Here is a 72,089-nt window from a genome sequence, read left to right as displayed (position 1 = left end):
AGTATTGTTTAGGTAGTTTATATAAATATTTTATACATTTTTATTTAATATAATATAAATATTTGAAATATTATATTTGTTTAATGTGAATGCAAATTTTATTGTTATTTTGATTCTTTAAAAAAAATTGGAGGCTCTGCCCCCCCCCCCCCCCAACTCCTACTATTAATAGGGGGCCCATTTTTTCCCTCCGCCTCAGGCCCCATAAAACACAGGTACGGCTCTGCATAAGGGTGCATACCATAAGGGTCAAAACCCATACGCCATCTAATAAGTGTGATCCGCTCGAGTATGCGGGACTCTAATTGAAGCCTTATTCATTGCGGTCCGATCCTACCACTCGAGTCCAATTTCGAATCCATCTCGTGTGCGTCCAACATGAACTCAATTTTTTGGAAGGGTGCAACAATTAAACAAACTACGAGCAAACCAAGCTCTAAATGCATGTTGTCCAACCTTCCCAATTGATTCACATCAAATGACGTTGCAAATTTCTATTTATTAGGAGGAAAAATATACATTATAGTATCTATATAAAATTATGATATTTCTAAAGTACTGTGAATATAGATCAACATCAGCACTTTTTTTTGCATTCTAATAAAACTTATCTAAGATTTGTATGTGTTTTTTAAATATCTAAACCTGTTACATTGCCAATGTTTTTGTATTTAAATATTTATCAGTGTTTTTTCTTTGATGAGAAAATTTCGATGCCAATACTTGTGACACCTGTCTTAAGTTGGTTCCTTGAATTATTTTGGCACTACAATACAATGACAACTTGTTCAACCTTGCTTAATTGAAAATTGGAAGTTCAAAATAACTCTATGAAACTGGGAGGTTAGAGGTACATTAGAGGTTGATGAGCCGTGGACTTGACAACCACGTCTTCCTTGGGACAGAGTTGAGATCAGCGTGTTACAAGACCATCGCCCCTCTTCTTCCCAAAACTAGGGATGGCAGTGGACCAGCGAGAGGGCAGGGGACAAGGTCTCCACCCCTGAACTGTCTCAAAATCCTACTTTTCATCCTTGCCTTCATCTTTGCACGGGTTTTGATTTTAACCTTTATCCCTGCTTCCATCCCTCCTACGTGTCTTCCATTTTCGGGGGCGAAGTGGGACCGAGCCTCATTTCCCCTGGGTCCAATGCCATCCCTAAAGAAGGAGAAAAAGTTTTACTAACGGAAATCGGGGATGGGGCGGGGAAAAGCGTAAGTCCATCCTCGCACGGATATTGATTTTAACATCCATCCCCACCTTTATCCCCTATCCAAACAAAGCGAGCCAGGGTGGGGGTCTGTTCCTCCTTAGTTCACTGCCATCCCTACTCAAAACAGGGAGTGGAGGTTAATGGGAATTACATCATCGCTCCAAAACTCTCAAACAGGCCAACGCACGTCACCTTGTGCTGGAAAGTTGCAAGTTCGAACCCCAAATGGTATTGTTGTATAACTGTTAGGGGTCTACCTAACCCTAACCCTAGCATTGTCCGTTGAAAAAAAAAAGTTGATTTGCCAAGCGTTGCAAAGTCCATTCAACTCCTAGACATACCAATCATAGGAACAGACACTTACAAGTTACAACATTCAGACTTGCGACCCCTCGCATCCAAACGCTTCGAAGAAGAGGAAGAACGTTTGGCGGTGGGCTCGCCTTTTTTTTTCCCTCCAAACGCCAATTCTCGCCATCTCTCTCTCTCACACACACACCGAAGGCTCTGATCGTCTCCGATGTTGTAGGGCGTTGTCTACTCTTGGGTGTATACGGTATGTGTGCTCTTGGCCCTCCTCTCTGTTCCAGGTTTGCTCTACTTTATGTTTTTCTTCCACCATCTTTGTGACCCATATTGGGATTTTGATAGGCACTGGAACCTGCGGTTCTTCTCACCATTCTGATCGATTTGGGGTCTTTGATTGATATTTGATATCTAAGAATTTCAGGACCTTTGATAGGCCTTTGATTGCTATTTGATATCTAAGAATTTCAGGACTTTGATAGGCGTTTGATTGCTTATTAGAACCAACCTGGACGCCAGAAGCATCCACAGAACAGGTTGGGTATGCTAGTTTTTGGTATTTGGCAGTGCCAGATAGTCATTTTCCGGTGTCGATAGAACTGGACGATCAATTTATTGCCGCAATCCCTAAACAGAATCAGGGACTGTAACGACCCGATCTGGGGCCTCTCGAGCCCGGGTTCGTGGACGTTAGTTCCCAGAGGGAAATTACTCAATAATCTAAAAAATAACTAAAAATCGTGCCAGATTTTTTTTTTCTTTTATTCAATACTTGAAGGTCCATACATCCATTTACAATAGCATAACCATCCAAAGACAAAAGCAGAATAAAAAGTAAAGGAAAACCATACTTCTAATGTGGCTGATGTGGCAGAATCGTACTAAGTCCTGAGAGTGGTGGCAGCAGTCCCTGAACCTACAGTTGCAACCAAAAGAAGGGGGGTGAGTCTACAACCCAGTAAGATTCCATTTACAAATAGACACGACCGTTGCAACTGTAGTGAGCTCTAAGCTCCTAGTCTTAGTTTAGTTTGCTACTTATGCACACATGTTAGTTATGAGTTTTACCCCCTTTACCGCATCTCTATTATCATTTTCAGACAACTCTTCTACTCTAATCGGCTATTCCGAACATAGCCACCTCGGGCGTAGCAACCCATGTAGACAACTCAGAGTCTACAATGTTGGCCAGACTTATAAACCACTCACAAACAACGTAGTCCAAACCGGCCCAGACTACGGACACAGGTGCAGCAGCAGCTCGCCGGTTGCAAGCCGGGAGCGAAGGGACTCAAACGGTAGCTAGCCGAAGAGCCAGGGTGGCTATACCTGCCCCCAAGGTTTTGTGGTTCATGCTACGTCCTACATGTGTCTAGTGGGCAATGTTTTAACCCCTAAGGGTTACCTAGAAACGTCTGAGATATTCCCAGGTTGCTTAAGAGGTACACACCTCAACATTGCCCCAGACCATGCCTCCTAGTAGAGTTCCCATCATACATTAGGTGGTCATCCTATAAACAACTTTTACTCGACATTCACACCTTGAATTTAGTGTGTTATACAATCCTCAATGTATATCCACTAATTACTTTTTAACCCATGTTTACATGTCTGAACTGTTAAGGATGGTAACCCACCATAGATTAATTCACGACCCTTACAATGCCCCTCCCAAGGCATAAGCGTGACATATCCCCAAGGTAATACCTACCTTGAGACTTCGGAACTCTACCCTCAATTTTCACTTAATACATCAATCTCATACATGCAATCATGTCATGCCACGTTTATTTCATCACTTAGAAAATATGCATGATCAAGGTTTAAGCATCACACTTGAACTTTATAGATTCCTAAGCATGCAAAACAGTGTCTATCCTCAATAACAGAACTAGCATACTTGAAGCATTGGAATCACATTAAAGAATGCCTAAACTAGCTAGCATGTGTTTTAATTAACTAAGGAGGAATTTGCAAATGTTCACTTACCTGCAACGCTTAAATTTCAATTGCAACCCTTGATCTGAAAACAACGAATACCTCGTATCATCAAAATTGCCAAAACACCCTTAAACTTAATTGTCAACTCTGACTCCATTCTTTCAGAGTTTGTTCACACATCCCCTACTAATAGACTCTACTCAAGCAGTAGAATCCATGGATTCAAGAATCACATGGATCTGACTTCGGGGCACTTAGCTATGCTTTGTATGTTGTATAGACGTATCAAGGGCAAAATGGTCTTTTTACTCTTTCAATGACTCCTATGTCCTCTTTACATCATGTTATATTAAGATCCACATCCATAATAGAATTTGACCATTTAGGTCATCAACTCAACTATGATTTGGATCATGGATTCGGTATTCTTGATCCAAACCTGCTTGAAAAGGGTTTGTCTGGATCTAAACCCGGTCGTCTAATTGAATCCAATCTGAGTTTTGGGTACAACTGAGATCCAAACCCAAATCCAATTTGTAATGGAAAAATCGAGTCTTCGCTACTTGGATTTTTCCACCGCACTCGATAAATCAATCACACACGCATCCGATTTGTCTCGGTCTAGACTTAGTTGGTCTGACCCATATTGGGTTTACCTTTGGTTTGGACTGAATCTATCCCCCATCACAAACCCGATTCCGTCTGCTTACTAGTCAGGACCCGACTTGATCCGAATAGACTGAAACAGTCGGTCACGGTATATAGACCCGACTTGGTTCGTTAAGACCGAGCCAGTCTGTCAGAGTACTCAGACCCTAGCTCGGTTTGCGTCGATCTGGCTCGATCCGGTCATGCTCAAACCGGGCAAAATGGTTGACTTAGTCTGCAGAAAATGCATACCGATTCTGCCCTGCATAAATTCTGCAAAAGTTCTGGCAACACCATTGTTGCCGAACTGTTGCATCTTCTGCAAATGGTCGGTGCACGTGGTGATGAGGGCGGCGATTGGACATACTGCCTCCATGCGACAGTCGATCCTCTCCTCTCCATTTCTGTCACCAACGAGAGGGAATGACAGAGGGGAAATCCCTCTGTCGTTCTCCTTCTTCTATTGCAAGACTGGGACAGGGTTCTCCCTGTCCCTGTTTTTTTTTTCAACTCACCGACAACAGAGAGGTTGCCGGTGACCCCTCCCCCTGCATTCGGACAAAGCACGAGAAAGGGAGACTCACCTGACGGCGATCAGCGATGTCTGCTCCTGCTTCTCCCTACGTGCTTCCTCTCTGCTCCTCTGGTGATCGAATGGGGAGATGAGAGGAGGCCCCCCCATGGCTTTTATAGCCATGGGGGTTGCTCGGTTACCCCCTCCCACCTTCAGAATTAAATGGGGGCAGCCCGCTTCCTCTCCCACGATCTGATTCGTGGGAGAGGAAGGGGCGTCGCCCCCTTCTCCTTCCGTAACCCCCTCACGATGGGGGGAGCATTACAGGGACCAACAAATTTCTGGCCATATCGGGCCGCTGCCGCCGCCTCTTTTAAGGATACAAGGCCACAAACCTTCTTGTCTGCAATCCGCGCTACCGTCTGATGGGATGATGTGAATATGGGCCAAGAGCACACATAGCGGCTGCCCTCTTGTAAACGTCAGGGGTTTATGCCTTGAACCGGGGCATCTGCTAGTGCTTGAAGAATCCCTAAGGGACTTGTATCCCTGTTTCTGTTTGGTCTTTACAGATACTAATTCCTCCCTTCTTCCCCTCGGTGAGTCAGTGAATATTGAATCAAAGTAATTTGAAGACCTACGCGGCCCTATATCAATAGAAATGCTCCACCCCTAAATCTTTGTCATGTATTCGATCGATTCATGACGATATCACCAAAATGTTCTATCAAGAAAAATATTGAACTGAGAGAGATTACCGCAAATGTAGGCATGCCTGGCCGAACTACGTAAAACCCTATGTGTGCATGCATGTGTTTGTGTTCTTGCATTTCAGCTTACGTAAGATCTGATCCAACATCAGATATATTCTCTTACAATGACCATGAGAAACATACAGACAGCTGGAGGGAGGTGAGATCTAAGAAAATTTGGAAGCCTAAAGTCGAGCAGAGGGTGGATGTCAATGTCCATTTACAATTTTTTTCTGCACTCAACAGCGATGACAACCTAGTGAGAATTCTCATGTAGTTACCGCTGAGCTTGTAGAGGAGTCTTTGGTTGCTTCTGATTTAGAGAAGGGAGCTTGGGCTGGTTGAGTCTATACGATCACCGGAATCCATCGTGCCACCGGAGTCCGTCCATGCAGAACCTTCTAAAACTAAGGAGGTGGTTATTCCAATTCAATTTGTGTAAGTTGCCAAAACACCTTTGCTAGGACAAGTGGAAAGTGATGGAAAAAGTGTGTGAAGGCAAGGAGGTTAACGTTTTTTCCAAAGGTGGCTCACCTAGGCATCTTAATGGTGCTTTGACCATGGATCCAGTGTTGAATTCCATTGGGTCGGGCCAGTCCAATAAGAAAGGATCCAAGTCCAACAGTAAGAGGAGGCTTGTCCATTCAAATGTGGAGAAACTTGTTTCAGCTTTAGAGGGCAAAACTCATGATCACAGTTCTTGTGACAATAAGCTAGAGTTGGTGGTCTGGGATCCTAAGGACATTCAAAGGGACCAAGTTTTGGAACCTGTTAGCATGGAGGGACGTCCTTTAGGTCCTGTTTGGAATCTTGGCACTGGGATGGGCGTTTATGCATTTGGTGGTCCCTAGAGTAAAATCTTCGTCAAACTGTTTGGAATCTCGGCACTGGGATGGACTTTTATGCATTTGGGATGAGAAGTGAGTCCCTTTCTCCTTTGTATTTACACTAAATCATGGATTTGGCAGTTTCCGATTCCAAACAGGCCCCTAAAAGTCGATAGTTTAGTCATGTGATGCAAAGTTCACGAGCTGGAGAAAGCTTGACTCGAATAACTGGTCTGAGTAAGGGTGATAGACCAATCCTATCATCACCACGAGGTGATGAAGAAAAAAATGTTAAGCCAGTAGCATAGTCTATCAATCGAGACCCCCCCCCCCCCCCCCCGGGCAGAGAAAGAAAGAGTGACTTACTGAAGGAAAGGAAAGAAAAACTGCCCTAAAAAGAAAGCCTTCAACAAGGAACTTCCTGGCCGGCCAGCTCTTTAGCTGCTCTTCTGCTGGGCGTAGTAGTTGTTGAGAGTGAAGACTAAGCTACACTACTTTTTTTTTCATTTTTAGCTCTAGTATTGGTTGACATAAGAATCTCGTGAACTGGTTTTTAGGGAGTGTGGGAAGAGCAAGACATCGATGGTGATGCATACGAGGGAATAGCGAGACATAAATGGTTGCAAGCTATTATTGGAGGAGCGAAACAGAGGAGTATTTTTAAGGGGAGTTTGCTGAGTAGTGAGGTTCTGAAAGAAGCACAACATTAGTAAAGCTTAGATCGGCCTTCATCGACATCTTCTTTGTAATGAAGCTTATAACTTGGAATGTTAGGGGGCTAGGACGTGTTTGAGCGCGAAAAAAAATTGTACGTCAAATGAATTTGTGCAAATCTGACATTTTCTTTTACTAGAAACAATTACTCAAGTTTGATTGCATTGGTAATTTTGAATTTGAATTCAGTGATTTTGGTCGTGTGTTGTGCTGTGATCTTTTCACCTATCTGCAAGACCTTCAAGCTGATCTGCCTTGGGTTGCTATGAGTGATTGGAATATATCATCAGAGCTCCGCATGAACGGAAGGGTGCTACCGTGCCCTTGTGAATCGTGTTTGGTGTGCAAATTGTTCCCATTCATCTTCCCCACATTGTTTCCAATCATATGGGGCTTCTTCTTATGACAAGCTTGGTAGTTCATAAGTGCAAGTCTTCATTTAATTTATTTATTTTTTTATATGTGGTCTCTATTTGCCCGAAGCAGGTTATATGTTTCCCCCCCGAACACGCCCCGAAGCAGGTTATATGTTTCCCCCCGAACACGCCCCGAAGCAGGTTATATGTTTTCCCCAAGAACACGCAGGTGCGTGTTCTCGGGTCTCAATGAGCGCCATATATGTAATGTAAGCACGTGGGGCTCGCTTCCCTGTGTGTGTCAGCATCACTTAGCATCAGAGTTCGGTTTGTTTGCAAATACTTAAGTACCCTTTTCTGCCATTAGCGTCATGAAACGATGTTTTGAGTAAATGACAAAAATGTCCTCCCGTCAAAAAGGATTAAAATCATCACCGTTTTCATCCTAAAGAGTAAACTCCTCTGCTTTAACAGGAGCTTCTCGCAATATGTTGCCCTAAACATTTTGGATCACCCTTTGACGATGCACCATCTGCGGTAACAGGAGCTCCCTTTGACGACGCAACCTTTTACATCGTCTGCTGCCGCGGGAGCACCCTTTGTCATCGTCTGCTACCGTCGGAGCACCCCTTTACCATCGTCTTCTACCGTCGGAGCACCCCTTTGTGTCGTCTGTTGCCATCGGAGTATAGTCGGAGCACCGTTGCCACCATCGGCTGCATCTACCTTCTAGGTGTTTCTCCTCCACTGTCGAATTAGCAAAACTTGTGTCCTTTCGGTGAGTTTTATGTAAGGATTAGTTCTGTAAACAAATCAATTTATAAATTTGAATGCTAAATCTTATAAATGGTTTTACTATTCATGCTAAATAACACCTATTTTCATACCGAAACAAATCGATGTTTACCTATCTACCTTCTGGGCATCGAAAAACAGTTAGCACGATTTGTTCTTATGTAGACCAAACATTACAACGATATGTACTTATGAAAGCTAAATTTCTTCAACGATTTGTAAGTTTGAATTTAACAACGATTTATACATTTAATGAGTAGCGATTTGTTCGATGCAACAACGATTTATACATTTGAAGCAGTAGCGATCTACGATTTATGATTTATATATTTACGATTTACGATTTACAATGATATATATTTATGAAGGGTGCGATTTGTACAACGATTTATACGTTTGAAGCAACAACAATTTATACGTTTGATGCAGTAGCGATGTGTAATTATGAAGTTATCTCGATTTGCACTTAATTTTGCTAAATCATACTATGTGTTTACTTATGAAGCCAAATATTGCGACGACTTGTAATGTTGGCGATTGTATAACGAATATGATAATTTGTAATAATATATACTTGGAGAGACAGTTGTAACATACAATGATGCAATTAAATTTCTGTGTTGTGCAGGTTAGCAATGACTACAATTCGTAAGACAAGAAAGCCTTCGCCGTGGGAGAGGATGATTCTTGGAGAAATCATCCGCCAATCCGATATATATGAAGGTTATGTAAAGTACCAAAATATAAAGAACATTGAGAATGAAAAACACAGGAACAAATTATTGGATATTTATTATGCGGAGCCTGATCCATCATATATTAAAGATGAAAAGCAAACGAAGAAAGATGAGGAAGAACTAAAAATGAAGAAGAATGATGACAAAGAGAAAGAAAAGCAAAGGAAGAAGGAGGAGGAGAATGAAAACTACGCGCACTTATGAGGCAAAAGGATTTCTTCCTGCCGACCATGCCAAATTAAATCTACATGAACATCATTCTTCATGTTATCTATTATGATCGTCAGTTGCATCACACTATTATACTATGCATCGAGTTGTTATTTACCATGCCAATTAAAGAAACAACTTATCGTATATGTGTGTTGATGATAGTGATTCACGTGACAACGGTTTAATGACAACGACGACGCTTTGAAGCGATTTCAATTTTAATCGCTAAATGAAAAGCGATTTGAATATGCAAATCACTACCACATTCATGCAACAATATAAATGTCGCACACACACATTTTAATATCATAATACAAGTATCTTACAAATTGACCCTATTAAACACATAATATCTTACAAATTGATATACATGTCGCATAATATATTACAAATCGATACGAAAATTCAACATAATAGCTTACAAATCGATATTGACAAACAAAACAATATCTCGCAAATCGATAGTATGTTACTACAATCGTGATTTGTGTCATATTGTTCAAATATTTTCTATACAAAGGCAAATCATTGTGGTCGACATAGACGTCATTGCGTAAATCGCATAAATCGTCAACCGAAATCTAGGTCTCACAAGGCATATCAATTTTTGACAATGAGCGGGATGTGAAACGACGTTTCTTTTATAAATGAATGACACATATTTTCGTAACAAAGTCAAATCATTGAGGCAATTTATGATTCATTATTTATACATTTAAAGCAGCAACAATTTATACATTTAATGCAGTAGCGATTTATGACTTATAAAGTTACCAAGATTTGTACTCAAGTTTGCTAAATCGTATAACGATGTTTAATGTTGAATCCCAAATGTTACAATGTTATGTACTTGTGAAGGGTGTAATTTCTACATCAATTTATATATTTGAAGCAGTGATTTGTACGTTTAAAGTAGGAACAATTTATACGTTTGATGCAATAGCGATTTATACTTGTTGACAATAGTGATTCATATGACAGCTATTTAATTATAGGTGTGACATTTTGAAGCGATTTCCATAGAAATCGCTAAATGATCAATGATTTGAACATGCAAATGGCCACCTCATGTCGCTACAATGTAAATTTCTCATGGTTTAGGGTTTCAATTATATACTACAAATATCTAACAAATCGATACTAGAAAACACTTAATATTTTACAAATTGGTACACATATTGCATAATATATTACTATACCTAACCCTATACCCTAAACCCTTAATATCTTACTAAACCCTAAACCCTACCCCTAAACCCTTAACCTAAACCTAAACCCTAAACCTTAAACCTAAATCCTAAACCTTAAACCTAAACCCTAACCCTGAACTCTAAACCTTAAGCCCTAACCCTAAACCCTTAATATCTTACTAAACCCTAACACTAAACCCTTAATATATTACTAAACCTTAATCCTAAACCCTAAACCTAAATCTAAACCCTAACCCTAAACCCCAAACCCCAAACCCCAAACCCCAAACCCTAAAACCCTTTAACATATTGTTGCAATGTTCGTGATTGCTTTTACGGTCTTCCTGTCGTGATTTGCATAAAATTTGATAAATGGCTGAATTGATTTGATCGTAAGAAGGCTACTTGCTATAGCAATTTGTACAATATATTCTACAACGATTTACACAATCACTGATTCAACGGTACAAACCGACGTCCCATTTAGAATTAGTAAAGTACAAATCGAAATAAGTTCAACGATTTGAACAAACATTGATAAAAGTTTGAAACACTTTTGTCCTATCACGATTTGCTTTTACGAAAATTGTCTATGTCAATGATATGTTATATAGCGATTTACACAATGACTGACAAAAGAAGAAAAAGAGGAAGGAAAAATGAATCGATACAATGTTTATTGGTAGCACACAAATGACACTGAAAAAATCGTTGTAATGATTGGTCTTTATAAAAAAAAAATCGAACAAGCGTTTATATAAGGTTGAAACGATTTGCACAAACATCGATAAACGACTGAAACAATTTGCACAAACAGTGACCATGCACTTTTACCATGATTTGTACTCATGTACAGTACGATTTTCATCCAGTTGTGGCCGACATAGACGTCATTGTGTAAATCGTTATACCCTCACAATTTACACAATGACGTCTGCCTTTTAGAGAATGAACTTTGTCGAAGTTAACAATACATACCATCGTGATTTACACAATGATGTCTGAAGGCTATGTGTTATCATGATTTGCTTTTACGGGTTGTGTCTATGTCAACGATATTTCCTAATCGCTTTTACGGGCGATTGGGGTTTAGGTTTTAGGTTTGAGGTTTAAGGATTTTGGGTTTTACTTTAACGATACAAATCGAGTTAACTTCTTTAATACAAATCAATTTTGTTCACAAAGATATATCGTTCTCGCGTAAGTAACTACAAATCCACATGATTTACAACCACATTCATATACAAAAAATATTAGTATTTAGTTACAATACATCATGACCAATGGTTTGACTTAGATACAATACATGACCATCATCAAGAAAGAAAATAGATATCATCACCAATATGAAACTCACGTCCAAAATAGTGATGTACTTCTAATGCAATCCTAGTGCGGGGATGTGGAAAGCTATTTATGGGAGAACATTTTCGTCAAACACATATCTATCTTTTAGAGACTCATTTTTATAAAAGAGATCACCAAAACATTCATATCATTCATCGTCGAGTTCATTTCATGCTACAAAGCGATTCTATGTGCAGTTGCAGATACATCATCTCCAAGAAAACGACCTCATTAGTAATGGCAGCCCACTGCACAATTTTCTTCGGACTGAAGCTGATAGAGACTCTAGCAATGGTACACCTTGACAATATGCTTCACAAATTTCAGCTCAGGCACTGTCCCCTTGAAGAGTCGATGGGCTACATCATAAATCACTTTTACGTATTTATCATAAAGTATATCAAAGATAAATACGTAAAAGCGATTTATGATGTAGCCCATCGACTCCTTCAAGGGGACGGTGTTTGAGCTGAAGTTTGTGAACTATATTGTCAAGAGTGCACCAATGCTAGAGTCTCTATCAGCCTCAGTTCAAGAAAATGGTGCAGTGGGCTGCCATTACTAATGAGCTCATTTTCTTAGAGAGGATGTATATGTAGCTGCACATAGAATCGCTTTGCAGCAGGAAAATGAACTCGACGATGAACGGTATGGATTTTTGGGTGATCTATTCTGTATAATGAGTCTCTAAAAGATAGATATGCGTTTGACAAAAATGTCGAAGAAGGAGAAAAAGACGAAGGTGGAGGAGAAAAAGAAGAAGACAAAGCTACGTTGCAGCATAAAAGAGGAAGAGAGGTTAAATAGATTAGGGTTTTACACCTGGACAACGGGTCAGGTCGGGTCGGGTAGGGTTTTATATATATTTTTGTTTGTCATTGTGAATGAAATCGATACTAGAAAATACATAATATCTTAAAAAGCGATATACATATCGCATAATATATTACAAATTGATACAAAAATTCAGCATAATAGCTTCCAAATCGACTCTACAAAACACATAAAATCTTACAAATCGCTATACATATGGCAAAATATATTATAAATCGATACAAAAATTCAGCACAATAGCTTACAAATCGATATTAACAAAGAAAACAATATCTCACAAATCGCTAGAATGTTACTACAATCACGATTTACTATATATTGCATATACTAAGTGAATGACGATACCGGTTGTAGCATATTTGTCCTGAAGTATATTGAAGATTAGGCAGATATTTTTTCAACTACGTAGTATGGTTTTTAAGCAACGATTCAACTACAATATATGTATAACGATTTGTATATGTGAAGGCTAGATGAGACAACATTTTTTACTAATTGTAGAAGCACTTAACAACAACGATTTACCTACATTGTCAAAATTGTAGCTCTGTAAGCTAGATGAGACAACGATTTATACATGTGAATGATACATTATTAAACAGATATCACACGACATTCTTGTATTCCATAGCTTTTTGGATGAAGCCATTTTCGCGGCTCACGATTTATAAAAATGGCTTCATAAAAAAACTCTTTCTTAATAAGACCATCCAGTGTATAAGCATATTCACCTCCTGTTTTATTAAACTCTTAACAAATTCGACAATGTGGAAATTGGGTCATGCAAAGAGGCATAACAACTAACTTTATGGTAAGACTTAAACATAATTCACATGTGATTCCTGTATTCCATAGCTCGCTTTCGAATTGATCTGAGCCTATCATGACCTCATCTACGCTCTTAAGTATACACCTTGTAAACTTTTTGTCAAACTCTGTTATAATCACTGATTAAAGTATGAACTACATATTTCTCATTCGGAAGTCATCTTAACACCATTCTCGCTGGACAACCACATCTTGAATGTGACTTGCTCCTTGTTGGATTTCCACTTGACTTCTTCCAACCTTGCTTAGAACAAACATATGCCTTTCTCAACACGACACCCTATGCATTTTTTGCCCAATAATACCTTCTAAGACTGAAGCCAAGTTTTAAGGCATAGTCATTATAAAATTTGTATGCAGCTTCCTCATTATTAAACAACATTCACTCTACATGAACAAAGTCAAGTGTACTATCATGTAGACTTGAGGTGCCTGCACCTTTGTCAAGTGCATTGTTATGGTCATCTATCTCATTCTTCGAATTGCATTTCGTTTGCTGGAATATTCAAGTCAAGAGTGAATCCAATGCTTGCACTCTTCTTATCACGTGCATCATTAGTGCATATATTCACTCTTCATGTGCGTCGATAGTACAGATGTCCATTGCTTCATGACTTTCCAATGATTGAGATACATCATCTTCACTGCAACTAGTTGATATGCTCAACACTGTCATGAAAAAAATATCAAATTGTGTTAGCCAGTGCATACATTTACTATGATTTATTCAAGATGCATATAACAATGGATATCAATTAGTTAAGCAAGTCAAAGAAACGATTGAATGAATCACAATATAAAAGCAACAACGATTTGTTATTTGCTTATACTATGGATCGAGTTGTTATTTACCATGCAATATCTCACAAATATTTCACAAATCGACACTAGAAAACACATAATATCTTACAAATCGATATATAGTAATTGAGCATAATATATTACAAATCGATACGATAATTCAACATAATAGCTTACAAATTGATATTAATAAACAAAACCATATCTTATAAATCGACACTAGAAAACACATAATATCTTACAAATCGATATACGACAATTCATTATAGTATATTACAAATCGGTAAACGAAAAATCAGCATAGTATATTAGAAATCGATATACGACAATTCAACATAATATATTACAAATTGATATTAACAACCAAAATAATATCTCATAAATCGACACTAGAAAACACATAATATCTTACAAATCAATATACGACAATTTGCATAATATATTACAAATCGATATTAACAAACAAAATGATATCTCACAAATCGACACTAGAAAACACATAATATCTTACAAATCTATATATGATAATTCAACATAATATATTATAAATCGCTATTAACAAACAAAAAAATATCTCACAAATTGACCCTAGAAAACACATAATATCTTACAAATCGATATTAACAACCAAAACAATATCTTACAAATTGACACTAGAAAACACATAATATCTTACAAAACGATATTCAACATTTCAGCATAATATATTACAAATCGATATTAACAAACAAAACAATATCTCATAAATTGATATACATGTTACTGCAACCGCGATTTGCGTTACATTGCATATACTGAATGAATGGATGATACCAGATGGGGTAGAGGCCCTTGCTCACATCTGCAACCAAGCATTTTTGTCAACAGATTCCATCGCCTTACAAATATCTTCAAGTTTTCAACCGTCGAAACGATAAGGTCTATCTGCAATAACAAAACAACGCCTTGATGACACTCACGACGACATAAGTTCTTCAACAATAGCATGGGGACATGGAAATGTACTAACCACACTTTAATGACACTTGTTGGAATGTTTGTGCATCATTGCTTTTTTTCATACTGCCTAACAAAAACGAAGAAGAGAAGACTGTAAAAAGAGATGGCCGACAAATTCCCTTATGCCGCCTACCAATGATCGAACCAGTCGTTCAATTTATAGTTATCTCCACGAGGTAGGAATGAACCCGGAAAAGTTTTCTATCTAACACAAAGCAGAAACGAAAAGGCGGCCATGTGTTGTAACACAAGCTATAAACAAAGGTGAAACATGAAAATCTATTTACGGGGAGCGGGAGGACATTTTTGTCCAATGCATATCTATCTTACGGAAGGACATTTCTGTCAAAAGCATATCTTCCTTTTTTTATATATTATTGTATTATAAAGTCATCGTGGGCAACATTGGCATATGAATTATCACGGGTCCCAAGATATTCCTCCGTAGACACCGGAACACGTGAATTTGTGTCCCGGGGAGAACACACAACACCCTCCCCTATTTGCCAGATTGTAATGGTATTGTAGCTAAAGCTTGGAACTCTCCGATTTTGGGGGTTCATATATTCATTGTTTCATTTAAGTTATATGAGGTTAAGAAAAGGTTAAAATTGTGGATTGTGGAGAGGGTGGGCAATATAGAGCTGAACAAGGGGAGAATTGAGGATGATTTATTGCAAGCTCAATGACTTGTGGACAACGGTAATTTACAAGTTATTCCTCAGTGCACCCAATTGGGGGGTGAGCTTTAACGATGTCTCTGTATGGAAGAATTATTTTGACACTAGAAATCACCTGTAAAGTTGTAACATCCTTAAAAATTCAACCTTTTAAAACTTTTTTCAAAACCCAATGCATCAACGAGTTCATCTAAGGCTACGTTTCAACCATTCTAAATACTGAACGATCCACATAATCACAATCACGAGCATATATTAGCCTCTAAGTATTAAATAAAGTACAAAGCCGTATGTAGACACAACTCGATTGAGTTTATTACTCTAAAAAAATTCTTATATTAAATGTGAAAGATGATAGTGATAAAATATTTTCCAAATCATATACTCAAGATCATGAACAATATTGCTACCTTGGACTACGTGTTGTGGTAGAGCCACAAAGGATCCATCAACAAATTTGATAAGATCTTGACTGTATACTATTTACTCGATTTGTGATTGCCAATGCAAATAGTTGTTGCAGTGTAACTTTATTGCCATCAAGCAGGTAAAGGCATTTTTGCTTGAGTTTGATGACAACAAAGAACTGAAGGTTTGATTTGTCATGAAATGAGAAGCTACGAACTTGATTTTGCACTTGCACACGAAGACTTGCAAGAAAATGAACCACAACAACACTTGAGTATTTGACCAGCACAACTGAACGTCCACCATGATGAATTTTTTTCATAAAATATTGGCAATAAAAAATAAAATAAAAAATAATAAAAAATAATTTTATAAGAAAATATTAATAAAAATACATGATTTTTTTCATGATAAATAGCTGTTTAAAACTTAAATATCACATTTAAATCATGATATTTATGTTTTTTCCTAAATCTCGCGATATTTTGAAAATCTCGCAAGAAATTGCCGTTTTAAACTTTCAGGCAACTTCTCACAATATTATCACGAGATTTTTTATAAATCTTGCTATATTTGTCACTATGGTCACAACGACATCTCACTCACACACACAAGCAACAATGATCGATCACCACAACCAAACATAAACACAAAACATTTAACGTGGTTCGACTGTAGTAAAGCCTAGGCGATAATGAGGCTTCTCTCTCACTCACGCTCCTTTGATAGAGAGGAGCTTGTATTTATAGCCAACGGGGACGGTATGTATACATGCGTAGGCCTTCAATCACATTCATATTTCTATCTTGGTTGGAACTCCTTTGATTACAAGAAGTGTTCTTGTCACATGGAGATTTTCTAGAATTCTTGGAAGCTTCTTGCCATTGGACTTCTTGAATCTCATCACACGGTGACTTCGTATGAGGTGTGGACTCAGTGGATCTTGATCTGGACGTGGACTCCATCATAGCAGAGAGTCCTACTCCTTCAACAGTTAAATCCTACTTGGTACCAACAATTGGTAGGATTGACGTGTTAGCAACCCAAATAAATCAAGAGCAAGGAGAGGGTAACTCTGAGATAGAACTTGAAAGTCAAAAGCTGCTATTTCTTTGAATGAGGATAGATGATTGCAGAAGATGCTAAAATGAGTTTCTCATTACTCGAGAGAGAGCAAACTTGTTTCACCATTATCATGTTTGAGAATGGTAAGAGCCCTCGATGATGAGTAACAAGGTCATTTTGCTATGGCTAAGCAGTTTCGGTCGACTCCTCTACCCTGGAGGGTTGTAACTTGTAAGTGAAATGATTATGGAAAAGGCAGGGGTAATTTTCAGAATGGCTCATAAGTTAGGGATGATTTTGGAAAAAGCCCTATAAAAGATTAAATGAGAAAGGGAAGAGAGCCTCCGAAGATTCTCTCTCTGGATCTAGGTGTAGCCGTTGGGTTTTCCCGCCAAGGAAAAAGGAAAAAGGAGAAGAAGAAGCGGCGGCGGCGGGGATGGCGAAGGACGACGAAGGGTTCCGAGGGGAGATCGAGGAGCGGCTGATCAACGAAGAGTACAAGATCTGGAAGAAGAACACGCCCTTCCTCTACGATCTCGTCATCACCCACGCCCTCGAATGGCCATCCCTCACCGTCCAGTGGCTCCCCGACCGGGAGGAGCCACCAGGAAAGGACCACTCCGTCCAGAAGATGATCCTCGGCACCCACACCTCCGACAACGAGCCCAACTACCTCATGCTCGCCCAGGTCCAGCTCCCCCTCGAGGACGCCGAGAGCGACGCCCGCCAGTACGAAGATGAGCGCGGCGAGATCGGCGGCTTCGGCTGCGCCAACGGCAAGGTACTTTCCTTTCCCCGTGTTTTTTTTTACCCCTTTTTGTTGGCGGCCTCTTGGTTTGATTTGCTTTGATGGTTCTTTTCGATCGAATAATTGGTTCCTTTTTGTTAATTTTGTCCCTGTTGGTTAGGGTTAGGGTGGAAAGCATGAAAAGGTGCAGTTTTGGTTTGTGGGATTTATTGGGGTTTTGGATTTTTTTTTTCTATTTAGGGTTTTATGCCTTTGCCGGTTTCTGAGTAATTGATCTTTTTGGTTGGGTCGATTTCGATTTGCCTAGGGTTAGGGTTAGGGGTCGAAAGGGTGAAAGGTGTTGTTTTGGTTTGTGGGTTTTGTTTGGGCTCCTGGGTTTATTACTGTGCTCTTAATCCCAAGTGGCTTCTCACGGTGGTCGTTGTGTTTTGTTATTATTTTGAGCCTAATGTGATTAGGGTTTGCACTAGGTTAGGTTTGTCTCTTTTGATTTCTGCTGGAGTTTTGGATTTTTTTTTAAAGTAGCTTATTGCAGTTTAACTTTGTAATGTGATGAGTATACTTTAGAGTTCAAGTTTAATATTTGGGTGAAATAAAGGGGGAGTTCTTCTCTGTGAATTTATTCCTTTTTTTCTGGAGAGGAGATGCACTGACGCTGGTGAGAACTATCAACTATCTAAACATTTGCTTTTCTGTCACTACTGATAAGGTTGAAACCTTTTTTGTGTCTTTTTGTCTCTAGATTCATCTCTGATAGAGTCTACTAAAGCTTTCAGCTTTTCCATCTCTCTCTCTCTTCCTCGGTTTGTAGGATTTAGCCCAAGTTTGTGTGACCAAATGTTTACACTGTATTGATCACTTTTGGTGTCTCCAGTATGTACTTTTCCTTGTAGGGATTACGTGGTTCGATCAAAATCCTACTTTGCTGGTTTTTCCTTGCCCTTTCTTTCTTGTAGAAAATGCATTATTTGTGATAAGTAGAGCCCTTAAAGTTCCTTATATTACAGAATGGTGGTACTTTTTCCTGATATTTCATATCTTTGTTTTTGCACATAGAGGGGCCCAGCAAACAATTAAATCCTATTTATGAGGATTTTTGTGCTTGAAGTATCACAATGTTGTCTGTACAAAATGAAAACCCTTGTTTGTAATTAGTTTATTTTCTTAGGTGAAGGTGGTGATATGATGTTCTATGCTCTGTCTTGTTGTGCTTTCTTAAAGGGTTCTTCATTCGGAGTGAGAACTGTTGTTAGGTCTTGAGGCTCGTTGGTTCCTTCTAGTTTTAATGCAGTCAGTTAGGGCTTGACTAGAGGCAGGTTTAGGATTCGGCTTTAACTGTGGGAAAATTTTAATATTATTATTTTTGGAAATGTATACTTTTCTTTCAAATTGTCTTGTCTTTGCATGGGAGACAATGCTGGAATAATGTGGATGACAAATTGATATTTTTTTATGTTTCTTTCCATATGCAATACATGGCAAGGTTGAAACCCCTGTTTTTTGAGGGCTTTATGTTCCCCCTTTTTTGCCTAAACTTCTTTTCTTTTTAATCTTTTTTACTTAGCTTCTTAATTGTCATATGCGCTAGGCGGAGCCTAGGTGGTGAGCCCCTAAAAAGGCCCAGGTGGACTAGGCGGTACCCCAAATAAAAAATTTTAAAAACATTCAAACTATGTCATATGGGTGCGGGTGGGGGGGGGGGGGTGCAGCAGGGGCAAAAATGTAATATATATATATATATAAATATATATAGAAGTGGGGTCCGGGGGTTCCCCCCGGCACGGTCAGCGGGCAGGGGTCGCCCCTGGCGGGGGGTTATAGGGGGGCAGCCCCCCCGAAGATTTTTTTTTTAAAATTCAGCAGCCCATTTCATAGGGCAATTTAAAAAAAATCCAAAAAATGGACCAAAATGACCCTGAGTGCGGTCAACGCACCCAGGGTCGGGTTGACCGCACCCGCGTCGACGCGGGTGCGGCACCCTGCTAGCCGAATCCCTGTGACTTACATTCAAAATGTGTAAACAAACTAATAAAATTAATAAGAAACCTGTATACAGCATAAAATCAATCAACAATAAGCAATAGACAAATAATAACGTCATTGAACACTGTAAAGCAATTATATTACATAACCTGCTCAAAAAAATTAAGAATAAATGAACAATTGAATAAACAAACCATACGACTATTTAAGTAAATAAACAATATACAACAAATAAAATCATGCATACAAAAAAATGTGTATGTGAAGTGTGAACTGTGAAACAGATAAGAAAACAAATTATATAGTAATTTTACACACACACACGCACATAAACAGATTATAACTCAGAAACAGTCAAACATATTAAATGAACAATTGAATAAAGAAATGATACAACTAACAATGTGAATAAACAACATACAACAAATAAAATCATGTATACAAAAAAATTAACAACAATAGACATAAAATAAGCAATAGACAAATAAGAAGAAGAAATGAACTCATGCTAATAAACAAACCATGCAATTATATATATTTCCATACAGTAAACAGATATATATGTATGTGCATCAACAAATGTCAAACAGATTATATATGAAGAATTACACACACACACACATATAAATGAAACACACACAGAATATATATTATATACATATTATAATAATTGAAATACAAAATATATAATATATAAATGAAATGCAAAATATTATGATATATGCTTATAAAATAGATCATATATGAATTACACGCACACAGTTTGATATATATATATATATATCACTTAGAAAGAAGAAAAAAGAAAAAACAGGAAGAAGAAGAAAAAAAGGAAAAGGGAAGGAAAAACATGAAGAAGAAAAAGGAAAAAAGAAAAGAGAAGGAAAAAAAGGGGGAAGAGAGGAAGAAAACCCAGAGAGAGAGAAACTGAGAGAGAGAGAGTATCTTCAAGCGCTTCTTCTTCTTGCTGCAAAAAAGCGAGAGAGGGAGAACGAAAGGGCGATAGAGGGAGAGAGAGCGAAAAGGGTAAAGGCCCTCCCCCCCCCTTTCCCTTTTTATACACCACATGGACCGTGGTCAACCAACATAAAAAAGTGGATAAAAATAGGTTTTAAGCATAGGTGGTCCCAGCCTAGGCAGTAAAATACGGCCCCACCACCCAAACCTAATAGCCCAGGTGGTGGGGCTGCACCTAGGTCGCCTAGGCGACGTTGCCTTTGACAACTAAGCTTAGCTTAAAGCTTAATTCCTAATGTTTGTGAGAGCATGATGTTTCGGTTGTTTCTCATCAGTTCCATTTTATAGTTTTCCTAGTAGGCAGTTAAAAGAGTCAAAACCTTAATTTATTTATTCAGCTTTCCCTTTCTTATCCTTGTAGGCAGCTTATTATTTTTGTGAGAACTAAGAGCCCTTAATTTCCGTTATCATATGCTTTTCATTTCGTATAAAGTGGTACATAGTTGAGGCTTTCTTTAACCTGACAGCTAATGTTAGGCTGTACATTGTTTTTCCATGGAGTCAAAAGCTTCAGTTTATTCTATCAGGCAGAAATCATTGATGCTTTTCTACCTCACTATTTGGATATTTGCATGAACAATCCTAGTCTGTCTGTTTTCTATCCCTTGATTTCCCTAAAAGGCTATATATAATTTCTATGCATCAGGTGGAATAGGGGGTTAAGTCTGCTCTTGGAATGAAAGGTAGCAGTGGTTGCAACAGCTCGCAAAATCCAAACACTTCACCTACTTCTTGTCTTGCTCATATTTTCTCAATTAGATAAATCTTTTTAGTTGCAATTTCCAATGAAGGAACTAAAAATCGACATTGTATGGTTTGTGCATTTTGGTGGTGGTTCTAATTTCTTAAAACTTTCTCCTTCACAGGTTCAAATAATTCAGCAGATAAATCATGATGGAGAGGTCAACCGAGCTCGTTACATGCCTCAAAATCCTTTCATTATTGCAACAAAAACAGTTAGTGCAGAGGTCTATGTCTTTGATTATAGCAAGCATCCATCCAAGCCTCCATTAGATGGAGCCTGTAGTCCAGATCTGAGGTTGAGAGGCCACAATACTGAAGGCTACGGTTTGTCGTGGAGTACTTTTAAGCAGGGTCATCTACTTAGTGGCTCAGATGATGCTCAGATATGTTTGTGGGATATCAATGCAACTCCCAAAAACAAGGCTCTTGAAGCTCAACAGGTCTTCAAGGTAAAGTTTATAAGGGATGAGGGGCTGTCTTGTCATGTTGGGTGCAATCCGGTTTTAGTTTGGAATGTCCAAATCAATTTACCGTAAGAGCTATCTGCTCATATTGGAACCATATATTATCAGTGGTTTCTTGGGGAAAGCTCTGCTGTTAGTTTTATGCCATTTATTTCCTTCTATGTAGTTCCTTGCAAGAAATCCATCAGATAAGTTTTCAATTTTTTTCACAAGAAAACCTCACTAGAGTTATTGAGGAAAACAGGTAAAATGCGGTGGTTGGGGAGGGCGAAGGGTAATAAATCTGAAAAAGATATCTTCTTATTTTTAGATTGTGTAAGTACATTATTTATATCATTATAATATGGTGATAAGTTTATTTTTGTCTATCTTGCAAATACTATCATATTATTGGCTTTTTCACCTTTTTGAGTAACTTCTTTTAAACAGCATAATGTTTTCAACGATAGGTATATTTATGCCAGTATTTGCTCCTAATGGTTGGCACTCTCTTAAAGATACTAGATACTTGCTGTGCTTTTTGAGTTCTTATCTTAGAAGTTGTAATCTCATCAATGATTGGCTTTTGTCATGGTTGCAAAATCAAATAATGTTTTTCTTGCTGTTCTGCGCTTTCTGCTGATTTGGTTGTCATGTTAAGGAATAGAAGATGTGAGGGTATTCTGGGCATAGGAATTCTGGTCATAATAGGAATTCTGATCATAATAGGAACCCAACTGAGGATATTTAGTCATATTGCTGGACCAATTTTAGTCCAACTCAAAGTCTTGTGAAACAGTCCTGATGTAATACAATATCTGTATTGTTTTCTATATAAACATACCTAGGGACGTCCTCTTATGCATGCAGAAATAGGGGAACGTCCCATAGGATTCATTCATCCTCTCTTTCACTATATTCTGATTCGAAACTCTCATTCACCCCCCCCCCCCCCCTCACTATATTCAGATTTGAAACGCTGCCAAAAGGCCCAAAACTGACATGGTATCAGAGCAGGGGCGAGAATAAGTTCCCATCAAATCAGAGGCTGCTGTAAGATTTGATCCATCTTCCTTCTTCTACTCCCTTTTCTTTCTTTCTTTCTCTCGAATTCTGTTTTACTTTCCAGCCAAAAACAAACTCTGTTATTTCTTTCAGAATCACGTCCTCCGAAAAGAAAATCACGTACTCTGAAAAGGGATCCAGATCTGATCTGTTTCAGATCTGAGTTACGTTCTCTAAAAGAAAATGATTCAGATCTGAGGCATTCCTTCTGTGCCTTCTTTTATTTCAGATTCCTTTATCGTTTCTCAAAAAAAAAGGGAAAGCTTGCTGTCTATGTCACATGGGTGCGGGGACACGGGGATGCGGCACTTCCAAAAAACCCGGGTGTGGGGGTGCGGCAAAAAAAAGTATATATATATAATATGTAAAACGAGCCTATACAAGTCAAGCTGAACCCAGCTTGTTCCCAGCCCTACGTGAACCCCGTTGAGTGTTATTTGCGGGAGAATGGGTAAACCCTGATCCCACACAAACCCGACCCGTTGACAGCCAGTCCATGGACCACGACCAACCCGAAATTGTCCAAGTTGGATTTCCCTTCAACACGAAAGATACTCATCAGATAACTATGAATCTGCGCGATGCTCCTACTCCTTTTCTGATACACCCTCATGACCACACGATTTGTACCTTCGAATCATGGCCGTCAGATGAAGAGATGGCGGAAAGGGCATCACTCCCCTGGCAGATTCGCTCGAAAATTCAAACCCCGTTTATTTTTTCCCTTACCAGACGCCCTATAAAAGGGGGAAGGGGCCCACTATTTTTCCTCATTTGTATTGCCTCTCTCGTTTACTTCTTCGTCGTCCCTCACTCGTCTTCTTCTTCGGAATCTTTCTTTCTGCTTCAGAGGGAAGGGAAGGAAGGAGGAGCGGTCTAAGGTTTTTAGCCATGTATGGAGCTGCCGTGACTCAGGAGGAAGACAAGAAGCCGATGGATCAATCGGCCCATATCAATCTCAAAGTGAAGGGTCAGGTTCGTCGTCGATCTTCCTTCCCTTGGTCTTTTAGCCTCTTTCTTTATGAATCGATCTATCATCTTGCCAAATATCTGATTAGATGGTGGACATTTTTGGGACGATCTTTTCCTTTCTTTTTTGTGGTTGACGCTAACGTAACCTGATTGCTTGAATGATAGTTGTTTGCTATGATGGTGCTTTAGAAAAGAAGGAATCCTCTTCTCCATGTTGATGCGTTAGGAAAAAGGGAATCCCGTAGGATTTGTTGTTTATTTTGGTGTAGCTTCGGTGTTGCTGTGTTTGTAGTTTGATCTTGGCAATTTTTTTTCAAGTCCGAAAAATTGGACCAAAATGACCCTGGGTGCATTGACCGCAACCCGGTGCCGCACCCGTACCCGTGTCGCGTCAACGCGGGTGCGGCACCCTGCTAGCCGAATCCCTGTGACATAGCTTGCTGTCATTCCAAAAAAAGAAAAAGAAAAAGAAAAAGAAAAAGAAAAGGTGGAATGAATCTTATAGATTCAGATCTGAATCTGCTTGACAGTCTATATACTCTTGAGTTCTTTTGTTTCTTGTTTATTGAAAGAATATATATATATATATATATATATATATATATATATATATATATATATATATATATTTCTGTTCCAGGCAAAATTTTGTTGGTCTTCCGTCACTGTTATCGACCAGCAAAAAAACAAAACAAAACTGGTGTTTTTTCTGCTTTCTTTCTATCTTTTCCAAATATCCCTCTTGTTATGACTACCATGGTTTTAAAACTCGTTGACTTGTCACTCTGCCCGTCCTTGACCCGTGACTCGGCCGGGTCACGTTAACTTGATATTTTATATAAAATACATAAATATATGTATATATTATGTATATTTTATCAAAATTTAATGTATAATTTTATTAATATATCTATAATCATATTTTTATATATAATATACATAATATTTATATTATATTTCATATAGTATATGTAATTATATATATAATATATTATATATGAATATATATGCATGACTCGCTTTTAACTTGTCAATGACTTGCTCATGACTCGTCCATGACTTGGCTGACTCGGCTGGATTTTGTTTAAAAGGAGTTTGTACTCGTTTTTTACCCAGTGACTGGGCGATCCAGGCCGAGTCAACCGAGTCACTGGGTTGACCCGACAAGTTTTTAAACTATGATGACTACCCTAAGTTCTTACTCTTCCTTCCCTTAGTCAACTTGTCTCTGACAAGTTAGACTCTTCCATCTTTGTTACTTGGAAGAAGCATATCATTCCATTTATCAGCAGCCATGGTTTGGTTGAGCATCTCGACAGGATTCTACCTGTTCCTGCAGAGTTCTTATTACTGTTTGAATCAAAGGATGACGTGCATACATTTAAACTTGTGCCAAATCTGGATTTCTCCATATGGTTTAAAAATGACCAAGTTGTCGTAGCCTATATTATAACCACTTTATCTCGAGAAGTCTTACTTCATATTCCCACAGGCATTAACGCTCACAATCTTTGGCAAATTTCACATCATTGGTTTGAGCAAATCTTTATACCTAAAATTTATCATCTAAAAGGAAAATTTGGGAGGATTCTAGTGATTGATTATCTAAGCAAGGTAAAATCTATCACTAACTAGCTTGCAACAATAGGTGCTCCTGTTGCGGATGAAGATATATGCATACAAACCCTTTGAGGTTTGGGGTTGAAGTTCAACATGTTTGTTACTATGTACTCAGGATAGAGACCATGACCTCTCTTCGATCAGTTATGTTCCATGTTCCTAGAACACGAGGCTATGTTTGATCATGGCTACTCCTCTGGAAAGAAGAATATGGATCATGTGTCTAATGAGGTTCTTTTTACTGGCTCATATTATGGATCTGGTCACGGTGTAAGAGGCAGAGGACATGGTAGAGCCAACTCCTTCGGTAGAGGTGCAGGACTTTTACTGACTCCCGATGGTGAACCACATCCAAATAGCAATGTCACGTGTCAGATGTGTGGCAAACGCACGTGGGCACATTAGTTCGGATTGTTACTTAAGGTATCTGTCCACATATCGTCCACTAACAGTTCCTATTCCAGCACATTTTTTGCGCACTCTTATGAGTTTCTTTTGGGTGTTCAATGCCTCCATCAGCTTCTACAACACCGCCTTCGTATTCTGCATCGGTGGCATCATATTAGGATCACGATACTCTTAGCACCACATTCAGCCCGTTAAACTTGCAACAATCCCAATCGATGAATTCGTGGTCTGCAGGTTTACATGCACAACATAATGTTAAAGGACATTGTTCCTTCCTCCCCACAGGCTCCTTCTTAGAACACTTGGTATCTAGATTTCGGGGCAGCACGTCATGTGATAGGAGATTAAGGTAAATTTATGCATGCTATGCCTTGTCATGGATTAGGTCGTATTATTCCAGGAGATGGTAAACATCACTGCATCACTAATATATGCACTGTCTTGGTACCTACCAATCTGGTCCTCTTTATTTATTTAACACTCTTCTTTCTCCTAGTATTAAGCGTAATCTTATTTTTGTTTCTCGGTTGTCCGATCAAATGAATTCTCATGTTTCTTTTCCTTCTGCTTCTGTGGAGAATATTCACATAAAGTGGAGATGCCTGTTGAAGGAAAGCGGTGTGGTGGCCTTTATGTGGTGAATGAAGTTCCTCCTCCATCAGATTTCCATGTCTTCCCCTTCTGGTTTTACCTTACTTTTATATGGAATAACTCGTCCTTAGAGATAGTCAAGGGGTCTTCTATTTCTTGCAATAGTTGTTGCATTTGTAAGTCATGAATTATTGTTTGGACATTCTAATAAAAGAACTTTATTCCCATTTGAAATCTATGATTTCAACAAGTACACTTGGATATTCTTTCTGAAGTTCAAGGATAAGGTTTTTCTTACTTTTAAACAATTTAAAGCCTATGTTGAAACCCAATTTTTTAGAAAAATTCTTGCCTTTTGTAATGATGGGTGAGGTGAATTCACCTCGACTTATTTCATTGAATATCTTCGTGAGAATGGCATTGTGCATGAAATGTCTTGCCCAAGGACTGCAGCTCGGAATGAAACAACTTAAAGGAACATTGTCTTGTGACATAATGAACTCTTGCTATAATGAATGATTCTAAATTGGGAGAAGACTTGTAGACAAAAGCCTTTCGCAACGTTGTGTTTCTTATTAATCGGATGCCTTTGGATGGGTTAAATGGTGAAACCAAGGTTGTATCATATCGTTGCCTGTATTAGTCAGGTCCAAAATAAGATACGTATCGTATCGTATGGTAAAAAATCGTAAATTTTTACTAATTTTTTTCAAAAATTCTAAAAAAATCATGAAAATCAAGCAAATTTCTAAAAAAATCATAACACATGAAACAATGATGAATTGCACAAAATACAACCATAAAATCACGTATGAAACATTTATGTATTTATGAGTTGCATAAGACATCATAACCAAGTTTTTGAAAAATATATCATTAATCATCATCTTTATCTTCTTCTCCTCCTTTCGCATTCATATCATCTCCAATATACGTAGGCTATTCATCATCTACATCTTGAGCCCCTTCCATATTTATGCATTGAATGTCTTCGACATTCAAAATATCTGCTTCTTCTTAAACCCATGCATCCAATATATTAAAATTTTTCAAACTAATGGTATCAAACTGCTCTGTGTGCCTTGTTGATAACTTTTTTATTTTCGTAAAAAGATGACATGAAAAATTTTAAATTAGTTGGGTTTTGTATGATATAAAAAAACTTTAAATAAACACATGAAGATGACAAATAAACTTTATAAATTTATATACCTTTTCCTCAGTCGTAAGTTGTAGAGAACGTAGACAAGGTCATTGAGCCTTTTGTGATCCAATCTATTTCTTTGTTTTGTATGTATTTTCTCAAAGACATTCCAATTTTTCTCGCATCCACTTGCATTAAACGTTTGCTTAAAAATACGAATGAGAAAAGCTCTCAAGTTAGGAACATCACTCCCAGACTTGGTCCATCACATTTTAAAAAAAACCAAGAAAATGAGAAATTAGTAAGACAATAACAAATACAATCATAGAAAACGTCATAACTAAATAACAATATGAAATTAAAATTGAAATATACAAAATAAATTACCTGAACGTAACATGACAGTTTCTCACTGCATATGGTCTTCCCATATCATATAATGCATTATCATAAATCTTCATTTCCTTGTGAATTTGATCTTGAATGACATAATCAAGATTCAACTTTTCAATGCAATCCAAAAGTCCTTCGTTGACTTTTCTGTCCATTTTAAATTTAGGGGAGTATTTAAATGCATGATTTAAATAATATGCTCCAACATAAAGAGGTTGATGAAGTTGTCCGATTGACCTATATCAATGATGTTTCATATAGGGGTGCACAATTTTTTCTTTACTTTCAAATATTTCTATTGACCTCTTTTGCCTTATCCATGGTCTCATAGAGATAACCCATAGCTGGTCTGTCTTCACTGCCAACTAATCGAAATGCCTTCACCAAAGGTATAGTGATTCTCAACAACTTCACCCCTGAATCTCATAATTCACTCATGAATACAATATATACAATTGCTCTCAACTTTTTTTTATACATGGGGATATGCATTCCACTCATATGATGAAAACAAAATTTTAGTGCAGTTTTATTCTTTGCTAGACTTTGCACTGTAAAAAAATTCGTAGCAAATCTGGTAACTGCACTATAAATCAACTCAGCACCACTAGTGTACTTTCTCATCAAGTTCAAAATTCATGCATGATTGTAAATAAATTTAGTAACATCTTGGCTGCATTCAACTTTGTGCTTTATCTATTCCATGTTGTCGATGTCCTCAAGCATGTGGTCCATGCAATGGGCAACACACGGGGTCCAAAAGAATGACCCATAATTTTCTATCAGTTTTTTACCTACTACCTTATAATTTGTTGCATTATCAATAATGAATTGAACAATATTTTGAGGTTGAACATATTCCACAACCTGATCAAATACCTTAAGCAATGAATCTCTGCTTGGGCAAACCAGATAAATCAATTGACTTTAAAAACATAGTTCCTTTGGAGAAATAAACAAGAAAATTTATCAAGGTCCTTGACTTTTTGCCTGTCGACCCATCTTGCATGATGCTTTTTATCAATTTCTCTTCATGACTTCCTCATCTCATCACAATGTCTTTACTTCATTCACATTAATATCTAAATTTTTTTCTCTCAAAGCATGATATAAAGGCATTTTATATTTAGGCTTGATAATGGTTATTACATCTGCCATGACTTGATAATTAAAAGATTTTGCTACATTAAAAGGAATGCAAGCATCATAGAACCATCTCCCAACCACGATATTTGCCTACTCAACTAAATGTTGAGGAGTCATAGCAGTACGAATGTCGTGTTGCGCTCCAGGGGCAGTCCTAGGAGGGAAAAAGCTCCTAATAGATCCTCTAGCTCTACCTCATCTCAAAGAACTCCTCTTTCTCCTTCTATTTCTTTTGCACTTGCGACACTACTACTAGCACAATCTACACCTTTCTCCTTCGCTGCAGGACTTCCTACTTTTGATGCTATGTTAGGGGCTGTAGGATAAGAAGTAGGAAGCTTATCTTCATCCTCCAAGGGTTGCATATACCCTATTTTTGTCACTCATTTATTTTTCTTATATTTTTTCTTTCGGGTCAGTGAGTAATTGCTGGTATTTCTATTTCACGGCATTTGACAAATCCCTTGACATACAACGACAACATTTAGATGTTTCTCGGCTAAATGATGCTTTAACTGAAAGATACCACCCGAAAAAACAGTATGGCAATAGTTGCACTTAATTTTCAATCGGTTTTCACTCATTACTCGAGTTCCCCATTGTTATGCCGGATCATTTGATGCCATCTTTCTCCAATAAAATTCAATTAGAAGCAAAAAATAAGTTTTTTTTAACCTTAACTACTTCTTTGAGTGGAACAATGGTGGAAATGCACTCTTGAACAAATTGCAAAAGCCCTCTCTCTTGTGGCACGGATCAACCCCCAACTCGCTCTCATGAGTCCTAGGGTGCATGAATACCTCTCTAATGACTTCTACACAAATGAGGGAGTCAACCCTCAAGATGTCTTTAAAACCCAAAAAGACTATTCAACCATTTTTAATGTGTGTCGATACTATATCATACGATACATATGATACAAATATGATATGCACTTGTATCACAATACGAGTTTGTATTGTACAATACAGTATGATACTCACAACATTGGGTGAAACACCTTTCTTTAGATTGTTTGGAAAGCATTCTAATTATTCTATACTTCGTGCCTTTGGTTGCAAGTGTTACGTTCATGTAGATAATTTCCTTCGGAATAAGTTTGTTGGATATGATGATGAGGTTAAAGGTTATAGGTGCTATAATATGGAGACTAATCATCTTGTCATTTCCAGACATGTTATATTCCACGAAAACGAGTGTGCAGTTTCAACTGAAAGAGATGATTCAGGGCAGTTTCAACCATTAATAAAGTTCTGGCCTATGGTAATCCCAACAATGTCCAACAGATCCCAATCACACGAGGGAACACCTCCAAATCATATGCGATCGGTCAGCAGCCATCTAGAGCCTCAACCAACAACTCTTAATAGCTATAATACCACTAATCAGGATCATGAATTCAGCATGCAACAAAACTCGGATATTGGACAAGATAGAGGGACCCAATCATTTATTGATGGTTTTAACGATATTTCTCATCCAGTTCAGTTTCAACAAATTCCCTTGGTATATTAGAGTCATTCTAAGGTGCAGCTGAAATCATAGCCCAATCAAAGAGCTAATGACGATGATAGGATCCATGAAGGAACTATTGATGATTTGCATGACATAATAGAAACTAGTGGTACTGATGGACAACATATTCAATTAAGGAGATCCGTTAGGCCGCACCATCTGTCGGACAAGTGGGTAAGCTATGATACCTTTTCTGTTGACTTTAAATTGTTTATGACTCCCATTCATCAAGAAAAGGAACCATACAATTTTGCTGAGGCATATAAAAATAATCGGTGGATTGAAGTTATGAATGAAGAGATCAATGCTTTGTAATGAAATATGCGGAAAAGCAAAGAGTGCACTAAGCACTTACAACATTTACTAATGAACAAACAAAGAGGGGCTAATACCCAACCCACAAGAGACAACACAACATAAAAATATAAATGCCTCTTATTGAAAGAGAGAGAGCTCTCAAGAGTAAGAAATACAAGAGGGGAGCACCCCTATTTATACACAAGAGAAGGAGAGGGAGAGGGCCAAGAGGCCTTAAAAGGAGAGCCACCTAGGGGGCTCCCCATGTAGTCGTTGGGAGCCCCCAACGGTCACTAATGTGACCGTTGGAGGCCCCATCGACTACATGGTGGGGCCCCTTTTGAGTGAGCAAAAAACAAAAAACAAAAAATACATTTTACAAAAAAATAAAGAGAAAAATAAACTAAGAAAAACAAGTACCCCTATCGGGTACTTGTGAAATGACAGAAATACCCCTATCGGGTATTATATATATATAAATATATATATATATATATATATATGAATTACATATATTTTAACACCCTCCCTCAAGCTTTACGGGGATATAACCGAAAGCTTGTTAAGGAGAAACAAAAACCGAGGAGCCGCAAGAGCCTTAGTGAAGAAGTCCGCCAACTGGAACTCTGATGTGACGTAAGGTAGTGCTATAGTTCCTCTTAGGAATTCATCCCGAACGTAATGGCAGTCCATCTCAATATGTTTAGTACGTTCATGGAAGGTGTGATTGCTTGCAATATAGATTGCGCTTTTGTTGTCACAACACATCTTCGAAGGAGTAGAGATGACAATGCCCATATCACTGAGGAGGCTTCTTAGCCACACAAGTTCCATGGTTGTAGTGGCCATAGCACGATATTCTGCTTCCGTCGAGGACAATGATACTTTGTGTTGCTTCTTGCATCTCCACGAAATCATAGAGTCACCTAAGAAAACACAAAAACCGGTAGTTGAGACACGGTCATTGGGATTTCCTCCCCAATCTGCATCAGTATAAGCAATTAAATCAAGTGACGAGGCAGAAGAAAGAAAAACTCCCTTAGTTATGGTATTTTTGATATATCTGACAATCCTTAAGACTGCACTCATGTGCACGGTTGTAGGTGCATGTTGAAACTGACTGACAGAGTGGACGGCATGAGCAATGTCTGGCCGTGTGATGGATAGGTAGGTTAGAGACCCAACAAGTTGCCGGTAGGGAGTAGGATCCTCGAGAGGTGTTCCATCTTCCAACCTTAATTTTGCATTGATGACTTCTGGGGTTTCTGTCTTCTTGTCATCGGAGATACCCGATTTGGAACAGATGTCAGCAGCAAGTTTCATCTGAGAGAGAATGTACCCTCGAGGAGAGTACGCCACTTCAATTCCTAAAAAATATCTTAAGAAACCAAGGTCAGACATATCAAAATTTTCTTTCAAAACCTTTTTAATATCATTAATGCTTGCTCATCACTTCCTGTGATGATCATATCATCAACATAAAGTAGTAAAATAACTACAGAAGACCCTGCACTTTTCACAAACAAAGCAGTGTCAGTATAACATGAACGAAAATTTAAACTTGTCATTACATTACTAAATCTATCATGCCAAGCCTTTGGAGCTTGTTTTAAACCATATAATGCCTTTTTAAGTTTAAGAATTTTATTTTTACCAATACATACTCCTGGTGGGGGATCCATGTAAACTTCTTCATTTAATTCGCCATTTAGAAATGCATTCTTAACATCAAGTTGATAGATAGGCCATTTCTTTACAGACGCAATAGCAATAAGAGTCCTAACACTAGTCATTCTAGCAACAGGTGCGAATGTTTCTTCATAATCTATACCATATTCCTGAGCATATCCTTTAGCTACTAATCGTGCTTTATAACGTTCTAATGAACCATCACTCTTGGTTTTAATTTTGAAGACCCATCTACATCCTATTGATTTCTTTCCAGTGGGTAACGAAGTTATTTCCCAAGTTTTTGCTTTTTCAAGGGCACTAAGCTCTAAGTTCATGGCTTCAACCCATTGGGGAATATTTTTGGCCTCATTATAGTGTGAAGGTTCATGAAATGAATGTAATGCAATTAGACATGCTCTATATCTAGGAGTTAGGGACTCATAGGAAACAAACCTATTTGGAGGATTGGAGATCCGACTGGATCTCCTTAAAGATGTTTCTTCAATGTCGGATCCTTGAGGGTATTTTTCTAAGGCACTTATCTGAGTTTGTTGACCACGCCTAACATATGTTTGGATTGGTCTATTATTCTCATCTACAACATTATCAAGAGGGATTTCCTCTAGGTCATTCAAAGACTCATTAGAGATTTCCTCTTCTTGAGGAGTCTCATCTTCTTGAGATAGAAGATCAAATAAAAAAGTATATTCACTTTCGTCAATATCTTTAGTTTTCACAAAACCATTTTCATTTTCCAAAAATGTTACATCTTTGGATACATAGAGTTTGTTATTTTTCAAGTCAAAACATCTAAAACCCTTTTGATTTTCTCCATAACCCAAGAAAACGCATTCAATAGCTTTAGGAGATAATTTGTCCCGTTTATGAGTAAGGACAAAACATTTACATCCAAAAACTCTTAATCTATTGAAGTCAGGTGTTCTTTCAAATAGTTTTTCGTATGGAGATGTATTTTGTAAGGATGAAGATATCATTCTATTTATTAAATAAGTTGAGGTTAAGGCCGCTTCGGCCCAAAAATTCTTTGGAATTTCTTTGGAAATAAGGAGTGTCCTAGTGGTTTCCATGATATGTCTATGCTTTCTTTCGGCCAAGCCGTTTTGTTGAGGAGTCCTAGGACACGATCTTTGATGACAAATCCCATTTACTTCTAAATAGTTTTGAAATTCATTTGATAAATATTCTCCACCCGAATCGGATCTAAGAGTAAAAATATTACTTAAAAATTGATTTTTAACTATCATATGAATTTTTTTAAAAAGCTCAAAGACTTCGGATTTTAAATTGAGGAAGTAGATCCATACATACCTAGTATAGTCATCGATGAAAGTGACATAATAGGAGTACCCTCCTTTAGACATGACAGGGGAAGGACCCCAAACGTCCGAATGGACTAACTCAAAAGGTCTTTTGGATACAAAAGTCCGGTTTGGAAAAGGAGTAGATTTCATTTTGCCAAAAATACAATTCTTGCACACAAAATGTTTCTCATTACAAAATTTCTTTCCGAATGGAAATGAGTACATTTTTGAGAAACTAGGATGTTCAAGTCTTTGATGCCAAATATCAATATTTTTATCTTGGACATGGTTACAAAAAGAGTTAATGGGGAGTTTCAAGTTGCTCATGTAATAGAGATCTCCCCTTTTATGGCCTTGCCCAATCAGCTTCCCGGACCGGAGATCCTGTATAGAGCAATCCTTAGTTGAGAAGGAGATTTTACATCCATGATCGCATATTTGAGCAACAGAGAGGAGATTTAAATTAAGTTGAGGTACAACTCTCACGTTTGGCACAAAGAAGTCCTTTGAAAAGTTTAAGGTTCCAAGACTTTTAACTTGTAAAGATGTACCATCGGCAGTTGAAACATAGGAGTTTTAAAAGTTATTACATAAATCGGAAAGCTCATTTTCAAGGGGGGTCATATGAAAGGAAGCTCCAGAGTCAAGGATCCAAGACGACATACCTGGAGGAGAGGAGGAAGCTACGGCGGCACCCGAAGTTGATGGAATCTTGAGTAGAGTTTGTAGTGCCTCCGATAGTTGAGCAAGAGAAAAAGAGTCCGTTCCTTTGATTGCTTCCTCTTTCTTTTGAGTAGCTTCTTCAACGGAAGCAACTTTATTTTTTGGTGCTTCATTCAACTTAGGGCAATTAGGTCTTATATGACCCGGTTCTTGACAATGATGGCAAATGGCTTTTCTGTAGTTGCCATTATAGTTATTTTGTCTTTCAAAATGTGGAGGTTTGTAGGTTTTCATATGGTTGCCGGGTTTGGATACGGCAAGACATCATTTCCTCCTTTAATCATGCCAAGACGGGTTTCTTCTTGGCATATTTCGGCTATGGCATCTTCCAAGGGAAGAGGCTTTGATCTATGTAGGAGGGAGGATCTCACTTGTTCATATTCGGGCCTAAGCCCATGTAAAAATTGGAAAAAGTGTTCTTTTTCCATTTGTTCTCTCCTTAATTCCACATCTATACTAGAAACCCATTTTGGTTCTAGTAAGGATAGCTCATTCCATAGAGGGCCAAGAGTGCTAAAGTAATCCCTAACACTCATTTCTCCTTGCTTGATAGTCCGGATTTTTTCTTGAAGAAAGAATTGACGAGCAAGGTCTTTTTGTGTAAACATACCTTTCATGAAGAACCATGCTTCATTTGCCATCCTAAATTTGGCAATGTTGGCGCAAATCTTGAGCTCCACATTATTCATGAACCAAGCAAGAATCTTGGCATGCTTACTCTCCCAATCTTCTATTTTAGATTGGTGATCTTCAATGGCCTTTATGCGGGCATCTCCTTCAAGAGCTTTTTCTTGATCGCCTTCCATCTTAGTTAGTTGGAGTTGTGGTTCCGGAATGGTGCCCATAACGTATCCCCAAAGCTTTTTCCCTTTGAGGTTGTTTTCCATGGCGGCGGCCCACATCATGTAGTTGGAACCATTGAGCTTGAAGGAGAGATCAATCTTTTGTTCTCCTTCCATAACAACCACTTACAAGAGAATATCAAGGAGAGAGAAACAAAGAAAACAAATATAGCTACACCACTAGCTATATTAAAAAGAAGAGCATACACAAGGCTCTGATACCATGTAATGAAATATGCGGAAAAGCAAAGAGTGCACTAAGCACTTACAACATTTACTAATGAACAAACAAAGAGGGGCTAATACCCAACCCACAAGAGACAACACAACATAAAAATATAAATGCCTCTTATTGAAAGAGAGAGAGCTCTCAAGAGTAAGAAATACAAGAGGGGAGCACCCCTATTTATACACAAAAGAAGGAGAGGGAGAGGGCCAAGAGGCCTTAAAAGGAGAGCCACCTAGGGGGCTCCCCATGTAGTCGTTGGGAGCCCCCAACGGTCACTAATGTGACCGTTGGAGGCCCCATCGACTACATGGTGGGGCCCCTTTTGAGTGAGCAAAAAACAAAAAATACATTTTACAAAAAAATAAAGAGAAAAATAAACTAAGAAAAACAAGTACCCCTATCGGGTACTTGTGAAATGACAGAAATACCCCTATCGGGTATTTTATATATATATATATATATATATGAATTACATATATTTTAACATGCTTTGCATTTGTGTGACACTTGGGAAGTCATGAACATAGTCATAGATAAAAACATTGCTGGATGCAGATGGGTCTATAAAATTAAGTATAAAGTTAACAACAGTATTGAGAGGTATAAGGCAAGATTAATTGCCAAAGGATATAATTAAGAACATGGTCTTGACTTTGATGAGACTTTCAACCATGTTGTCAGAATGAAAACAATCCGTGTTATTCTTTCTCTTGCCATTTTTTTTGGTTGGCAGCTGTATCAACTTGATGTGAAGAATGTGTTCCTTTACTGAAGATTATATGAAGAGGTATATATTGAGCATCCTCTCGGTTATCCCGAAGGTGATGTTGCGAAGACAACCTTGAGATTAGAAAAGGCCATCTATGGGCTCAAGCGAGCATCCAGGGGCATGGTTTGAAACATTCAGTACATCAGTTCTATTGATTGGCTTCACACATAGTCAATGTGATTACTCCTTATTCACTCACATTGATAGTTCTGATATGACATTGATTCTTGTTTATTCTGACGATATTATTATAACAGGGAGTAGTTAATCACGTATCCAAGATCTTAAGACCTTCCTACATCATAAGTTTCACATGAAGGATCTTGGGGTTCTCATGTATTTTCTTGGTGTACAAGTGGACAATTTCTTTGGCTCTTTCATAGAGTAAATATGCCCAGGATCTCTTACAACGTAGTGGTATGGTAGAATGTAAGCATGCCAATGGCATTAAATACGAAACTACATGAAGATATTGAAAATGGTGGCATGATGGACTCTCCAGAGAAATTCAGAAGCATAGTAGAGGCACTTCAATACCTAACCTTTACAAGACCAAATTTGGCTTATGCCGTTAACCAGGTATCATAATTTATGCATGCTCCTAGGCAAAGCCACATGGATGTTGTGAAAAGAATCCTTAGATATATCAAAGGCACAATCACTGATGGTGTTATGTACTCCAAACTGGTGAATCATACATATTCAATGAACCTTGTGGTAGTTGCCTATTCAAACGTGGATTGGGCAAGTGATCCCTCCATGAGGTCAGTTACAGGTTATGGAGTATTTTTGGGAAGGCATTTGGTCACATGGTCAAGCAAGAGACAAAGAACGGTGGTTAGATCAAACACGGAAGCTGAACACAGAGCAATGAGTGTTGTCACAACTGAAATTTTATGGCTTCGTCATCTACTGTCTGCTCTGAGACAACAAATAGATAAATCCCTCATATATTGTGATAATCTAAGTGTAGTGGCAGTTGTGACTAATCCTGTTCAACATGGAAAGATGAAGCATGTTGAGTTGGATCAACATTTTGTTTGCGAACGAGTAGAAGATAAAGAAGTGCAACCACGTTTTATTTCTGTAGAACATCAAGTGGCTGATCTGTTTACCAAACTGTTACCCTTTCTTCGTCATTGGATGCTTAAAAACAAACTGTCCATGGTCATAACCCTTGCACAGTTTGAGGGGGGGTTTTAAGGATAGAAGACATGAGGGTATTCTTGTTATAATAAGAAATCTGGTCATAATAGGAATTCTAGTCATAATAGGAACCCAGATGAGGGTATTTTAGTCATATTGTTGGACCAGTTTTAGACTTTTAGTCCAACTCAAAGTCTTGTGAAACAGTCCTGATGTAATACAATGTCTGTATTGTTTTCTATATAAACATACCTAGGGACGTCCTCTCATGCATGCAGAAATAGAGTAACATCCCATAGGATTCATTCATATCTCTCTTTTACTATATTCAGATCTGAAACTCTGCCAAAACTGACAAGTCATCTCTTTTGACAAGTAAATATTAGGTTGTTTCTTCATTTGAGGATAAAACAAAAATACTTTATAATGCATAAGCTTGTGTTCTTGGCTAGTCTCATTCTCAGACAAAAAAAAAAGTTCTTGTGTAAACACTTATTGGAAATGAGGAAAGTCAAGCTATCAGGTGAATGTCCATCTTTACTCATTCATCGTTTCCATTTATATCTCCATATCCTGTGGCCATACAAGTGATGACAAAATGATTTCTTCAAGTGGCTGCATTTTGGTGACAAATCTTGTGCATCTAGGATTTCTCATTATGTAGCTATTCTGAAATAATGAATGCCTGCATGAGAAGGGAGAATACCTGCATGAGAAGTGAGGGAGGAGTGATTTATAGCTTGTAGTCTTGAGAGGTTTACTCCTAAACTATGTCACATAGACACGACTATTGAGCAGCGGTACCCGTGTCAACATGGCCCGACATGGGTACCAGTACTGAATGCAGCATGGGTACATGCTGGTCTGAATTGGGTCAGGTCCAACCCTGACCCAAACCAAGTTTTTTTTTATGTTGGTGAAAGGCAGGGAGGAAGAAGAAAAAGGAGAAGGAAGAAGAAGAAGAGGAAGAGAAGAAGAATAACAAGAAAAAGAAGAAAAAAAGAAAGGAGAATGAAGATCAAGAAGAAAAAGAAGAAAGAGAAGGAAGAAGAAGACGGAATAGGAAGATAAGGAGAAGGACAAAGAAGATGAAAGAGGAAGATGAGAAGGAAGAAAAAAACAAAAGAGGAAGAGAAAGAGGAGGAGAGGAAAGAAGAAAGGGGAAGAGGAGGAGAAGGAAGAAGAAGACGAAAGATGAATAGGAAGAGGAGAAGCAAGAAGAAGCCGAAAGAGGAAGAGAAGAGAGCATACCCTCTTCAACTTCCTTCTTCCAATCTGCTAGTGAGAGAGAGAGAGGGGGGGGGGGGGAAGGGCCCTTTCCCCTTTTATAAGATGTCTTATATATGAATCCATATATAATCCAGACCCAAACCCAAAATGATAATATACCTGACCCGTACTCGATGGTTTTTTTTTCAAAAATCCGACCTTACAGATGTGTTCTGCATGATCGATTCACTAGAAATCGACTCTTGAATCATGCATTTTGGATGAAAAAGAAACAGTTTTTGGAGCCTCAAAATTTTAAAAAAATTCTAGACCGTTGATTTTGGAACCTTATAAAAACCTATCCACCCATGGGAATCAAATGATCCAACACCCTATTCCTATGAAAACAAGCACGTAGAACACATGTAAGGTTAGAATTTAAAAAAAACACCTAAATTTAAAAAAAAAAAACCATCTGGGACAGGTTTGTCATGGATGGAGTATGGTAGAGTCCCATTTTCTTTATATATATATATATATATATATATAGCCATGTGCCCGTACCCATATTTTTTGAAAATTTCATGTCGTACCCTCTGTACCCGTACCCGTACCCGTACCCTTGTGACATAGCTCCTAAACCATTGTCAGCATGCAAGAGGCACAGGTTACTTTGCTTGATAAGATCATTTATGAAGTCCTGATGAATGACGGTTAATAAGTTCTTTAAATTGCTTCTAGTGTATGAATATTGATCACTAATTTGAAATGTTGATCTTGACTAATAGGTCCATGAGGGTGTTGTTGAAGATGTTGCTTGGCATTTGAGACACGAGTACCTGTTTGGTTCAGTAGGTGATGATCGCCAGCTACTTATTTGGGACATGCGGTCATCATCAGTCAACAAGCCCATCCAATCTGTCATTGCTCATCAAGGTGAGGTAAGTATTATGAATAATATTCATTAGCAATTCTATTTTTGAGATGGTCAATATCTTTATCGTGTTTGATATCATTGTCATATATATGACCTTTCATTTTGTTCATGGTTTCTTGCTTTCCACTTTCTAGCATAATTTGCTTTAAATTATATATCAGGGTGAATTGTAAGATGAGTCCATTTTGATCTATGGGCACTTACTCAAATTATCATTGCACTTATTTGAATTTTGATAGTAATGACATTGAAAATGGATTTCATTAAGATTACCTGAAGCAGCTAACTAGGGGTTTTTCATGTCTTTTGTGATTAAAAGCTTGGTTTCACTAGTATCTTAAAGGAAATCATGGTGTTTCTTTTCAATGCTTATCTAATATTTAATCAAATTAGGGGCTTCTTTTTTTCTTTAATTTGATGAATTTTAGTTAAAAATCAGAGGGGGACTTAAAGTTCCTTGTGACATCTATTTTCATGGTTTTCATATCAACATAAAGGATTGATGTAATTGACATGGTGAACATAATTTATGAATTTCAAGCATTTCATACTAATCAAGCTATGTCACAAGAAAGCTTTAGTTACCGTGTGTGTCTCGTGTGTCATCTTCTGCACAACTCTAGACACAGTACAACACTTCAGATCATTCATTTTATATTTATTTGCATGTTTTTATATTTATCATTAATTACACTACAATTCAGTTTTCAATTCGAAATTGTTATAAAATGCACATTATCATAATCATTTAAAATTGTTGTTCAAGAGTTTGCACGTATGATATTACTCATGCTCTATCATTTTTGCTTAAGAACTTTGAATGCTCACACATATAATGTACGACCGAGTCCCTGCCTCCTAGTTTTGCAAAACTCCCATGTTGCATCAAGTGTGCTCATGTCATGTTTCATACCTCTGTGTGAGAGGGAGGGAGGAAGATGCATGCTGAGTCCCTGTGTCCCAGTTTCACAAAACTCTCATGTTATTACCAAGTGTCAATTTCTGTTTTGTGCCCACATTTGTGTCTGTGGCATAGTAAGAAGGTAATTCCAAACATTGGACACAATAATTAGGGGTATTTTGTTAATTTCTCTGCAATGTTATATGAAATCACATGACTAGCATCTGTGTCTGTGGCATGTTTTGTATGCCTTTCCCATGATTTATAATCCTTTTTAACAATTCAAGTTTACACTTTGGTTTCTCAGATAAAGTAATACATTTTCGTAGTTATTTGAACATTTTCACATGAAACTTTTTTAGTTGTAAATTGTTACTTGGTATTTTAAACTTGAACTCATGTGACTTAGACTAGTTTGAGATTAGTGTGCTTAAGTCATGCTTCAATTGAAATAGGTCTTATAGAGCTAAGCCACATTTCGGACTGAACTTACTCTAGCCAATGCAAGCTTAGACATACATCTCAAACTAACCTTCTAAAGTGAAAAAAGATATTTACTTTCAAAGGAGAAAGTTCTGTCAGACAAGGCAAATGTGGAAAACCAATAGCCTCGAACTTATTCTGGTTGTGCTTTGGAGTTAGGCCTATGTGGGGCATGTAAAAACTTGGTGTTTTATCCATAGCTTCTAGAGCAGGGAGCAGTGCGGAAATTAGATGTTGGAAGCAACATGTTTGAATTTAGAATGAGCCGGTAAGCAAAATACTGAAAATCAATGTGTGGAAATGTTTAAGAAGCACACTGCGGTTTGGATGTGAGATGAGGGCGAAGCAATGGAAAGTGATGCCCAAAACAAGGGATGTCATTGTCTATAATCTACATTAAGTTATTCCTGATTTACTTTATTTAAATAAACCATGAAAATATACATATGGGCCATTCAAAAACTGATAATTATATTTGCAATGTTTGAGTCAAGAGTGACATTCATGAATTTGAGCATAGTATAAAAGATAACACGGAAAAAATATACAAGAGATCACACTAATTTCACAAATCTTGTTCTTGCGAAAATCTTTGCAAGGGAAACTCTCATGATGTTTGAAATATCTTGTTTTTCTCAAGAAAATATCACATACATATAAATGGCAAAAATATTACAAAAGTTATTTTTATCACATCACTATGATGATAAAAAATGTGATATTTTGAAAATATCACAATTTTCAGTATTATATTTATCTTTGAAAAGATCATCATAAATTATTGATGATATATGTAACATGGGTTGACACATGTAGGATTTCTGTTGACACATCAATAAGCATTATAATATAGGGATAGTACTTTTTTTTGGACAAAAGCCTAAAATCTATTTTTTTTGCAAGAATTGTTTCAAGTATTTAGATTCTGTTATCCAGGAACCCGAATGGTATTCACTTTTGTTGTATATGGAATTGCGGCCTCTATATTCAGTAATCTTGGTTTCTTGTGACTTTTGACTTGTTATGGAAACAAACTGCTTCCTGCTTCCAAATCAGGCTTTTCACTTTGCCTAAGCACTTCAGGTGGCTTTTCTCATCACCACCTCCACCATCATCATTATCACAGCTTTGCACCAATCATGTATGGATGGCTTTTCAGGTCCTATTTCTGTATACATTCCTATCTAGAGCTAAAGCTTGTGCACATGGTGACAAAGATATCAACAATATTTAAAAAAATAACGTAAAAGTACTATATTTTCATGAATATTAAAAATGATGATTAAATTATTGATTATGGACTTGATCTGTTCTTTATCTACTATATCTATAATTCTATATTATATAAATGAGAGTGTGGTACAACAATCAGGAACTCATCAATGATTATAACAATTAGTGTTATTTTTCTGTTTGTTGAGAACATGGATCCTCTCACTTTACATCTACAACTCATTGCAAGGTACTGGGTTATATATATATATATATATATATATATATATATATGGTAAATATTGGCTACTAAAGAAGGTAAGGAACTGATGAGTAGAAATCATTTTTTTTCTTAAAAATTACAATAAGTAATTAGGTTTTTAAAAGGGTCCAAAAGTCAATGGCCCATAATGTGCCAAAATTTTATAACTCAAAAGATCACACTTTTACATCAGAAAAGCACGATCCAAGGCTTGATCCTTAGCAAACAAACCATGCTGAACACATCCATGTGGTTAGATTGAGTCGATACAACTTGCACCTATGATTTTTAGCTCATTAGTAGCCAATATTTACCTATATATATATATATATATATATATATATATATATATATAAAGCAGTGGTAATATACCTGACCCATACCCGATGGGCTTTTTTTCAAAAAACTGACCTTATGGATGTGTTCCAAGAACTGATTTTGTAACCTTATAAAAACCTATCCACACATCGGAATCAAATGATCCAAGAACTGATTCCTATGAAAACAAGCACGTAAAACACATTTGTAAGGTTAGAGTTTCGAAAAAACACCAAACTTTTTTAAAAAACCCCATTTGGTATGTGTCGAGCATGGATGGAATCAGGTAGATTCCCATTTTCATATATATATATATATATAGTGATGAGTGGCTCCTAAACCGTCCACGTGTTTGTTGCTTAATCCTAACATGTAGATGCGATCATCATTACTTATTCTCAAAAAACCATGCTTCGGATTGAATTGATTCGATGAGGAACATTGATTTCTATGTCACATAGGTGCGAGTGCGGATGCGGTACTTAAAAAAAACTTGGGTGCAAGGGTGTTGTGCTGGAAGGGTATATATATATATAATTTTTAACAGTTTTAAGTTAACATTACGTGTATGTGTGTTCATTTATGTATTTATATATATAATATTAGATAAAACTAGACTTTGGTTACGGTTAACTGAAACTACCTTTGGATAAAAATGAACCTCAGTGTGGTTGACTTCACCCGACACAAAAGAAGTGTCAAAGTGTCACACCCGCATGAGTGCGTGTGTGGTGCCTTGTTAGAAGAGTCTGTGTTGCATAGTTTGATTTCTATTTAACGAAGTTTTGGTGCAATATGAGCTGTTGATTTTTCATCGCTTTAAATACCCATCTAAACACGAAAAATGGCTAGTTAAGCTATAGAGAATACATCTATAAGTTCAAATTAGGCAAACACTTGAAACTTTGTCCTTTGAATATATTAAGGGCGATTTAGGAGATAAGACTGTTTAGGAGCTACTCATATATATATATGTGTGTGTGTGTGTGTGTGTGCAAGGTTGTAAGTATCATATCATTACCTGTATTGGTCAGTTCCAAAATAAGATACATATTATATCGTAAAAAATCATAAATTTTAAAAAAAATCATGGAATATCAGAAAAAATTAGCAAAAATATTTAAAAAACACATGAAACAATGATGAATTACAAAATACAACCATAAAATCACATATGAAGCATTTATGTATCTATGAGTTGCATAAGACATCATAACCAAGCTTTTTAAAAATAACACGTTAAACAATAACCAAGTTTTTTAAAAATATACCATCAATCATCATCACCACCATCTTCTTCTCCTCCTCCTTTGACATTCACATCATTTTCAATGTATGTGGGCTCTTTATCATCTACATCCTGACTTCTTCCTTAAGAATGTTTGCTTCTTCTTGAACCCATGCATCCAATACATCAAAAAATTTCAAACTAATGTGATCAAATTGGTCTTTGTGCCTCTATGATAAGTTGATAACTTTTCTATTTGCCTAAAAAGATAACATAAAAAATTTATAATTAATTGAGTTTTGTATGATATAAAGAAAACTTTAAATAAACACATGAAAACGACAAATAAACTTTATAAATTTATATATCTTTGCCTCTGCCGTAAGTTGTAGCTAACGTAGATGAGGTCATTGACCCTTTTGTGTTCCAATCTATTTTTTCGTTTTGTATTGAATAATATTTTGAGGTTGAATCTCTTCCACAATCTGATCAAATACCCTGAGCAATACATATGTTGTCTTGGGTGTATCAGAGAAATCAATTGACTTTAAAAACATAGTTTATTTGGGGCAATAAACAAGGAAATTTATCAAGGTCCTTGACTTTCTGTCTATCCACCCATCTGCCATGATGTTATATTCAGTTTTCTTGCCTCATCTTATCACAATATGTCTTCACTTCATTCACATTTTTATTTAAAATTTTCTTCTCAAAGCATGATGTTAAGGCATTTTTTATCCAAGTTCGATACTGGTTATGACATTTGCCATGACTTGAAAACTATGTAGTCAAAAGCCATGACTAGGCACCGACTAGTCTGCCTAGTTGGTCTAGACGTAAGTAAAATGCCTAGGCTTTCCTATTCCTACGTGGGTACCTTAAAAGCTACTAATTTTGCCAAGTAGGAACCGACTAAGGTGCCTAGTCGATGACTAAGCTGCCTTAACCTAGGCATGAGGGCAATATAGTTATTTATTATTCTTATATATATTTTGTTATTTTTTTGTGTATATAATTATATATATATATATATATATATATATGTGCATGTGTTTGTGTGGTTTGTTATGTGAAATCTTGAAAACATGCTTAGTTATTATATGTGTGTGTTACTTTGCTTTTGAGATTTTTTATGTGAAACATTGAAAGCATGCACGGTTAATTTTAATTGATTATGTTTTTTATATATGTGTGTGTTAGTTTGTTTTTGATGAATTTTTCTATAAAATCCTGAAAGCATGTTTAGTATTATGAATTATGTAATATGTTATTTATATATGTATGTGTTATTGTGCTTCTGTGAAAGGTTGAAAGCATATTTTGTTGATTATATTGAATATATATATATATATATTTTGTGAAAACATGTGTAATTTTGTACTTGTGTAATGAAAACATCTTATTAGCTATGTCACATAGGTGAGGATACGAGTGCGGATGCGGCACTTTAAAAAAACTTGGGTGCAGGGAGTGTGTATATATATATATATATATAAATTTTAACAGCTTTAAGTTAACACTACGTGTATTTGTGTGCATTTATGTATTTATATATACAATATAGATAAAAATGGACTTGATTAGGGTTAACTGAATCTATTTTTGGATAGAAATGGACTTCAGTGTGGTTGACTTCACCTAACACAAAGGAATCCGTGTCCAAGTGTCACAGCCGCCTGGGTGCGGGTGTGGGTGCGACACGGGTGCGGTGTCCTGTTAGAAGAGTCTGTGTGACAGCTTATTAGTAAAAGAAGTAACTATATTTTTATGTATATTGTGTACTTTTTTATATTTTAATTGGGTATTGACTAGTCCTATCTAGTCCTTGACTAGTCTCTTTAGGGGTCTACCGACTAGGCACTGCCTAACGCTTTTAACTACATAGCTTGAAAATGAAAAGAATTTGCCACATTGAAATTAATACAAACATCATATAACCATCTTCCAACCGCGACATTCTCCCGCTCAACTAAATGTTGAGGAGTTATAGCAGTACGAATATAGGGTTGCACCACAGAGGCAGTCTTATGAAGGAAAAAACTCCTAATAAAGCCTCTAGCTCTACTACTCTTTCTCCTCATATTCTTTTTGTATCCACAACACTAGTACTAGCACCAGCCACAGTTTTTCCTTCATTGCAAAACTTTTCTACTTCTGACGCTATGTTAGAAGCTAGAGGATCAGAAGTATGGAGCTCATCTTCGTCTTCTTAGGGCTGCACATACTCCATTTCTGCCTCTCATCTCTTTTTCTTATCTTTTTTCTCACAGACCAGTGAGTAATTGCTAACATTGTCATTTTATGACATCCAACAAATCCCTTGACATGCAGGCAACAATATTTAGATGTGTCCCGACTAAATGATGCCTCAATCGAGAGATATTACCCGAAAAAATGATATAGCAATAGTTGCATATTGGGGTGATGTGGTTTTGTCTTGCCATATAAGACATGTGATCCTATATTACTAAGAAAACCCCAAATAGAGTTCTTCTCCTATGTTACCAAGGAAACCTAACCTATGGTTTCCCTCTTTGTTTTGAAAACATAGTGTGTGACCTCTATATAAAGAGGTATAAAGGGTGGTTTCAATGTGTGAATTTTAAGAGAGGTTCTTTGAGGGTTCTTGTTCACAATTTTTAGGATCAATTTGATCTCAAAATAGGGTGGGTGGGCTTAGAAAAGCGGTTTGGGGAGAGAGAGCATGCAAAAACTAGGTGAAAATGACCCTCGGGGGGCTAAAAAATGGCCCTCATAAGTAACTGGTGGTGACTTTTTTGGCGCTGGAGAAGTAAAAAAAAGTACTTGACTCGTATGGCACAATGTACATCGTACAATATGGTATGATACACCCATGTATGGTACTGGTCGTATTGTATCGATACAATAATCATACTGAATATGATATGGGTCTCAAATCGTATCTGTTCCCCTTTCAATACTACAATATATTATATCATACAATATTGATGAAATTTGCTTGGAAAACTGTAAATGATACTATATGTACCATTAATGCGCCTCAGTTCCACTTCATCTTCCGTTTCCTTTTTCTCTCTTTTTGGGAGAATCTGCTTTTTTTCTTTCGTCTATGAAATTGTGAGTTTGCAATGTTTTTGTGCTTTGTGCATGCTGATAAAAGTTCCTGCATCATATAACCTGATAAACTATCACAAATTAAAATATGTAAGCTTGTTTCATCCTGAAATCTCTTGAGTCTTGACATATTTTAATATTTTGCATTTGTTAGGTTAACTGCCTTTCCTTTAATCCATTCAACGAGTGGGTGGTAGCGACAGGATCAACTGATAGAACTGTCAAGCTTTTTGACCTTCGGAAGATCAGTAGTGCGTTGCATACTTTTGCTTGTCACAAGTAAGTAAAATGAAGTATCTTCAAGTACCTTGACTTGCCTTTGGGTCTAAAAAGTTAAAAAAAGAGAGGAGAGACTGTCTTGTATTCAATTTATAATATGTTTATTTGCATTCTTTTTCTTCATTTCAATCATTTTCTCATTGGGTTAATGGTAATGGATATATTCTCTCTCCATGTGTTGGGTATTGGGTGATAACTGGCTGTGAAAATTGACCAATTCATTTTACCACTGTCATCATGGTGATCCAAAAAATACAGTGTCTATGCCATCCTTGAAGGTTGCCTTCCAAAACCAATATCCCTGCTGTGGCTTAAGCTAGTTGGAGCATGTCATTTTGAATGTGCTTCCAATATAAGTTTCTTTGTTTTAGGCTCAGTTTTGACCAATCAACATCCTCTTTTTTCAGTACCATTCTGGAGCCAGCTTGGCCTGATGCCACTGAATAATTCCTCCCAAAGACCAATATTTGGCCTTGCTGCAGCGGATACTAGGGGTAGCATGCCATTTTGGATGTGCCTGTAACACAAGTGTTTCAGTTGGTTTTGTACTCAATTTTGACCAATTAGTATCCCTGGTTTTGTTCAGCACCATTCTAGCACCTGGTTGCCCTGAAACCACTGAGGTGGCTTCTTTTATCACTGTTATTCCTATTCTTGCACAACTGAATACTTTGGCACTGTCATTCTTGCATGATTAATACTTTTGGTTACTTATGGTATAATCTAAAGTGAGTGAATTGGCTAATCAAACATCAAACCATAATTAATATTCCTAGCTGAGATACTAACGAACTAACTTGGTTTTTGTGTGTTGGTTGTTGGGTGAAAGGTTGAGTGTTTGTATTTCTTGTAATTCAACCTCTTGGTGATCTATGTTCATTTTGTATGTTTACTCCATGGTTCATTTTTGTGTTCATGAAATGGCTCAGTTTTTCTTGTTTGAATGCAATTGGTCACATTAAAGCTGTCATTTTGAGAGGGTTGTTTGATTTATTTAATGACAAATTTACAATTAGAGTTCTTATCTTCATGAAATTTCCTACTGCTCAAGCAGGGATGAAGTTTTCCAGATTGGATGGAGTCCAAAAAATGAGACTATACTTGCATCATGCTGTGCTGGTAGGAGACTTATGGTCTGGGACCTCAGCAGGTTGTCTCTAAAATATCCCATTCATATTGCTTTATTTCTTGTACATGTGAATATCAAAATGGACTGAAGATTCATTTTTGTCTTTTTACTTGATTCATTTTTTTTGAGATTGTACTCTTGATTCTCTGATTTAAAATACATATAGAAAAGTGATTGTATTCTTGAGCTTTCAAAAATGAGTGCCAAAAAGGTTTTTCATGCAACTTAAATACAGGAAAAGAAATGTGCACATACGTCATAATCCATAAGATAAAATGGAGAATGGAAGTGTTTTTGGTCCTTTGGGAAATGAAATCATCAAGGGTGTGTTTGAATCACTAAACAAACGACACCTGAACACTAGGGGCAGCATTTGTTCAGGACCCATGAGTCGCACCGCACCCCTGGAGGTGCAACTCACGGGTTCCAACATACCCTCTTGAAAATAAATGAGGGGGGTGCGTTTGTCCTGTCTGGAAGCACCTTGCCAGCGTGTATCAAACATGTGAGACATCCTGGGCAGGGACCAGTCAGTCCCCGCTCGGGTGTGTCCCATGTGTCAAACACGCTCTAAAGCATTTCTATGGGTTTGGACTTTGGTGTGAGCAGTATTCCTATGTTTTCATCGTGTAGTTAAAATTGCAAGGAAGTTAACAGAAAGGGCCAGACCCATTCTTCTGTCATTATTTGCTGTTATACATAAGTTTTTTTTCCATGATATAGTTCCATATTTTGTTAAATTTCATTTATATTACCAAAAAAACATCATTAAACTAATGTTTCTGAGGGCCTTTCTTTTTACTGAACAATGTATTTATAGAATGCCATGGTTTCTAATTGGCTTTCACAATTAGAAATTCAAGAAGGCAAGTCTAGAGCATTCTGTTAAACATTCAATATTGGATTCAAACTCCAGCCTGGTGTGCGCAGAAGTTTCCAGAATAGTTTGACCTGCTACCAATCCTCTTTCAACAAAAGGCCCAACTGTAGATTTGCGGCTTCTGTCCTGACTCCTGATCATGATTATTTTTTGTGGTTTGTGTTTATTACTAAATTTGCATGAATGCAACTTATTGTAATTTTAATATTATTTTTGTACTATAGGATTGATGAAGAACAGACACCAGAGGATGCAGAGGATGGACCACCAGAGTTGCTGTTTATTCATGGAGGGCACACCAGTAAGATCTCAGATTTCTCATGGAATCCTTGTGAAGACTGGGTGATTGCTAGTGTTGCAGAGGACAACATTCTTCAAATATGGCAAATGGCTGAGAACATATACCATGATGAGGATGATTTGCCTGCAGATGAGAGTGCAAAGACTTCGTAACATTCTGTGAGTCCTTTGAGGTTGGATACAGTGCAGCGATTTTATTTGATTGTATCTTTTTTCATTTCTAATTCAATGTCAGGCAGTATGCGCACCCTACTGTTGCAAGTCTGTAATCGCTGTAGGCAGTTTGAGAAATTGAGCATGGAACATGGTGGACGTAAATGTTTCTCATTTTTAAGGGCATTCCTTTCATTTCTAGTGGCTATCTTTCCCAGTGTTATGCTTTGTGTACTCATGCGTTAGATCTTATATCATACAAGATATTCAGTGCAAATAGTTTGAACTATCCTGGTTTGCTGCTGCTCAATGGAGATCAAGTTGGTCTCGTTACAGATCCATGGCCATAGTACCAAGGCTTCTCTTGGACCCAAACACAATTCTTATTAAGAGTTGGGTCATCAAAACCAAGGGATCTTGAGTTCAAATTCCTCCTCTAAAATCTGCCTTCTTAACGACCTGTTGCTTGTTCCAAATCTTGTTTCTTGATGTGGTTTTAAACTTTCTGCTTCGAGGTTAAAATAATTTGGGTGGATTAGATTAGGTCCTTGTTTCCAATTTGTATTTATAGAATTGTTATTCTTACAAGTTTCCATTTTCATTAGTCTATTTACATTCAATCTTTGTTTGGCTTCCTTGGTTGAGGTAATGGTTGGAAATTACCCTCCAATTTTTAGTTCTCATCCTGCTTGAGTCACCCCATTTGGCAGGAAATGTTGCTAATCCCAAGCGCCTTGATGGACACCAGTAATTTGGTATCAGTATCGGTTCCTCATGCTTTGGGTCATCCAGATAGGCCAGTTCTGCTATTCATGTTTGTCTAAGACCTTTGATCTAAAGCATGCTAAACTCCATCTTTGCCAAATGATTCTAGCGTGTCTTTTATGCCTAGAAATGGCATTATTTGGAAATTCTTTTCCTTAATATTTATCCCTTGTGGAGCTGAACGGCTCCTTCCATTGCACGGCCTCATCATGCTTGCTTGGTGGGTAGGGTTTAGGGTTTTATTTAAATTTGGATGAGGTAATCACAAATATCGGTCTGATAAATAACTCTCTCTCTCTCTCTCTCTCTCTATATATATATATATATATATATATATATATATATATATATATATATATATATATATATATAGAGAGAGAGAGAGAGAGAGAGAGACTTTGGTGGGGAACTTCGTCATAAAAAAAAGGAGAATGGTTAAGAAGTTACATTGGTTAGGACCTCGTGAATCCTCTAAGCATATATGTTATCTCCGAGAGAGAGAGAGAGAGAGAGAGAGAGCATGGTCCAGGTGGGTAAGCTTAACCCCACAGATCTGCAGAGCTGTGCACTAGGCAAGCATTGACAACGACAATTGAGTCTCCAGGGACAGTGACACTACTTGTCTGTCTAGGCTAGCAAAGTCCAAAGTAGCCAAAGTAGTTAGGGCTGTTCCCACGCCTATACACTTGGTTGGCTTCAACCCTTGGCATTGTCGCCATGCCAAGGGTTCAATGTGGTATTCTTTTTCTTGCTTCTGGTCCCCACTTGAACCCTCTTTTACTCGCCTATTGGGACCGTTTGATGAGCTGGTAGGGGTAGGGGTAGGGGTGGGCATCCAGTCAGCCCCATTTAGAACTCAGCCTGCTGGGCTTGAAGATGCTGGTTCTTAATGGGCTCGGGTTTGAAGATGCCTGGCAAATTGGCCCAACCAGCCAATGTGAAGTGGGCCAGGTCCAGCCCAGCTTAGCCTAAATCCATTTGTAATAGTAGTAATTAACAAGTTCCTAACTTCCCATCCACCCAATTAATTATCTTTCTAGTTTTCATAAAATTAACATAACTAATTAGGTAAATAGTAATAGTTACAATGCAATAGTTATTTTTTAAATTTTTATATTAATAAAAAAATAAATAACTCAGGCCGATCAGGTCAGCCTGGTAGCCCATGGGCTAGCCTAGGCTCGGCCCACGTATATAACGGGCTGGGTTTCAGCCCGGTACCTAACGGGTCTGGGCCTAAAACCTTGTCCCAAACCTTGCCCATGGCAGACCGGGTCGGCTTGGTCCATCGGGCCACCAGGCCCGTTGCCCACCCCTAGGTTGGTAGTAGGTGTCCATCTAACCCCAGCTTGCTTTTGAGAAAAACTCTCTCTCTCTCTCTCTCACTATATATATATATCTATATATATAAAGATGAAAATGTTTAATAAAAATAATCTTTTTTGTGCATTTTTTTATTATATTGACTTTATAGATATCATCTACATTGTTTGGTATGTACCAATTGAGTTTTGAATTGGCAAGCTTTTTAAGTGCTTCACGAATCATCGGTGCGCTCACAATGTACCCAAACTTCATGATCTAAAAATTTATGTTCTTATGTCACCAAATCATGATCAAAGTTGGGGTCCTTATTAGTAGTGTCAACAATGCACAGGATTTCATGGCACCCTTTCAGATGTTGGTTACCCGTGGGGTCTTGTGTCAAGCTGAAAGCCCAGGATTGAATCTCATTGGCATGTGGAGGCTGTCATTGCTTCGTTACTCACGGTTGGGGGCATGTAAGGATTGGTGATCGTGTCTTCAACCCGAAGTTTTACCTCTTAGAGAGGTGAGCCCATTAAGGAGGGATGGCAGTGGACCGGGGGAAAGCGGGGCCCGGCCCCGCCTCGCCCCATTTGGACCGGGGATGAAGGGTATGAAACGAGGATGGAGGCGGGGACGAAGGTTAAAATCCATCCCCGTTCGGGGGTGGAGGCGGGGATGGACGTGCACTTTTCCCCACCTCATCCCCGCCCCGCCTCATCACCGTTTGAACCGGGGATGGAGGACATGAAACGGGGATCAAGGCGGGGTGGAGGATAAAATCTTGAGGCGGGGCGGGGGTGGAGACCTTGTCCCCCGCCCCGCCCCACTGCCATCCCTACCATTAAGTGTGACTCAGTTCAAGCCCAAACAATCATCTGTTGTCATGTGTAAAAAGACCAATAAGATTATCCAAGAATTTTCATTTCTCAATAGTTCCCACACACGGACATACCTTTTTTCAAGGGTGGGACACGAAGATCAGGGCTTGATATTTGGATTCAACTCTGGGTCACCCACTCATTACAACAGATTTGTTGTCAGGCAGTTGCCTAAGATGAAAAAGAAGAGAAAACAATGTTAATTGTGATTCATCTTCATCTACCTGCTCATTAAAAGTGGTCACTACGTCATTTCTAGGTGGGACCAATAGCTTGCCCTAAATCAACATGGAATGGAAAAAGGTGGTCCCCATGATAGCATCTATTTCACGCATAGTTTTCAAAAGTCTCTTTCTCTCTCTCTTTCTCTCTCTCTCTCTCTCTCTCCACTTGATTGTACCAATTCTTCAGCAGAAAGGCATAGGTGCAAGTTTTGTCTTATCAGTCTGAATCCGCTGATGTGCTTAGCATTGTTCTTTGAATAGGAACCACACCGGTCTGATGTAAAAATTTGAATCTTTTGAATCGTGAAATTTTACTGCATTTTTTTAAGAAGAAAGTTTCACTGCATTATAAATTGTTATTTTTTTAATTTTGTTAAAAGACTTGACTACACAATATGTTTTTTCTATTAAACAAACTATATTGTATATATGATGGTCTTTTGTATGGCGTCGCATAATTTTTGATCAATTTCATGGATATTATAATAAAAAAAATAAAAAAAAATGGTCGTGCATAAATTTTGATCAATTTCATGGATATTAGAATAAATAAAATAAAAAATGATTGTACTGTATGACAAAAAATGGTGTGTTTCGAAAAACCTTATAATTTTTTAAAATCCATTTGATGTCGAAAATCATAACTTTTCAATTGTAAAATGACCTTGTTATTTTTCATACACGTGAATTTCTTTTGATATACTAACTTTCTTCTCAAATATCTAAATATGCAATTTTTTTCTTAAATATGTGAATGTTTTCAAACACATTTGTGAAAGTCTTCTTGCATGCTTTCACATTTGCTAATGTTTTGACCTTATGCTATTTTTAGTAAAAGGAGTTTGTTAAAAAAAAAAAAAAAACTGATACTTCAAAAGCATGATGGCCATTTAGCGATACTTCAAAAACACTACTAAAAAGCACATATATAGAGAAAAAAATCATAAAATACGGTATAATATTAGTATATTTTTTAGAAAATTACATATTTGGGAGGACATTCACATGTTCTCATATTTTGAGAGAAAATTTACACATGCGTGTGAGAAAATTCACATATTTGAATATTTCTCATATCTAAAGAAAATTTGCATTGCTAAGGATGAAAACGTCCTCTTACAATAAAAAGTTTCCATTTTGGACATCAACAGGATTTCGAAAATTATAGGGTTCTTCAAAAAAAAATGCAGCATTTTAATCGTCAAGTACAATCATTTTTCGTAAATAAAATCTAAACCGGATTTTTTTTGGCGCACTCCAACAGTAACGCCATTGTAAAGTTGTATTTGCTGGCGCACAAATCAACGGAGCTACGCCAGCAAAAATCCTTTTTTTTTTTTTTTGCGTGAAACATCCCTCCCATTTTCTTTTGCCCAAACCTTTTCCAGAACCTTCCTGGTCCTCGTCTCTCTGAAAAAAAAGGAACCCCTAGCCATCTCTCCAGAAACACATTGAGAAGAGCTTCGCGATCAACAGCAAGACGAACTTCATCGTCGACAGCAACAATAGTTTAGGGTTTCAAAATACGTGAACTTACCGTCCTCTCTCTCTCTCTCTCATATTCTATTAGGGTTTCATTTTCTGTGTTTTTCTTTTTTAATCTTCCGTTGTTGTTGTTGTTTGTCTAATTTTGCGTCTTTGATGCTAATAGAGAAACCTGTCTGGCTCTATGCAATCCAAATTATTCATTGGCTGGGCCAATGTTTGATGTCTGAATGTGAATGGAACGGTTACGATGAGCTCCTCTCCCAAGTGTCCCAGAGTGTCCCAGAGTGTCCTGTTTTTCTTTTCTTTCCAGAGGAGTCACGTTCTCTTTATTTCATTAGATTTCATGCTACATTTTTCATCTGTGAAGCAAAGAGGAAGTACCTTCATCTTAGAAGTTGGACCCCAGTTGAGGATGTCCCGATATGCCAGCCGTGCTAACAAATCCTGGTAGCAAAAGCAGCACAGTCATGTCTGATCAATTCTGAATCATTAACGTATTGATACCCTGTTAATTTCTTTTCAGTTAACTAGTTTGAATTGCTCAACCAGATTGGTTCCTCATCAATTGCTGTTTCATTGCTGGAGAATTTTCTTAAAAATTTTGTGCTTATTTTTTTTATCATGTCATTATTTTATTTTGCCTTTATTTTATCATGTCATCAATTACAGTTTCATTGTCTTGAAAATTTTGTGCTTATTTTATCATGTCGGTACTGGTTTAATATATTATTGTTGCAATGCTGAGTAGCATTTGGTTAATCTAGTCTTGTGACCCGAGACTTGACCCTGATTATGCAAAGGTGTGTTTGCATATTTTGGTCAATAAGACTTGTCCTGTTTGTTAAATTTTTGCCATAAATAAAATGTAGAATTGGTCATGGTTTGATCGAGTGATTGATGTCAAAAGAGAAATGCATATAAGATTCATACGCGTGTGTGTGTGATAGCCATGAGAATGGACCTGTCCCTTAAATATCAATATGCAAGCGTGCATCATTTGTCAGGAGTTTTGACTTGTATTTTTGTATTTGATCAATGTGGTTTGCATGTGATTCGATGTAAATGACTCTGAATGACTTGTCATATGAATGACCTTATTAGTCTTTTATGAAAGGATGCATGAATATGTCTTGATTTATCGAAACTTGTATGGTTTGAATGCTTGAGAAGCATACTCATATACGTTTAATTGGTCAAATAGGTTTGATTTGGTTGTCTTTTGAAATTAAGAATGCATATGATTTGATTGTAAGAGACTCTTATATCCTGATTTGTTTGAAAAGCATGTGTGTGTGTTTCTGAACATGATCAATGAGATTTGATCTATTTATCTTTTTATGCAATTATATATGGAATTGCTTGATTGCTTATTTATGCAAAATGGTTGTCATAGAAACTAATGAATGCATATATGCATGCATGAATGTCATAAAATGAATGTATGCATTGACAATTAATGCTATGTTGTAGATTTTCTTGAACTTTGTTTTATTAATTATAACAATCGCACTATGATTGTACCATTACAAACTTAATTTGTATTTTTCAAGTTTGGTTTTGGGTTTTCTATAGATATGTTGTTAATGCCCTACAGCATTACAGATACCATTCTAAAGGATTAAAGTGAAGGATATGTCGTTGCGCACTCAAAGGGACTCTCTTACCTATTATGATCTTTAGGAGATTCTAGACTTTGTTATTTAACAGACTTATAAACTTTTAAACTCAGTTGTTATGGTCTATTACTCTTTAATGACTTGTAAATATTTTGGAATGAGATGCACTTATGAACGTTTAAAATTTTATCTCAAATCTCAATCTTTTACATAACTCTTCAAATGTCTTAACCCTTAAATAAAATTCGTCTTTCACATTTAATGTATGAATTCTTATAGAGTAACAAACTCAATCAAGTTATGTCTATAAATTGTTCTATATTGTATTTGATATTGGGAGGCTAATATATGGTCGTGCTTGCGATCTGGCAGGTCGTCCAGTATTTGAAACTATTGGAATATGACCCTAGAGAAACTCGTTGACACATTACTTTTGAAAGTCATGTAAAATTTAATTCAAATAAAAAAAATTTAAGTTTTCTCAAATTTGAGTTTTGAGAAAACTTTTAAAAGGTTAGATTTTGTAAAGATGTTACACTTAGTATCTGAATCTCAAAACATTTGTGCATGAATATCATCTAATTATTGGAAGGTTAATGAACTGCACAAACTTTAGGGCATTCATGTAGGTCAGAGTGTGCTAACTTTAGGATATTCACATAAGTTAACCTTCAAATTAGATGATATTTGAATATCAGAGTATGCAAACATTAAGACATTCACATAAACATCATGCAAACCTCCTTTAACTAAAAACTCTCTTAAGGTCAAGACGTACGTCTGTAATTATGTGTTCGAACTTCGTAAATATATGTTGCAAAAGTCCATAATTATGCAATTCGTGTTAATTAATAAGCTTGGCGGTTTTACATCACATAATTATGGATGTCATGACCTTTGCCTAGTTGATTGCATGTGAGTCTCCTTTAACTAAAAACTAGCTTAAGGTCAAAAAGTACGCCCATAAATGTGTGTTTAAACTTCGTAAATATATATTGAAAAAGTCTCTAACTTCATAAATTTGTGTTGATTAACGAGTGTGATACAATTGCGGGCATCCACTATCTCCCTCTATATCTCATCATTGCTACTAGAGCTGATTGTCTCCTGCTTTGTCTAAGCGGGCCAGCAGGTTAGCAACTATCAAGAAATCCAAAGTCAATATCTCATTACACTTCTTAACCATTGACTGCTCACTAACATCTCTATCTTTAGATGCTTCATGAATGAGAAACATGATTATGGATACCAACATATAAACATTTTTTGCAGCAAGATTTTTTCTTATTGAAGCCTCCTTTTTTAGTGAATATATCTAAGGCTTCTTATTTAATAACAACAATCTCAGCCTTATCTTACTAATATTGCATTTTTCATGAATTATATTAGAAACCTATACTCTTGGCCATAGAGTAGGTTCCTTGTCTATCCACATACCGAGCCTCTTTCGTACGTCATAGTATAAATGATGAGCTAGTAGGTATTGTTTAAAAAAAAACATTCAAAATGGAGAAACTTCAATATATTACATAAGGTTTATGGTAGAGAGAGTAAGTTGAAACAATTTTTTTGTAGCATATACGTATCCTATTAGTTTCACATCAGTAGGTGTTGGTGACTCCATGACAGTTTCTTCACTCATCATCTTTATAATAAAGGATGAACACTCTCTTACACAACCAAATTCGATGATGCATGTAAACAGGTGTGCAAAAGAGACTAACATGAAATCAAAATACAAAAAAAAATAGAATATGCTATTGAAAATGCAAAAGTATCTTGAAAATCATACCATTATTCTGTAGCCATTTTTATATTACATGATAAACAAAGGATAAACAACTAAATTCGATGATAGAGGCATACAAAATTTTTAAAAAAATGGGCAAAAGAGACACATAAAATTGAATTAAACAAAAAAATTGAATAGGATATTTAATATGCAAAAATAACTTTAAAATCATTTTACTGTTTCACAAAATAATTGATTCATGTCACTATTTCAAATAATAACTACTTCAACTATTACAAGGAGTGAAACTTATGTTTACCAAAAAAATCATGCCACTGATGATGTATCGAACGCTAAACAACTTGCCTGATATGCCATTGTATGATGAAGATAAGACAAGAAAAATGACACCTCGTTAAAAAAACTTGCCGGGGACAAGTTGAGGACCACAAAACCCTTGTAAGAACCCTAATTTTATTAAAAATGGTGCTCATATATGAAACAAAGCTTTGATGCATACAAAGCATCACATTTAATGCTCATGCAGAGGTTCACAAACACTACAACAAAGCAGTAGATTAGCGACGACCACATTCCGTCGCTAATCCGTCGCTAACCATGTTAGCGACGGATTAGCGACAACGCGGCGACAGTATGCTAACGTCGCGAATATTTCGACGCTAACTGGCGACGGAATAATTCCGTCGCTAATTGCGACGGAATAACGAGCGCTATATTCCGTCGCCAATCCGCCGGTACTAAACGGCGACCACGGCGTGGCGACGGATTTAATTCCGTCGCTAAGCCGTCGCTAGATTAATATGAATAGCGACGGAATCATCCGTCGCTAATCCGTCGCAAAAACGAAAAAAAATCAAAAAAAATTTATTTAAAAATTAATTACCGAGAACTGTACAATTTATATTTCCTGTAAATAAAAAACAAACCACACAAAAAAATTCATATAACAAGTATCTATAATAATTAATCGTTCCACCTTAAAACTAAGAAGTTTAATTATTTACAATTCAACAATTACAATTAGGAAAAATAAAAAAAATAGAACTTCTTTAACACAGTCCTCTAATCATCGCCAAGATTTTGTGCGTCTTCTTGTTCATTGTCTTTATCTGTCCCTTCAGCTCCACTACCCTGATTATCGCTAGCAGCCTACACAAGAAAAGAACAGTCAGTATTGATAAACAAAATATAATGAAATAAATTACACACTATATGTGATTCTATCATGTGCTCATGTGTGATCTAAGGCAATAAAAAAACTCTATATGTGATTCTATCATGCTCATATGTGTGCTAAGGCAGTCAAAAAATTGAATATGTGATTATAGCATGTTCATATGTGTTCTAAGGCATATAAAAAAACTCTATATGTGATTCTACCATGCTCAGATGTGCTTTAAGGCAGGCAAAAAACTATATATGTGATTCGATCATGCTCGTATGTGTGCTAAGGCAGTAAAAAAATTGAATATGTGAATATAGCATGCTCATATGTGCTCTAAGGCAGGCAAAGCCAAAAAATTTATATGTGATTCTATCATAAATGATATATAACATGTTCATATGTGTTCTAAGGCAGTTAAAAAACTCTATATGTTATTATAGCATGTTCATATGTGTGCTAAGGCAGTCAAAAAACAGAATATGTGATTATAATATGCTAATATGTGTTCTTAGGCAGTAAAAAAACTGAATATGTGATTATAGCATGCTTATGTGTTCTAATGCAATCAAAAAAACTTTATATGTGATTCTATCATGCTCATATGTGCTCTAAGACAGACAAAAAGTTAAATATATATATATATATATATATATATATATATATATATATATATATATATATATATATATATATATATATATGTGATTCTATCATGCTCATATGTGTGCTAAGACAGTAAAAAAATTGAATATGTGATTATAGCATGTTCATATGTGTTCTAAGGCATCTAGAAAAACTCTATATGTGATTCTACCATGCTCAGATGTGCTTTAAGACAGTAAAAAAAACTATATATGTGATTATACCTGAGAGGGACCTGGAATCGAAGATCCCCTATCCTGAACAGCGGCCTTGATCTCATTTCGGAGAAAGGGGGCGACGGTGTATTGGAAGTAGTTATTCAGTGATTCATTAATGATCTCGCGTACATCATCACCGGAAAGAATAGTCGGCTGCTTGGAGCTTATGTCGGCGCAAGAAGTTGGTGAGCCGTAACTGGAAGAACCAATAACTGGTGAAGTGTTCATATTACTCCCAAACTCGAACACGCGACCTTTTTTGGGTTCACCTGCTGCAGTCACCCATGCTGTAGGATCAAATGATGGATGCTGAGTAGCGTCTTCGCCATATCGCTCTACCATTTGTTGCTCATATGCCTCCTACAAAGTAATGTTTAAAGTATTCATTAATAATTAATGATAACATTATGATGACTTGCATATATATTGCAATGATTATTAATAGAATTAATACATACCGTTGTCGTTCTCGCCTTCTCTGATACGAAGACTCCCGTGGTCTTCCGTTTATGTGTTTCTACAAACACATCCTTATATGGTACACTGCCTCCTTTTTCTGCTTCCTGCGAAGTTAAATGACAAAAGATTTAGTACACAAATTTGCAACAATACTTATAAAATTAATATTATATATTGATGAGTTACCATTTTCTTTAGGTGGCTCCCAAATGTCTTAGATCCACCTGTGTGTAGATGGGCTTCGGGCATCTTCGATCGATTTTGTGAAGCCTTCGCAGAGCGATTTTTAAATGCATCTCCCGCCCACATATCACACATTTCATCCCAGTAATCTCTCCTGATAGTAATAGGACCATGGCCCTTCCACAGTAATGGATCATCTACTACGCCAGATGCTTTTTTTGCTGCAGTCTTCATAGTGTGCAGCATGTCTGCAAATCGATTGGCAGCCACCTTCTGCCACACCTTCCTTGCATCATTTTCTTCCACCGTAGTTGCAAAGCGATTCGAAGCCTACAAATATTTTCAGAAAGTTAGTAGACATTGCTTAAATAAATTAAATATGAAACACATTAACTATGAGGAACAACTATATACCATGAATGAGGACCACAATCTGTCTAATACCTCCTTTGGGTACTCTTTCCATTGAGCAACTGGTCCTGGTAGATGTTGAAGAAGTGAATTCCTAATCTCCCGTACTACTTCTTGTGGCTCAAACCTCGTGCTGCACATGAATTGTTACACAGTAAATATCAATATAAAATATTTAAAAGATATGCAATAATTGAAAACAAAATACTTACGGTCGATTATCGATATACACTATTCGAATGAGTCTTCTTGTGCCAGCCTGAGAAGACCCTGTTTCCTGTGTTGGCTGTTGACTTGTGCGATCAACTGGTGTAGGTGGGTCGTGTACAGGCGCAACATCATCTGTAAAAAAGTACACACCAAGTTCTCAGAATGTGCATTTGAACTAATCAAGCATCTAATTAGTTATATGATATACCTATCACAGGAGCCCGTGAAGATGAAGGTTGAGCCTGGCTACTACTGGATGAGCGACCACTATAACCTCCACGAACCATATTCTAACAAATAACATATGTCATACAATACATTCAAATAATTCACATCAAGTATTACAATGCATTCAAGTCATTCACATCAAGCATTGTAATGCATTCAAATAATTCAAATCATTGACATCAAGTATTGCACTAATTCAAATCATTCGTTAATTGCATAAATTATAATACATTCAGATAATTGAAATCATTCACATCAAGTATTACAATGCATTCGAATCATTCGTATCAAGTATTACAATACATTGAAATAAAATTTTTAATCATTCACACCAAGTATATTCATGCGATAACTCATTGTCCACTATCCTACGGTCGACACCATCCATATATTCATGCGATAACTCATTGTCCACTATCTTACGGTACATCCATTCACGGTTTGCAGTCATTCTGTCGTATGATGTTACGAATAGTATCCTAACCAGTTAAAAGAGAACCATCAGAATACTATGATGAAGAAAATATCAAATTTATCATGCAATATATGATGTCATACAATCACAAGAATTATGATGCATGCATTAATAACTTAATATTTTCATGTGCAAACTATTCATGACACGATACATTCATTTGAAGCATGCTTTCAGTATACAATTTCACATGGAAGACATAATCAAATTGAAAGTAACTACATGTAAGCATGGATACAATCACATCAAACATTGCAATACATCAAAATAATTTATATCAAACAAATATCAAACATGTACCTGCAGCAAACACACTTCAATATCCCACTAACTACTACCATGCATAGCATGGACTCCGTACTCCAAAAATAAGAACACTTCCATATTCATACATTAAAATCATGCTCAGCATGATCTCCGAACTCCAACAAAGTAGTCCTAGATATCAACAACTAAGTGAGTGTGTGAACAATAAAGTGTTATATTCAATAAATTAAATAACATGTGATGCGCTTGCATCACTTACTCACCACGGGTATTTACCCGATTTGCATTGTTTTTGTCACTTACTTACCACGGGTGGCGGGGCACAAGCGAGTTCTGTTGAGAAATCTGCAAAAAAAAATGATGTTTTAAAATGAAGTCACCATGAAATTATTCGACCATATTAAATCATAAAACCTTAAAATACAAGAAAATAAATTATAAATAAACCAAAACATCATAAACTATAAGAAAAATAAACCATAAAATTAAATAAAAAAGCCACAATTTAAACCTTAATCAAACAAGGAAAAAACCTGCCCAAATCAAATACAAAAAAATCCTTAATCAAATTAACTAAAAAGTATTAATTAAAAAAATGTGATTTAAATCCCTAATTATAGAAAATAAAAATAAAAACTCTAAATAAATAAAAAAAACCTAATCAAATTAACTATAAAAGCCTTAATTAAAAAATTTTGATTTAAAGTCCTAACCAAATTAACTAAAAATCCTTAATTAAAAAAATTATGATTCAAATCCCTAATCATAGAAAATAAAAATAAAAGCTCTAATCAAATCCAAGAAAACCCTAATCAAATTAACTATAAAATGCCCTAATTTTTAAATTTTGATTCAAAGCCCTAATAAAACAAAATCAAATAAAAAACCCTAATTAAATTAACTACAAATAGCCTTAATTTAAGAAATTTGATTCAATTGCTTAATAAATGAAAATCAAAATAAAAAAACCTAATCAATGAAAATCAAAGAAAACTAAACAATAAAAATAAAATAAAAACCCTAATTTCTGAAAAAAGAAAAAAAAGAGCAAGAAACCAGGGGGTCGACCCCCGGCCGGACACGGCAGGGGGTCGACCCCCGGCCGGACATCAAAAGGGGTTGACCCCCTGCCGGACAAGGCAGGGGGTTGACCCCCTGCCGGACAAGGCAGGGGGTTGACCCCTGGCCGGACACGGCAGGGGGTCGACCCCGGCCGGACAAGGCAGGGGGTTGACCCCCTGCCGGACATCAAAAGGGGTTGACCCCCTGCCGGGGTTGACCCCCTGCCGGACACGGCGGGGGGTCGACCCCCGGCCGGACATGGCGGGGGGTCGACCCCCCCCCCCGGCCGGACACGGCAGGGGGTCGACCCCCTACCAGGGTTGACCCCCGACCGGACACGGCAGAGGGTCGACCACCTACCGGGGTCGACCGCCTGGCAGAGTCGACCCCCTGCCGGAAAACGCAGGGGGTCGACCTCCAATCCATTTAAGGTGAAATACGTACCTGCGGTTGCTCCGGGCAGCGACGGCGGCAGCGGAAGGTTGACGGAGATCGACTTCCGGCGAACGGTGGGGGCCCGCAGAGAGGTCGACGGGATGTATAGGGTGGCCGAAGGAAGAGGGCGGCAGGAGGGAGAGGGCGGCAGGCGGGAGCAGCGAAAGGAGAAAGGAAAAAGAGGGCTGGGATTAGGGGTAATGCGACATTTAGCGATGGCTTAGCGACAGATTAATTCCGTCGCTAAGCCATCGTAATTCAAAAAACAAAAAAGGCGACAGAAAATATTTCGTCGCCTAGGCCGTCGCTATGTTGCGACGGAATTTTAGCCGTCGCAATTCCGTCGCTAACTGTCGTATTTATTGCGACAAAATATTCTCTCGTACAATCCGTCGCTAAGTAGCGACGGATTTTGCGAGGGAATATAATCTGTCGCTAGTTTCGTAAAATTCTACAAATATAGCGATGGATTCATTTCTCTCGTTAATCTGTCGCTAAGTAGCGACGATATAACTCCGTCGCTAAATTCCGTCGCTAATCAACTATTTTTTTGTAGTGAAATGTTACACATGAGAATGTGGAGATTCGCAGAAACGTCCTGATAATATTTGCAAATCTCATGTTCAATATGCGAATGTTTAGAATATTCGCAGTTGAGTTCAGAAGTTTTGCATATGTGGAGGATGTTTGCGAGTCTTCTGGTGAACATCAGGAGGACATTCACAAATGTGTAGAGGACATTCACATGCAAAGGTAAGGACATTTTCATCTTAATTATATTTGTTTTGCATTAACATGAGTTTTGCATATAGTGTTTGTGAATGTGAGACTTTTGTGAATGTCTATCATTTGCATATGTACGTAAATGTGTGACGTGAACATGCACTCAAAAAACATGTGAAGGTAAGGAGGTTCATAATACATGTTTGCAAAAATCATGACACATATTTATGAATATAGGCACAAACTTTATATGAGTTTTTAATAACAAGGAGTCTCACATGTATCTACACGAAGGTCATGGCATTCACAGATGTGTTTTGCAAACTTACAATAAGTAAACATGCGAAGGTAAAGACATTTACAACAAATATTTATGTGTGGCATACAATCATTTACGGATGTATGTCTTGACTTTAAACGAGTTTTTAATTACAAAATGATTTCATGACGTGTGCGTGAATGTTAAGATTGCTGCAATACATATGGAGCAAACCTGCAGAGCTAGAAGTTTTAAATTCTAAAAGGTTTACATAGGGCTTGCTGATACAGATCCAACTAACATTGGATCCTCATTGGCATTGTATGAAGTATAGCATGAAAATATCCAACCCAACTCTGCTTTGGACGTATCAGAGTATGGAGCGAAACGAATCAACATTGAAAACACCTGATCCAAAGGAGCCCCCCAAGGGCCAGCCAACCAAGTGGGCCCCACCTAGGAAGGTCGGCCTCTCCTCTTGAATACCCTAGATGGGCGTGCAAGGAGGTTTATGATGGGTTTGGGTGTTACCTAAGACCTAATAGGCTCTATCTAGGTGACTCTTAGGATTTTGTATTTTTTTTTTAAATTTCTTGAAAATTGTTTTGAGTGTTAATGCCTTCTCTATGGCCTATATAAAGGGCTTATAATCCCCTTGAAGAATATGAAAAATCTGATATGAAGTTGAAGTTCTTCATGCTCTCTCTCTCAAAATTGTCTCTCTCTCTCTCTCTTCCCTGGCCCCTAGGCTTTCCTCACCTCTACCCTCTAACTCATAGGACTTCATCTATTCTCAAGCAGGCTCCTTCCTTTGATCCTAAATCTCTTGTAAATCAACTCCAACTGAACATGGTGCAAGCCTAAGTATGAACTATAAATAACATCAAGCAAATTAGTGGAACCAGCCTGCGTCACGAAGTCAACTTTCTTGGACCATCTTTCAGTCATGTACCCTTATAAGACCCTCTAGCCAACCCTTCAAAACTCTACCAAGTCAGCTAACTCTAAGCCTTAACTCTGAGTCCAGTCTTAGACTCCCTAGACTTTTTAAACCTACCCTTAGGTTCAACATTATGTTGGTGATAATTATAGAATTTGACTCGACTTCACTAAAATGTTTCTCCCCTAACATAGTCTAAGCTTGCAAATTTAACCATATATTAAGCTACTTGTCCTTAGTCTACCAAAAAAAATTGGATCAAAACTCATTCTCAGTGAGGAGAAATAAATCTATAACCTATTTTTACCAAATCCCAGTCCAAAACCAGTCTAGGCTCAAACTCATGTTGTTATGTTCTTTTATTTTTATTTCTCTGACCTTAAAGACTTTGAACCCTAAAATTTAACCAAGCATTTTTTATCTTATTCCAAGCCTGTCCTGTTTTTTTCATAATTTTTTGATTGGTATTCTGAGAAAAATAAATTAATCTCTCAAGGTCTATCAAAACCCTGTCATTAAAAAATCCCAAAAATTCTAAGAATTTTATCTTCCAGACAACATACCCCAAAATCCTGAAAATTTTACCCAAGTTTTTCTAATGTGTCCCAAAGCCCCTCCTAAATGTTCAACACTTTACCTACTAGAAATTAGGAGAACCAATTTTTTTACTAAACCTTATAAAAACTTAAACTGAACCTAGATTCAACTAATTTGGTTTTTAGAATAGAGGATCCATAAGGCTAAAGTGGTTTCTAGGTTAAGATTGGGCCCGTTTTGATGTTTAAGTGTGAGTTAGGATTTATATATTTTCATTTGCATTTTGGCACCTAATAAGATTTTGTAAAGGTTCCAAATGATATATATTTGGGTTAGGTTCCTACAAGGTCATATCTAATTGGGTTTGGGGAATTTTAAGAATGGGGGTTAAGCTAGGTAGACCCAAACCCACTTTGAATTTCAGCATCTCTTCAACATTTAAAGTCACTTGAACTGTGTGCTTCAAGGATGCCATTTTGAAACGGTTCAATTTAATGTTAATGCAAAATTGTAGCCTAGAAATGTACCTCATAATTTGCTCATCCTTAGTTTCTTGGGTATAAACTTGTGATATAAGATGGTAAAATTCTTTATATACCTTAACAGATTTATATCTTTGAGATGAATTTTAAAGTGAATATGGGTTAAAATGGGTCTAAGAGGTTTATTATCTTTGGTGTGGGTCACATTGCACATGCTTAGGTGAGGTATAGGGTTGGGTTAGAACCAAAAATTTTGGTTTTCGTCTGTGCAAAAAATCCGTCATAGACCTATAAGCTACTTGATCATATTTGCATGTGAACGCCATATTTCTAACCTATATTCAACGTCACTCTCTGGGTTGAATGCATGAGGCATCTTGAATCCATTAAGATCTTCTCTTGAAAGATGTGATGATCACTTGCTATGATGCTATGCAAATCTGAGGCCGAATTTATGAGAAACTACCAATATATAAGCTATGGTCTATGTCTATGTTATTATAATCTATGCTAAACTATGGATCTATGAAAAATAAGTAAAACATATAAAAAATTGCTAATAATTCATTCATTCTTCAAAAATAAAAGTCATCACAAAGAATATTTATAAGCAAAAAACACTCTAATCTAATTTAGATCTAAAAAAATCCAAATTCTAACTAAAATCCAAAAGCATAAAATGGCTCCATAAATACCCAGGTTCATCTTGTTTCAACCTTGTATCATAGTCACATTCGTTAGTAGCCTTCACGATGAGATTAGTTATGTAAACTTTAGTCTTAGACAATCAACATGTCCTATATTGGTATTATATATTTACGTATTGGCTGAACAAAATTTTTATAATGCTCATAACATTAACTAGTATGTGTATTAAATAAAGGTCATATGTATATATTGAGTCGAAGTCATGATTTGACAAACAAGTCTTTTGTAAATCTTATTTTTGTAGATATATTTGTAAAATTTATGTTGTTGAATTTTATTTTTGGTATCCCAAAATATTTACAACTTTTTAAAATTTTATTTTAACTAAGAATATTATCCAATAACGAATGACATTGTCAATAAGGAAAATGTTGTTAGAGGTTGTCACTCTAAGAAGGAGAATTTGAAATCCTTTTGGGTAGCTCTGTGCTATATAGCCAAGAGGCAAGCCCAAGTCTGCCCCGTTCGGTATGCTCCTAAACCTAAAGTGGATATAAAAGCCTAAGTCCAAATCTCTTTTGATGTTAAAGTAAGTTGATCTAGTTTTGTGCTTTATTTTTTTATTTTTTTTCAATCAACATAAATTGAGGACCTTTGGCTAGTGCGTGTTTCTCTCTCTCTTAATGTTATCAATTTTTTGTATATTATTCAAATTTGTGCTTGGATCTTACTCATATATTTGGATTGGATCATGACTCGAAATCGGGTAGCACATGTATAGTTAGCTTGCAAAAGCTATAACTTTGCAACCACATATCAAAATTTTGTGTTTTTTATGCATTGAAAAGCTTATTCAATTATTCAATTTTTGTGTTTTTATATTGAAAGAAGAAACCTCTTTTTTTCATGTCAGAAATTGTATGACAATCAAATGACTTATATTGTAGATTTGATTTCTTATTTAAGTAAACATGATCTTATTTGTGGTCTTAGTTACAATCATGTTAATGATTACTTAATAATTTGATTTAATGTTGATGATAATTACAAATTTTGTTTTTAATTTCAAGTATAGATTACTTGAAGTTAGATTCATTTAAATATGCTTAAATGTTTTAGTTTATTATGGATGATCTCGTATGTTAATTTAGAATACTGATTTGAACATAGAGATTTCACTTGCATATTAAATTAATATCTCATATGGATTATATATAAGTGTGTATAATTATCTTGTAAATATTATTGTTCCTTAAAAAAAATAAAAAGGAAAGAGATGTGATCGTTTCTTATAAAACAAAGTAGTGAAATAATTAAGTTCAACACTTAATTGTACTCATATATGAATGTGTCATATTCAATTAAAAATCTTCATTATGATATTTAAATTTTGTAAAGTTTACAGGTAATTTTTAGCGCTAAAATTTTGTTGCTTCTAGCTTTAAATTTATGTACTTTTTTTGTTAATCTTATTACTTTCAACTTTGAAACAATATATTTTTTCTATAGAGACACCATCAATACTCGATGACTCCAAAGCAAATGAGGTAAATCCGGTCTTATTTAACGCCACTACCAAGGATGTCATTCTTCCTATATAGTAGGACCCACTTGTTACTTTGGAAATGGTTATCTAATAATCAGTGAAACTAGGTTTTACTAGATTCACTCCCAGAATTGAGAGCTTATTGGAGATCCCTCCAACAGTATCCCACAGGTAAATCTCAAAGATGGACGGTGTTCAATTATTGGGGTTGGTTAACTAAAACCACCACCGTTCATGTTGAGCACCGCCCACCTTCTATTCTTCTTCTAAATGGACCATAGTGAATGGATCCTTTCCCCACAATAGAATTCTCGGAATAATAGAGATACAGCTAGTAACAAGGTTCAATTATTGCAGCCCCTATGCATTTGTCAATTCCACACATCGTTCTCTCTTAATTTCCTTCTATAATATCAAGAAAGAAGATAAGGTGCACGGATACAAGCTCTTATATTTGTTTTTTTTTTATTTAATGGAAAGAAACCGTGTGGAAATACAATAAAAGATAAGATTCGGAACGAGGAGATACGTAAGAAGGTAGGTGTTGCACCCATTGAAAATAAGATGCGAGAGAATCGTTTACGGTGGTTTGGACATATTCGGCGAAGGCCTAATGATGCTCCAGTTAGAAGGTTGGAGAAATGGGAAAATATATTAGTTAAACGAGGTCGGGGTAGGCCTAGGAAGACTTGGATAGAGATGATAGGAAAGGATATGAATGCTTTGAACCTCACCGAGGACATGGCATTGGATAGAAATGATTGAAGGAAAAGGATTCATGTGGAAGACCCAAAATGAATTTCTTTTTTGGTTCATATCGCTTACCCCAATTGTTTTGGGGTGAAGGCGTAGTTGTTGTTGTTGTTGTTGTGGAAAGAAACCGCTGCTAATGGTCTAGAAGTAGGGGTGTCAACGGGTCTGGTTTGCCCGGACCAAGCCCGAGTACGGTGATAAATAAGACGACCCTATTAAGACTCAGGTTTAGATTTGAAGGTCCGATTATTACATGGATCCGGGTATAGTTTGTGAATTTTTATACCAAACATGGGCCCGACCTGAGTTCCGATTAAAACCTGCAATTTTTTAATATAGAAAAAAGATAAAAAGTATTATTTTACCAGGTATGGTCCCGGTCTCGGTCTGGTTCATGTAGTTTTTATCGGGTTCAAGTATGGTTTCTCTTATAGTGAACTCGATTAGATCCGAGTTTGAACCTTATACCATATCTGAAAATCGAGCCCAAGTCTGGTTTTGCCCGGGTCCGAACCAAACCCGACTCATTGACACCCCTATTTAGAAGTCCCTTTACGAGCTGCGGATGTAGTCGGCGCTCGCAGTGTAATACTCTCCACAACCCATTGAAAATAGTTTTGATCTCTTTGGCTTTGCCACTGTGGTAAAGCAAAGGCACCCTGAGTATTGAACCCTTGATCTCCATCAACGTTAAAGCTTTGAGGCGACCCACCGAACCAAGTATGTGGAGCCTTTCTCCACGTGTCATGGATTGAATTAATGAGAAGTCATTTTTTAATATAATGCTCCAATTACTAACATGAACAAACGTCCATTCAATAGAAAAAGACTTGCAACCGACAATTTCATTTTAGTCCTATGTCACAAGGATACGTCCAGGAGGACACGAGACACGTCACTTTTGCATAATTTTTTTTAATTAAAATTACCAGAAATGACGTAGATGTTTTTCACTTTTGACACCAAACCTTGTTTTGGCGGAGACTAGAGAAATATGTCAAACATGATCAATTGATTCAATTCACTACTCAAAATATGCCAGACATGGCAACTTGATTTTTTGTTGACGGTTCTACTTTTGTCGCCCAACAAATTAGACACTTTGGTCATGTAATTGTCGCCTGAAAAAAGCAGGCACCATGTCAGTTGTCACCTGAAAAAATCAATCGCCATGTCAGTTGTTGCCTGAAAAAATCTTAAAATTTTAAGCAACAAAGAGCGAAAGTGTAAAGTGTACAGTAACTTGGACATGTTTGTTATATTTTCTAACTTATTGTGATCAATGGTATTTTCAATAAAAAACGAGGGCCATCTCCATCATTGTCGGTTAAGAATAGTATGCAAGGGACATGACACGGGGGCAAGTTAAGTGTCCTTGTGACAGTTTTAGTCAAGTGAGATATCGCCAACAATTTGAAGATGGCACCATTTTAATGCGATATTCTCAATGGCCAATCCTAAGCTGAAAATAATGAAAATATTAAAAAAAAAACATATATATTATTGAAAGTATTGTATTTTTAATGCCATGTTAATCCGTTATTAATGTGACAAAAATTGTTTTTTTCTACTTTATGTTTACTATATATAATATTTTTCACGTACTAATGTTTTGTTAGAGATTTTATTTTAAGAAAAAAACTATATCTGTGAAAATATCACAACATTTTTCCTCGTCGAGATTTTTCCCGGGGAACAAGATTTGTTATTGAGTCACATGTGAGAGATGGATCAGTGGAGACGCTCCCTGGGGTTAAAAAAGCCATAAAAAAATTTCAAACATATATGCAGGTCATCTGCATGTAAGATCTATACAGCTATCAGCCTTCGTTTTCATTCGTTTAATAATTATTAGTGCACCGGATCAAACCTCACTGGCGCATAGCTTTCAGAGGTGGGTCACGTAAGGCAGAGTGATCGTGGGGCCCCACCTCGGATTTTCTTCGCTTGGGCAGGGTTCTTCGTCGTAAAAAAAAAAAATAGTGCAAAAGAATGAGATGCATGGGATGAAAAAAAAAACGTATTTATTACTCCACATTAGCCTGATTCAGCCAACGAGGTCATATTTTA

At 37.0% G+C, this 72,089-nt stretch overlaps 2 protein-coding genes across 3 annotated transcripts; one reads left to right on the top strand and one right to left on the bottom strand.

The window, feature by feature from the left end:
• The first annotated feature begins 17,517 nt into the window (after nucleotides 1-17,517).
• Nucleotides 17,518-50,545, top strand: LOC149844917 (histone-binding protein MSI1). The gene is made up of 6 exons (XM_089995368.1): nucleotides 17,518-17,950; nucleotides 21,784-22,110; nucleotides 39,955-40,107; nucleotides 47,758-47,882; nucleotides 48,937-49,032; nucleotides 50,116-50,545. The coding sequence occupies exons 1-6, from the start codon at nucleotides 17,606-17,608 to the stop codon at nucleotides 50,342-50,344; spliced, it is 1,275 nt and encodes a 424-aa protein (XP_089851494.1). The 5' UTR covers nucleotides 17,518-17,605; the 3' UTR covers nucleotides 50,345-50,545.
• Nucleotides 50,546-59,291: 8,746 nt separating this feature from the next.
• On the bottom strand, nucleotides 59,292-61,797 carry LOC149844916 (uncharacterized). Of its 2 annotated transcripts, none has more exons than XR_016430416.1 (2): nucleotides 61,667-61,797; nucleotides 59,292-59,525 (listed from the first exon to the last, which is right to left on the bottom strand). XR_016430416.1 is itself a non-coding variant. In XM_089997388.1 (2 exons), the coding sequence occupies exons 1-2, from the start codon at nucleotides 60,627-60,629 to the stop codon at nucleotides 59,439-59,441; spliced, it is 309 nt and encodes a 102-aa protein (XP_089853514.1). In that variant the 5' UTR covers nucleotides 60,630-60,650; the 3' UTR covers nucleotides 59,292-59,438. The 2 variants fall into 2 exon arrangements, 1 of the variants encoding a protein (XP_089853514.1); XM_089997388.1 differs by lacking the exon at nucleotides 61,667-61,797 and adding an exon at nucleotides 60,408-60,650.
• Nucleotides 61,798-72,089: the final 10,292 nt, after the last annotated feature.

This window comes from Nuphar pumila, chromosome 2 (assembly GCF_984573655.1).
Source record: "Nuphar pumila chromosome 2, dmNupPumi1.hap1.1, whole genome shotgun sequence".
Taxonomy (NCBI): Eukaryota; Viridiplantae; Streptophyta; class Magnoliopsida; order Nymphaeales; family Nymphaeaceae; genus Nuphar; species Nuphar pumila.
The sequence above is the reverse complement of the archived record's forward strand: the minus strand, read 5'-3'. Positions and strand labels throughout refer to the sequence as shown.

Bases quoted from the DNA above. Each gene is read 5' to 3' on its own strand.
- LOC149844917 (XM_089995368.1), top strand. From the start codon at position 17,606: ATGGCGAAGGACGACGAAGGGTTCCGAGGGGAGATCGAGGAGCGGCTG. The intron at 40,108-47,757 runs GTAAGTATTATG...TGCATTTGTTAG, and splicing joins TCATTGCTCATCAAGGTGAG to GTTAACTGCCTTTCCTTTAA. The intron at 47,883-48,936 runs GTAAGTAAAATG...CTGCTCAAGCAG, and splicing joins CATACTTTTGCTTGTCACAA to GGATGAAGTTTTCCAGATTG.
- LOC149844916 (XM_089997388.1), bottom strand. From the start codon at position 60,629: ATGAACACTTCACCAGTTATTGGTTCTTCCAGTTACGGCTCACCAACT. The intron at 59,526-60,407 runs GTATAATCACAT...TTTCTTGTGTAG, and splicing joins CGATTCCAGGTCCCTCTCAG to GCTGCTAGCGATAATCAGGG.